Source organism: Oryza brachyantha, chromosome 11 (assembly GCF_000231095.2).
Source record: "Oryza brachyantha chromosome 11, ObraRS2, whole genome shotgun sequence".
Taxonomy (NCBI): domain Eukaryota; kingdom Viridiplantae; phylum Streptophyta; class Magnoliopsida; order Poales; family Poaceae; genus Oryza; species Oryza brachyantha.
Window position 1 is genome coordinate 15,647,395 of NC_023173.2, and position 64,337 is coordinate 15,711,731.

At 37.7% G+C, this 64,337-nt stretch overlaps 3 long non-coding RNA genes and 1 pseudogene across 3 annotated transcripts; 3 read left to right on the top strand and 1 right to left on the bottom strand.

Moving 5' to 3' along the window:
- The first annotated feature begins 3,758 nt into the window (after positions 1 to 3,758).
- Positions 3,759 to 8,253, top strand: LOC107305286. The gene is made up of 3 exons (XR_001551418.1): positions 3,759 to 3,859; positions 7,829 to 7,884; positions 7,968 to 8,253. It is a non-coding gene; the product is annotated as an uncharacterized LOC107305286 (long non-coding RNA).
- Positions 8,254 to 20,000: 11,747 nt separating this feature from the next.
- Positions 20,001 to 24,036, top strand: LOC102705383. The gene is made up of 3 exons (XR_423938.2): positions 20,001 to 20,195; positions 23,498 to 23,557; positions 23,654 to 24,036. It is a non-coding gene; the product is annotated as an uncharacterized LOC102705383 (long non-coding RNA).
- Positions 24,037 to 25,496: 1,460 nt separating this feature from the next.
- On the bottom strand, positions 25,497 to 29,398 carry LOC102699353 (annotated as a pseudogene).
- Positions 29,399 to 33,010: 3,612 nt separating this feature from the next.
- On the top strand, positions 33,011 to 34,128 carry LOC102705574. The gene is made up of 3 exons (XR_423939.2): positions 33,011 to 33,156; positions 33,714 to 33,763; positions 33,857 to 34,128. It is a non-coding gene; the product is annotated as an uncharacterized LOC102705574 (long non-coding RNA).
- The last annotated feature ends 30,209 nt before the right edge of the window (positions 34,129 to 64,337 follow it).

Consider the following 64,337-nt stretch of genomic DNA (forward strand, 5'->3'; position numbering starts at 1 on the left):
TCCTCTTCTGCTTGACCGGCTGTCACGACGTCCATTAATGTAACACTCGAAGACGGTGTTTGACTGACTTTGTGGGTTTAACGATTATTATAGAATTCACTATCACCCCTTTATTTTTTTTAAGTTGTATAGTTTTGTACTCATACTCACCCCATGAATATATATACGTATATGTCCTATCCATCTGTTAGAGATTAGGCCACTATATCTAACTAGAATAAATAACCGAAAATACAAACACATGTGTTTGTAGGTTTGTAATTTTTCTATAGAATTTTTTTTAAAATTTAAAAAGACATTGTTTAGTAGTTTGGGAAGTGTGCTAATAAAAAACGAGAGAATCTATAGTTATTAGTCTCGTAGCGGAACGTGGCCAAGTCTACGAATTATATCCTGGTAAACTTAATCAGCTGAGCTACCACTGGTTCAAAAATCTACATGATTCTTGCCAGCCAAATATATAAATGTTGAACGGGTCTTATGATAGTGTGCGTGGCCCACCTAGTCCACGTGACGTAATATTGTTAGCATTAAAATTTGATAAGATTATTTAATGGATTCAGTCAAGAAAAGACGCAATCAGCCAATATTGTCTCGGTTCGGACGTCCGATCTATTAGATTCTATTTATCAAATAGCTTATATACGGTTGATATATCTTGCTCGCTGTTTTATCGGAATTTCAGCCGATGAGTTATCAGTCATCGACTTATAGCTTGATAGCAATCTTGATCTGTTTATTATCTTGGCTAACATTACTGGGCATAATCTTGGATTATCTCGGTTTGGTCTGATCTTCTAATATTATTCCTAGTAATTAAGATACGATAAATATTTCAAGATATTGGTTGATCATCAGTTGGTTATAGCCGATGATCTTTGCTAGTATTCAATTTATTTATATCAACATAATAGTCGATTATTTTATTTCATTGATTATATCCTAATCGGCTTTATTTAACTAAGTAGTTATTTAGGTGTTGCAATTGGCCTACAATTATATCCATGTTGGTTTAAGCCGGTCGTAGGAAAAAATTCATGGTTTATTTAACTATTCAAGTCCGTTCGTATACGAAGCCTAGCCGATCTAACCTTTTCATGGCTGATCAGCTTTCTTTATTATTCATCCTGTCAGTTACATGATCAAGTTATATGATCAGTATACCAGATCGAACAAATTTAACATCAACAAATATTCCAACATAGAAAGGAAAGATAATTTGAATGAGGTCTTCTGACTAATGTAGACAATATGATTGATCAGCAGCTAGCCTTTAGCACTTTACCTAACATCGGTAGCTTAAGAAGACCGGTGACTTGTATGAGTCACATTAGTACCCACGAAATATTCTATAAGACCCCGTTTAGTTTGGAAATTTTTGGAAGAGAGGTCGTATCGACACACGAAAATATTCTATAAGACCCCGTTTAGTTTGGAAATTTTTGGAAGAGAGGTCGTATCGACACTTATGGTTATATATTTGAATTATATATTTGAAGTATTGAACATCGTCTAATTATAAAATAAATTTTAGATTTCACCTAGAAATCGCGAGACAAATCTTTTGAGTCTAATTAATCCATCATTAGCATATATTAGTTATTGTAGCACTTATAGCTAATCATGTACTAATTAGGCTCAAAAGATTCGCCTCACGATTTCCCTCATAACTGTTAAATTAGTTTTAATATTCATATATTTTTAATGTTTTATTTAGGTGTTCAAAAATTCGATTGAATGTTTTTTAAGTTTTTCCTCCTAACAAGTCACCGGTCTTCTGAAGCTTTTTAAGCTTGTTAGTTCACATGCGGTCGCATTAATTGTTAAACTCCGCTGACCGATCAGTCTTTCCCCGATGAGGACGTAAGTGGACTTGGGGGGCACTAGCAATGTAGGAAGAGTGGAAGACCCGTCCAACGTCATTCAAATTATCTTTTCCTTGCAAGAAATAGATGGACAATGGCCCGTTCAACTCTTTTTTTAGGCCTTATTTAGTTACAAAAATTTTCAAAAAAACATCACATTGCATCTTTGAACACGAGTATTAAATATAGATGAAAATAAAAACTAATTGCACAATAAGAAGAGGGGAAATCGTGAGACGAATTTTTGAGTCTAATTAATCTATGATTAGCCATAAGTGCTAAGTAACCCACGTGTGATAATGACGGATTAATTAGGCTCAAAAGATTCGTCTCACGGTTTTCAGGCGAGCTGTGAAATTCGTTTTTTTCATTCATGTCTGAAAACTCATTTTGACGTCCGGTCAAACGACCCTTTTGCCAAAAACTTTTGGCACTAAACAAGGCCTTAGTCCCCCATTGATAGTTCCCAAATTATTTTTTCAAAAATATCATATCGAATCTTTAGACACCTAATAAAGTACTATTTCTATTTTATATTGTAAGACTTTTTAGCATTTTCTAAATTCATCAATTGATGAATGTATATAATTTATATTACCTCCGTCACTCAATATTTGATGTCGTTGACTTTTTAATGCACGTTTAATCATTTATCTTATTCAAAAAATTTACATAATTACGAATTATTTTTATATCATTCCATTTATTTATTGTTAATTATACTTTTATGCATATATATAGATTTACATATTTTATAAAAAAATTTAAATAAAACGAATGGTCAAACGTGTATAAAAAACTCAATGACGTAAACATTTAGGGACGGAGGGAGTATAAAAACTCAATGACGTAAACATTTAGGGACGGAGGGAGTATATGTCTAGATTTATTAGTATCCATATGAATCTAATCAAGGCTAAAAAATCTTATATTGTGAAACAAATGGAGAATTAAACATAGATGAATAAAAACCAAATTGTATAGTTAGAGGAGAAATTGTGAGACGAATCTTTTGAGCCTAATTAGAGCATGATTAGCTATAAGTGCTACATTAACCCACATGTGGTAATGACGGATTAAGTAGTCTTAAAAGATTCGTCTCGAGATTTGTAGGCGAGCTATCAAATTTGTTTTTTTATTCGTATTCAAAAATCTGTTCCATCATCTGGTTAAACATTCGACGTGGTATGAAAAATTTTAGTTTCGTGAACTAAATAGGCCGGATCATGCACATTTGTGGACTCGACGTAGGTCAGCCGGTTAAGCTTAACTGGATATAATTCAGACTTATGACTATTGAATAGCCTCATATTAATCATGGAAATGCAAAAGGATCTGACGTATACGTGAAGTGGTTCATTATCTTATTGGCTAGCTTTTCATTTATTTTGGCTGCATAATGTTTCTTCAGATTAAGTCAATAAAAGATAGTGGATATCACTTTGAAATATTCCTTCGTTACAACAGTAAGCTGATATAAAGCCCTGAGATTGATTTGTGGTATTAGCATATGCAACTAATAAAAAATTTTAGAGAGAGGTTTACTGTGAGGGCAGCAACCGCGCGAAGAAAGCGGCGGCACGGAACACGACAGCGGTTGTGTTTTAGATCACTAGAATACAAATATAAAATTATTTTTATAAATTATCTTTCGTTTATAAATATACCCGTTCACTTCCTTCATTAAAAAAAATACAAACAATCACCCTCCTGGTATTAGTCTCTTTCCCTCCCCTCTATATATATATATATATATATATATATATATATATATATATATATATATATATATATATATATATATATATATATATATATATATATATATATATATATATATATATATATATATACGTGGACCACGGTCATATTAGTTCGCCGTAGTTCCGAGAAGATGTCCACGAGAGAGTGGTGTATCCGGCTTCTTTTGCTGGCGACCCAACTATTCAGCGTGCTCTTCTTACTCGTGGCCACTGAGCCCAGCTGCGACAACTGTAAGCAAGCCTCTTCACCTGTTCCAGAAATAATCCAACTCATTCTCCTTGCAATATTAAGTTCTGGTAAACTTCATTTAATATGTTTAGTTAAATTGATTGCTGACTTTAGGCCCCTTTGATTCAAAGGAAATTTGTGAGACGGTTTGGTTGCCTGTACCATCCTGGTTTGCATGAGATAAGCAGAAAAACAGTTGTTTGGTTGGCTGTACAAAGGGTCAGAGCGAGGCCAGACTCGTGCAGATTACCTCCCGCGGCCAGACTGAGAAACGCTCGGTTCGAGCTTCCCTTCTCGGCCTGGCCCGAACGATGCATCGTGACTGCATCCGCGCAGGCAAGCCTGCACCCACGCGTGCAAAGGGAAACAAAAGCCCGTAGGGGTCTCGTTCTGCCCCCGTCATTTTCCCCCACCACCTAGGGTTGGGGTGCCCAACACCTTCCACCGCCGCCTCCCCCAGAGTCCTCCCCGCGCCGCCTGCGGACCACCGCCGTCGCCTGCACCGCCGCGGCTCAGCAGGGACGCCGCCGCCTTGACCCTCCTCCGGACGCGCTGCCTCGGACCTCTTCCCGCCATCGCCTCGGCCAAGCTTTTCCGGTCGCCTTCGCCGCCTCGAAGCTCCTCCCGCCGGCGCTGGATTCAGCCTACCCCCGCTACCGCCTGTGAGTCGACCAACCGCTGCCGTCGCCTCCAACCTCCTCCCACCGCCGCCTCGTCCAACCTCATCCCGCCGCCCTCGTCTGTGGCGCCAGATCCAACCTCCCCCCGCTGCCGCCCGAGTCAGCCGGCCGCCACCGTCGCCTTCAACGTCATCCCGGGACCGTCTCCTGCGGCTCGGCTGAGGCGCTGCCACCACGAAGCTCCTCGCGCAGACAAATCTCGTCTTTCCATTTTTTTCTTCTTATTTTACTTTGAAACTGATATTGGAACCTGCATTCTTGAGCTCATGCTAATATGCTGCAACTAGAACTTGTTCCATTAAATGCTTGACAGTTGATGTTTCCTGAACATGTGCTTATGTTCCAGGGGACGAAAAATTAATTTAGTCAACTTAAATTCTTTGTAGGCTGACAATTTCAGCTTCATGCTTAATCTTTCTACTGGAGACTACGAAAACATTTCAAAGACAGGTTCTAGATGGTAAATCAAGAGGCTTACATTGTCCTTTTGATCTCGTACGTCATTGCTTAACTCTGAAAGAGTGGAAGTGCTCCAATTTATTCATGTTTCTATTTTATCATATAAGAAAGTTACGCAACAAGTATGATTGACATCAATAAGTTCAATAAAAGTTATTTTTATTACAGATGAGGGGTATGGCAGTATGTACAGTTGCCTCAAAAACTATTTGAAGTTTGCAGTAGCCTCAAGCTGTTTTTCCCTTAAGCTATTTTATTGCGCATGCATCTATTTTATCGTATTAAGAAAGTTATGCACCAAGTGTTTAGGTACAGTCCTCGTATATGAATTGGAAGAAAGTATACGTTGTTCAATTTTAAATTATATAAAGATTTTCTTCAAATTAAAATTGATTTGACAATTCATTCACTTCACAACAGTAAATATTACAGTAAATATTGTTCATAATATATCTTGCTGTAATGAAAAATGCAGTAATCTTCCCATTCAACCATCCTGTGAGAACTCAGGTCGAAATCATCCAACCAAACACCATCTCAGGTCATCCAAGACAAACTCATACCGACAACCAAACACAACCAATTGCATGACACTATGCAGGCTGAGAGTAGCCAGGCTAAGGATACGGACCAAGCTGAGATTATACAGGCAACCAAACACAACCAAACACATCTTATATGAATTTTAGAGAATTTTATTTCTATAGGAATTTTTCTAACAAAGTACTTTGAATCAAAGAAATGAATCCTATGAAATTCCTATGGAATGCCTCTTCCCATACAAGTTTTAGAGGAAATTTAACAAGAGGTAGAATCTCATGAAAAAAATCCTTTGAGTCTTTATCTCTCTTCAAATTACCGTGTTTTTCTTAGGGTCCAATCAAACGGTTATTCCTACGTTTTTCCTGTGTTTTGCAATTATTTGTTTTACACTTACATTTCTGTTAGAATAATATGTTTTTCCTATTTCTTCGTTTTTTTATTTCTGTGATTCAAAGGGGCCATTTGTAAAAGCCTGTACCTTAATCCTAAGATAAGAAATTTCTGGAATAAATCCAAACTTCTAAAAATCTACATGTTAATTAATCAGAAGAAAAAGGGTATATATACACTGGCTGACTAGCCATCCAATCTATATACGTATAGTATGCTATTTTTCCGTCTACTCCATGTGCCATGTGTGGAGCTAATTATGGACTCCGAATCTAGTATTTGACTGATTTTTACGTTGGTCATTTGATGCCCTCACATGGTGTCTGCTTTTAAGATGCTAGAGTCCTGGACAGAGCAAACTAGAAAATTAATATATGCCTAGATACGCAATTGAGATACTGAATGCGAAAGAACCAAAACAGAGATGATCCTAATACCCACCCTGTCTTTTCATTTATGTTTATAGATTATTTTAGGTTTGCTCCAAGTCAAACATCTATCAGTCAAACATAATGATAAGGGAGACGATAATGATAACTGCAGCTTGCCTGAGTTCTAAGGGACATCCTTTACTGGCCTAGGGTTATCTATGGCTAGGGTGAGATGCGATTTGTGTTTTGGTCTCTAAGGCACTATACTTTTAATGCTTAGTATAGTTTCCCGGTGCCCTATGAGAAACCCTCAGGTGTATGCCTTTCCCCTAGCCCCAATGCTCACGGGTTCAAAATCCACCGGCCCAGCCCTGGCCTCGTAGGGTCAAGGCCTACCGGGGCCCCTACCCGCGGGATAAATTGCCATCCCTATCTACTACCCAGGACCGGGATGCTTCCTTGGCAATATTATTCGTAGCACTAAAGACTGAAATAATTAAAGAACGACACATCATAGACCTAAAGTGAAAAAAACTAAAGAACACCCTGCGATTGGACGAACGAGACACCCTGCAAAAATTTCTAGCTTTTTAGATGAAAAAAACATCTCTTACTGTTGTGAATTATTTACAAACAGCAAATCAAATAACTTATACTGTTGCGAAGTGGGCTTAACTTATCTGGTGGGATGGAACCAAGCCACCCGGATTCAAATCCTAATTTTAACACGGACGGGCTCACATTTACGGCTAATTGTTATTTCATTTTTATAGCTAGGTATTAGTGGTGGTTCTTCGATCTCATGATATGGCCGGGCAAATCTTCTAAAGTGCTCATAGAGGTATAATATACATGTGTATGTTTATAGAGATGAGTGTGCTCGCGTTATTTGCATATGTGTTTATGGCCGCGTTTGGGCATGGCGGTAAGATATCTAAGTCCTCTCGTTTTCCGCGTGCACGTTTCTCGAACTACTAAACGGTAGATTTTTTTGCAAAAATTTTCTATAAGAAAGTTGTTTTAAAAAATCATATTAATTTATTTCATATTTTTAAATAATTAATAATCAATTAATCATGTACTAATCTAATCTATTACTACGTTTTCTGCGCCAGATAACTACACCACCAAACACAGCCTATATTGTGTTTCATAAAAAAATCATTGTATTAGATCATTCCCAACCCAATGACTAGGATGGTGTCCATAACATTAAATAAATCGATACTTAGGATGAAAAATAATGTGGCAAGTGAATAAATAAGAAAAGAGAATGAAACCATGTCTTGCATGAAACCTGGTTTCTACACAACATCTAAGATATCACGTGAGATAAATAGCATTAAATTGAAGTATGGAATAATGGTGTTTGCATTGGAAGAGTAGTGTCTAGTATTAGTTTGTTGATGATAAGGAGTTTATGAAAACTATATCTAGCGTTATGGGTTGGGAATGGCCTTATTCATATATTTAGGACTAGGATCAAATTTCAATGTCATAAATTCTTTTTGTATGGATTCCTTTGTAGGCCAAAATTGCGGGAAACCAAATTGTGGCCGGAAGTGAATCATTTCATTTGACCTGGTAATATATTTGACCATAATTTCTATCTTTGCTTCTGCCATGTTTCATTATATACTGATAGAGCTCGACCTTGATTATTTCAGCCCACATCTGAGGAATGGAACTTGCAAGAATGTCAGAGTAAACAGAAATACCTAAACTTTGGAACAAGAAAATAAAATGAGGAGAAGGATCTGATGAACCAGTTTCTGCAGTGCAACTCCCTAGTTCTTGGTAGCATTTATTATTTTAATAAAAGCATAAGTTCAATCGTTGTTCTTCGTGTGTATCTAGGAACAAACAAGTGCCAAAGGTCTCAATTTAATAGATCCATGTAAATCTAAATTATCACCCCCAAAATACCTCCATGAATAAAACTATCGAAATATAACGTCCTTTAATTTTTAAGCCCATGGTCTCCTCCGCATATTATTCAATCCAATCCAAAACTCCAAAACCACTTGTCAATCCCAATTGCATGTTCTTCCGTTGAGATCCTAGAATTAATATTGAAAAACTAGATATATAAAATTGGTTATCCTCAATGTAAGTTTCATCGACACGATTACCTAGAGTGACATGTTATCTAAAAAGTTTGAAACTAGGATAAAACACCACTCTCTCGATACATAGTTTCATCTATTGTTGTTTTCTAGGTTATATGCAAGACACAAACTGTGTAGGTAACAGTGTATAAAAGGTTTCATTTTTATGAAACTCATTTCATCTCTCTTCATTAATATGTTACCACATCATCAAAAATGTTTACATGCCATCTTATTTATTGCCCATAAAACTTACATATTGACATAAGCATATGTTGACGTTGGTACCTCTCCTTCGATTCCCTAAATTTTTCTAAGCCCACTTCCTACTCACCCTACCAGCTTAATCGACTGCGCTCCTCCTTGCTTTTCGCCCCTCCGCTGGCCAAGCCTATGATTTCACGCCTTTCTCCACCCTCTGCCCACAGATCGCTGACCAGCACAGCCAAGGTTCGCGAAACCGTGAAAACCGCGACGGTTACCGTGGTAACCGCACTCTTCGCTGGTGCACGGCTTCGATATACCGTGGTAACCGTCCGTAAATTTGATCCAAATTTTGAAAAATTTAAGAAAATTTGTGGAAAAAATATATGATGCAAAGATTGATTTTTAATGATGTTTGGTGAAAAAAATTAATGAAAAAAAACTAAATTTACGAATGAATAAAAATCCAATACCGAAAAATGGTTAGGTAAAATAAAAAATGGTATTGTTCACACTTCATAGCACCTAGTTAAGTATGCATTTGATACATGAGACACATATTTGAATGTTTGCAGCACTTAGTTGACTATGTAGTTGATACTTCATACATGAGGCATATTTTTATTGCGCTAGCTATTTGTGATTTAGATAGTTAGTAATATTTTGTTGTAGCATTTTTGTTAATTTCTAGTACCCAAGCTAAGGTAAATTATATATGTACTGATGTAGTCACGGGTTTATAAACATGTATTAGTTTTATACTTAATATTTGATTGTAAGTATACTTGTGATGCCAAAATTTGTTAAGAATTTAGAAAAAATCATGTTAAAATTTTCTTTTTTCCCATGTAACATGTCCTAAATGTCACAAATATAGCTACATACTAGTTTTCTATTTTTCTTGTATTTTTATAGTTTTTTTCAAAATTAATTTGCACCTAATTGTCAAATTACACTAGCCGCGGTTTTTGGCCGATATCGCACGGTTTTGACCCAAAACCGCGCGGTAACCGTGGATTTCAAATTCAAAATTTTTAGATTCAAATTTGTCGCGGTTTTCGTGGTTTTTTGATATCCGCGCGGGATCCGCGGGTGCGCGGTAAGGTGGTTTTTGCAAGACCCACGCTAAGGGAAACCCTGACACAGCTCACTTTGGCCACTTTTGGCTCTTATTATTTTTGTTTGCACGTTTTTCGAACGGCTAAATATTATATTTTTTATAAAAAAATTTTAAAAATCATATTTATTTATTTTCTTATTTTTTATAATTAATAAGTAATTAATTATATACTAATTTATTAGTATGTTTTCGCTAGATAACTAATCTCCATACCCCTCGTGCCAAACGCGCCCGACCTCTCTTCCTTTGCCATGCTTAGCCAACGGCCTAGCCTCCCTTCCCTCCCGCGTGCACCTGTCGGTTGATCACTATTCCATGGCCGTCGGCTTGCACTCGCCCGCATTTCCTTTCCCTTTCCCCTTGCAGTCCCATGCATGCATGATGCATGCCTGCAAGGTTGTTGGCACCAAATCTAGATAGTTTTGAGCGATCAAAGATGTGTTGATCTGGCGTACCGGAGTATATGAGAGAGCCTAGGAGACCTGCTTTGCCATAGCGTAGGTCCTAAAGAATCGAGTTTAACACGTGCCAAACAATTTGACCTCTGCAATTGACAACTTATTTATAAGCAAAGATACTCTGTGAATTAATGTTTATATATGTGTTTTTTATTGTAAAAACAAAGAATGAAAAATATATTTTTCTTGTCATGTGAACCCGGGACAGTGGTGCGAGGCTCCTATTTTGGTTTTTCTTAGCAAAAACTAATCAGTATATTTATATATAAGAATATTTATCAGTAAAACTTTTATATACGTGTTCCTAAGCAATCGCTGAAAAATAAATTATAGTGAAAACTATAAAATCAACTCTTAATTTAAAGTTTTAAATTTAAATTTTAACTTATAAGCATAAACAACCGTAAAAATAAAAGGTGTCAGTTCTATAAGGATATGTTTGGTTCTAGGGTTGGGACGAAGCCAATCTATTTCTGACCCTGTTTGGTTGGTGGGTGGGTGGGATGGGTTGGATCCAGAAGAGAAATATTTCTCGTAGATCTAGATGAATCCAGGAAAATGCCTAATCCATCCCACCACCGCGACGCACAGAGGGACAGAGGGGGGGTTGAGAGTATCGGACATTCGTGTTTCGTGGGTGGCGGCGGCGTCTGCCCGGCGTCCCAACCGACTGAAGGTTGGTGTACTCTTCTTCTCGTCCCCCTGTTCTCCCTCCTCTATTCACTTTGAGCGTCGGACGGCCAGCGGTGCTAGGGCGCGGGAGAGCGGGTGCCACAACCATATCCAGGCGGCACAAGGGCGCGGGAGGGGGGGTGTGACGGTTGGCGGCGCGCTGGCTCAGGCGTGCGGCCACGACGGCCGACTGCGCGCGGAAGCGAGAGGGGCCGCGACGGCCAGATCCAGGCGGCATTTCTTTGCTCAATTTGATGCAAACATACTGTTAATATTCTGGTTCTATCATACTGCTATGATTCTGCAAACATACTGCTAAATCCAGGCCAGAACAATGCTTGCATTCGTATTATTCTGTTTATGCATTTTTTCTCTTCATACAAAAACAGCAAATAATTAGCAGCATGTTTAAAGAAAAAAAAGAAACGTATGATATTTTGAAGTTGCAAAATTATGTCACTTGTCATTTGTGTGTCTCTATTTGTGTGAAATTACATATGTGATTCCATGTATTATTTATGGTTATAGTTAATTTTAACATGTCCACTACATTTATTTATTGTGAAATGTCCATGTTATTTTATTAAAATTATTTAAAATATTTTAAATGTACAACTATACATTTAATTACTTTAGGCTATTCATATATTAATCCTAGTATTGAATATTTTATTTTGGATATAAGAGGTAACCTCACCAACTCATTATGGAGAGGTAATCAGATCCAATCATTCCAAGTTGATCCCTCCAACCAAACAGGTGATGGATTTGATCTATCTCATCTCATCCCTCCAACCAAATAAATAAAAAATAGGATTCAATCCATCTTATAAACTAAACAGAAAAATAAAACCGATCAATTATGCAAAATAGGGATGGAGCCAACGCATCTCGCCTAGACCACGAACCAAACCCATCCTAAGTCAGTGGGTTTGCCGTTTGGCAGGCTCTGGCCATGGTTGTTGAGCCCCTGGTTCATACTCGAGAGATAATGGCCTTTGAGGTAAAGATGCTTCACATGACATTAGACTTTAGAGTTTCTTAAAGGTGGTATTTTTCGGACCTAATTAATTTTTTAGAAATTCCGGCCTGAACGAAATTGCATAGATAGATTCTACACATGTTGTTCATGTTCTGAGCTTCTTTCAGCGTCAATTAAATTGTCTTTTCCTTACAGAAATCTTACGTAAGTAGGCACGCACAGTGTTGAGAGACCCGTTCAACATTAACTAAACTATATTTTCCTTTCAAGAATCATGTAAATTTCTGAACTAGGCGTACTTCCCCGTATTTAATGCCTGTACTTTGCGTGAGTGCTTAGGGTGTTCCCAATGGAAAAAAACTGACGCGGTTTAGAAATCGTCTATACAAACCATTTGTTCACAACGGGGGTGTATTTGAGTAATAATTGTTTTTCTCTAATTATGGTTCTCTTTCTCTCGTAACTTTATATTCTTTCACTAACGGTGAACATGACACATTCCTCCTAGAAAGTTGTGGTTTCTCTTCAGCAGTGACTTTATACATTTGATGAAGAGAAGGCTTGGTTTCTTCTTGAGTAAACTATTTATAAGTTTTTTCCTCTCTTTCTTCATTAATTATGTTATCTTGTCATCATTTTGCTTATGCGACAAGCTATTTAATGAGAATAAAAATCATCATTAGTATATTATTGAAAGCCCTCATATTCATATGTATTTAGTATTAGGGGTGATTGCCTTTTTTTCTTAAAAAAAGCCAAACGACATATTTGTAAACGAAAAAATTTTGGGAATAAAACTTTTATATATGTATTTTTAGCGATCTTAAAGACGGTTAGAAAATAAACTTTGATGAAAAACCTTAAAATTAATTTTAATTTTAAACTTAAAAATTTAAATTTTGGAAGTATAACCAGAAGGGGAAAAAAGGGTGTACTTAATATCCACAAGTATGCTTCAAATCCTTGACACGTGAAATCATATACCGTCGTACGTACCACCTTTTCATTACATAGGTCAGTGCGTTAGTGCCTCTCATCTACTCGTACCATTGAAACTGATCTCTGTAAGTAATCCTCTTATATATATACCCGGGGTTCTTCTACGGTATATTCTTTCTTTCTTTGCTTCCTTTTTGTTCTTGCCAATAACGTGCGAAAATTTTCTACGGGAAATAAGGCTAGCTAGGATTAATCTTTGCACAACTCTTAAATTACATAATATATGTAATTAATTATACACATAAAGTATAACTACTTTTCTGGAGTGCCATTAATTTATATTAGTACGCAATATATACTTACGTATACTATTGATTAGGTCAAAGTGAATCTGAATCAGCCGTTGGATTAGCGGCACGACCTAATAATACAGATAAATAGTATGGTGTGCAATAGAAAAACTCCTCCGTGGTTCCATTATCATTATATACTCAGAGAAAAATTAAAACATACTTGTCGATAATTATGAGGAGGAGCATAGATCAAGTGTTAGACGAAGATATATGGTTACCAAAATTCAGGCTTTCGATATACTCCTGCTTGACGATTGTATTCGGTGGCGGACAGATCAATAGTTCAGTAGCCGATCTAAATATGGCGTGCTCTCAACGGACGCCCATGTCCAACTTATATAGTGAGAGACATGATTACATATATAAACCTAGTCTGATAAGACTAAGATCTACCCAATCCAAATATAGTAGGATTTAGTAATCTCGTCATACAATCTGGATATTATCAAACTTCTAACCGATCTAATATAAGATAGTATTGCTTTCGTATCCCGTACCGCCTAACCTATACGGACAATTAAAGATTATGGTACCTACAGGTATTCCACAATAATGCTTTTTATTCTCCGTATATATGCATATGGGATACAATTGTAAAAATGTATAGGGATTGCTACTGAATGGTATGTCGTTATGAAATAAGATACTTTATATGAGGTACCAAACATGATACCCTACCGGTATCAAATCTAATATCATACTAATAGCAATTGATACTTCCGTGATACCAAGTGATACTTTCTGGGTGCCAACTGGCACTTCTGAAAATACTTATAAAGAAAAAATAAAACTAAAAAACTGATAGACCATACGCAAAACTACTTGGCATATTTTGATGGGAACTAACCTTTAATGTTTCGATCAGTGCTGATGGAACACCTTCCAGTAGTTTTTATTTTTCAAATATATATCTACGGTTGGAAAATGGTATGCCATGATATGCCCTGCCATACCGACACTCTATACTCGGTTTATTATAAGTCAATTTTATCATTATTACTAATTTTAAAAAATAGATTTATATGATAACTTTTAGGCAGACATAGGTCAGGTAAAACCATGCATAGATTGGTCACTGGGTGGGCCAGTGCGGTACTGTGTCGGTCCCACGGTACAGTGGCGCGCGACGGCCGGTACGACGTACGCAGTGCCGCGCCGCGTACGCCCGCGACCACACATCCCGGTCCAGGAGACAGGGCAGCTAGCCGACAGCATTGGCCAACAGCGTTGACCGTGTTGACTGGAAGCTACGACGAGGGCGCTGATTGACGGCTCATTGACTGGTGGTACAGGACCGCGCACTTGTCGTGGTCGGTTGACTGCCAGGTCGTCGGTGCGCGCCACTGGCTGACCTGTCAGTCGCCCGCCGCGGTGCTGCCAGACTGGGTCACTGGGGCCTGGGGCGGTTGTCCGTCTCTTTTTCTATAAAAAATCTAAACAATATATTTATAAATAAAAATAATTTTTAAATACTTATTTCTAGCGATTTTAAAGTGAGGACTAGAAAGAAAATAGCTTCGATAAGAAAAATTTAAAAATCAATTTCAAAGTTAAGGCTGAAATTTTAAATGTTGAATTATATATAAATATAAGCGAAAATATACACGGTTGCTTGCTTTCCCAGTTTCACTGTATATGTGTATATACACATGTAAAACGGGAAAAAATAATTGTAGTTTTTGATTTTTTTTTCTACGGTATACCCGAGCTACTGCCCATACTGTGCCCTGTAGGATCTATATATTCAGTATTATTTTCTATTAGTGTTATTTTATTCATACGAATTAAATATAGGAAAACAAAAGAAAAAAAAGTTTTCTACGAGTTGCAGAGAGAAGATAAGAGAAAACAACGAAATTACATCCATTTCAATCTGCTGAAAAAATTCCTGTAGATTGGTATGTGTATAAAATTACTATTCCTTTATTCTTCCTATTACTATTACTATGGGTTTAAATTCCTTCAACGGACTAAGCCATGATTTTTTTTGTGACATTTTTTAGTTTGTACGCGCAGTGTACAGGATACGTTTAATTTCCTGATGATAAAATATTTTAATTACTTCTCGGTATTCAATCCATGTGCAGGCAGTTCTTGTAATCCCCGAAATTGTCCGCCGTCACGCAATAAATGAATTACTTCATCTCGTCTCGTAATCTACTTCAACCCTTCTGTATTTGCTTTTGCCAGTTTCATTGTATATCGATTGAGCTTGATCTTGATTTTAGTATCCATGTTACAGTGATTAGCTGAGGAGATTACCTTGCAAGAATGTCTGAGTAATCAGAAATAGCCTTCGCAATAATGAAATGTAGACAGGAAAATTAAGGATCTGGTGAAGCAACAGCGTGAATTCAGTGTTTGTATAACTTGAAATATCTTTGAATTGGATATATGAAGTGATTAATTATGGTATATTTCACTCCCAATCATCAATTCCCTGACCGCAAGCTGCTGGTCCTGATATATGATCGATGGTTTTGATTGGATGAGGTAGTACACTGCTTCTCCCGTCACACAGAAAAATAAATCTAGTATCGGTTGTGACATATCCACTACAATGAATCTGGACAGATCTGCCCAGATTAATTGTACTATCCAGTAATATTTTAGCTTGTCATGTGCCGGAGGGAGTAGGTGTAAAATGTGGTAAATCAGTATCATATGATTAATTGGGTATTTATTATTATAACCTTAACGAATTTATTTATTTAATTTTTAACAAAAATATATAAGAATGCTTTTATAAGAAGCGTACTGTTTAGTTTAGAAAGCACGCACAGGAAAAAAACATTGAAGTGGCTTAATTCAAGCCAAATCGAAGGCGATAGAGTTTAGGGATGGCAGCGGGTTTTGAGGTAAAGGGGTTTACCCATTTGCGTGCGTATCCACGACCTTGACTTTTACCAATCCACGAGTATATTGAAGGGTGTAGTTTCGTACCCACGGCCGCACCCACCGGGTTTCGGGTACCTGTCGTGTTTCGATAAATATCACGTCATAGTAATCACAACAGCAAGAATAATTTAAATCTAGCACATATTTCTACCATATTAACCAGCAATGTTGTATATGAACTAATTAAATCGAATAAAAATATCACCTCTCACATGTATATTATCGTCCGCTGTGTTTTTTTTGCACCATGCACATTTATTTTGTTACAAGTCTGGAATTCACTGTTACCCAGAATATGTGTGGTGTTCACCTATTGAACTACCGTGTACGTACGTGCATAACCTAGTGCGACTCGGCGTCAACGCACGCGCCACCTAGGTGGACCTCTCAGGCGTTCGGGTCCTCTGCTGAACACTGTTTAAACAGTGTTCTGAGTCCAATGCTACAGTGGTTTGTAGTGTGGTACTGTAGCACCACATTTCACACGTTTGATTGAGATCGTACGGCAAAAGATGTGGGCTAATGCAAATTACTGTAGGTATTTTGTCCTCAGTTGCAGAGGATCACATTCCACCTCTCACACAATGTCTCATTTTTCAGTCGGGTTCCAAAAGAAGCTAAAGTCCTGGATAGAGTAACCTAGAAAGTTGCATGTACGAAAGGTTATCTTTTTTTATAATATTTTATGAAATAAATAATAAAAATTAACCAATATAAAATTAAAAATCTAATTTACAAATATATTACGATCAACTTATATTCGCCTCTATCCTACTATCAGATGTAGCTACTCACTTCACGTCTAAGATATATAAACATACTCACTTCACGTCTAAGATATATAAACACTTTCATACATATTTCTGCTCTCTTCCAACAGAAAATACAAACTCTATAGTTATATCATTCATATTAGATTGGAAAAAGTACGAAATACCCCCTGAATTACCGCGGTCAGCTGAATTACTCTCCTAAACCTGAAAAACCAGACATCTTTACTGGACTTTCAACACCGAGCAAATTACCCCTCTTGACCAAAACGATTTTGTCATACGTGACGTAGACGTGACGTCCAGTCAACATTTTATTTTTTTAATGATGGCCCACCTATCATAACCCCTCTCTCTCTGGCGAACGGCGGCGAACGGAAGCGAGGGCGGTTGGCGCGCACGGCGCCGCGGGGCAGAGGCGACTACGGTGGCAGCGGCGGAGGCAGCCGAGGACGCTGGTGACGCGGAGCGCGTTCCGTTTTCTTGCTGGCGAGCTTGGACACGACGAGCGCCGCAGATGCCAGGGCGGCGGCGTCGACGGGGCCATTCCAGGTGAGCATCTCCACCTGGCGGTCCATGACGGATGTGGCGATGCGTAGAAGCCAACAACAGCACATAACGCGCAGCAGCAGCAGCATGCACACGACGCATGCAGACATGCAGCAGCAGCCAACAGCAGCAACTAGCAACGCGCAGCACCAGCCAGCAGCGGCAACACGAGCAGCAGCAGCAGCCATCCCACCGGAGTAAGACGAGAAGCGGCGACGCGAGCAGCAGCAGCCATGCCCACGAGCTAAGAGAAAGTAGAAGAAGCGACAGACGGCGACCAGCCCAGGCTCGTCGGAGAGGTGGTACTCGCCGGTGCGGCTCGAGGAGACGGTCGTAGCTCACCTCCCACTCCCACATCGCCTTATCCATCAAGAACAACAGCGCCTGGGCCAGCACGAGGCCGTAGAAGATGTCGAGCGCCGACCGCCGGATGGTCCGCGCATCCTCCGCCTCGCCGAAGTCCTGCCCGACGAGCCGCACCGCCGACAGTGTGACGCACGCCGTCGCCGACGTGGGCGTTCCGGAACCAGAGCCAGCCGAGCTCGTCGACCCGTCGCCGCCGCCCACCACCCGCCCCCGCGCGGCGCCGTGCGCGCCGACCGCCCGCCGCACTCGCCCCCAGTTCGCCGCCATTCGCCCGAGGGAGAGAGGGAGAGAGATGTAAGGGTTATGACAGGTAAGGCCCACCATTAAAAAATGGAAAATGTTGACTGGACTACCAGTACGCCACGTATGATAAAACCGAGGGGGTAATTTGTCTAGTGTTGAAAGTCCAGGGTGAACGATGTCTAGTTTTCAGGTTTAGGGGGTAATTCGGCCGACCGCGATAATTTAGGGGGTAATTTATACTTTTTTCTATTAGATTTAACAGTTTCTATATTTTCTGTTAGATAAGAGTGAAATAGTTATGAAAATATTTGTACACCTTAGACATGAAGGAAGTAGCTACACTTAGTAGTGGGATCTAATTTTCATATATATATATATATATTTATATATATTAAAAAACATCTTTTAAGAGTTTAGAAAGCATGTACGCAAAAACTATTAAATAATCTACATAGTTTCTAAGCAAAATATATGTAACTGAGATATTTAAGGATAAATATGAAACTGATCATATTTTCAACTATTGATAAAAAAGGAGTTTTTTAATATCTTTTAAAAAAATACCATGAGATACCATATTTTCCAATGTAAAATTTTAGTAACTTGAAATACAATGTACCTTGAGATAAAATAATTTTACACTAAAATTTCTGGTAACTCGTGATACTTTTCTGGTAAAAAAATCCTAAAATAATGAAATAGTATATTTATAAATAAAAAATAATTTATGTATAAACTTTTTTATACACATGTTTTAAGCGATATAAAAATATAAATTTGAAGTTGGTTTTAAGGGTATTTAACTTAAGTTTATTTTTTAAGTTGACTTTTAAATCGTCAGTCAGGAATATGTACATGACAGTAATCGACTTGTAGGCGGTAATTACAACTTATCGTAGGTGAGTGGTCTCATTTGTGACGGTTCTTACAACTACAAGTCTACACCCATGCTAGAAAACATATAATCTATGACAGGTGCCGTTATATATAGATCATTTGTGTGGCGCTGTGAATTTTCATATATATTATGCCATCCTGGATAAGATGTGCTATTTTTATCCATCAGAAATAAATCATGTCAAATGAATCATCTTGGCCTGCAGACCCATAATAATGCCAGATCCAACATAGATGTGACAAGATAATCATCTATCGGTCCTGGGTCAATAGGTTTGGTCGAATGTGTACTGGGTCTTCCGTTGTTAATATAAATCCTGACACTTACGCTTAGGGTTTATTTAAAAAAACATCACATTAAATCTTTGACACATAAATGAACCATTAAATATAGATGAAAAAAAACTAATTGTACAGTTATGAAAAAAACCGTGGGACGAATCTTTTAAGCCTAATTAGGCCATGATTAGCCATAAGTGCTACATCAAGCAACCTTCGTTAATGACGTATTAATTAGACTCAAAAGATTCGTCTTGCAGTTTCTTGACGGAATATGTAATTTGTTTTTTTATTTGTATTTAAAAACCGCTTCTGATATCTGCTTAAATGTTTGACGTGATATTTATCGTAAAAATTTTTGAAATCAAAACGCACCCTTAACACCATATACCGTTGTACGACTTTTCTATTCTGTAGATGCGTTAGGCTGGAGTACGCCGAAAATGATCGACAATGGTCAAAGTAACGGAACTTAATTAGGATGGAGCGCGACTTTGGTCCTGTTTAGTTTAAAATATTTTAGTGTCACGTCAGATGTTTGACTGGACGTCAGAAACGTTTTTGAACATAAATAAAAAAAGAATATAATAGATCAGCTGAAAACCGCAAGAAAAATCTTTTGAGCATAATTAATCCGTCATTAGCACTTATGGCTAATCGTACACTAATTAGGCTTAAAAGATTCGTCTCATGATTTTCTTTCTAACTGTGTAATTAGTTTTTTATCTATATTTAATGCTTGAGGTATGTGTCTAAAGATTCGATATAATGTTTTTTTAGAAAAAATTAGTAACTTAACGGACCCTTAACACCATATATATTGAGATCCCCAGTGCCCTTGTTTCGTGTGTTAAGCGAGTAATCTAGTCCTCTAATCACTGTTTCTCTTGCTGCTGAGAGCACTACCTACTTTCTAAGATAGAAATGTCGACGAGAGAATGGTTTCTCCGACTTGTTTGTTTCGTGATCAAACTACTCCCCGTTCTTATACTCGTGGCTACGCACGGTGGGTGCCTCTCGTCTACTCCACCTGGTAATACGATTACCCGTGATGTCTGTAAGTAACACGTACCTTCATCTTTTGCTTAGCCTCGTACTTACGAAACAAAATTTAAATTTTTATTCTTAAATTTAAAGTTGATTTTAAGATTTTCTTATCATAGTTTATTTTTTTATCGTTAAGAATATCTATATAAAAGTTTTATTTATAAATAATTTTTGTTTATAAATATATTGTAGCTAGAATCACCCCCGTTCCTAAGTGTCTTACCCGCGGTTTTTGTACGGTATACCGATTTAACTGATAGGACAGCAGTAGTATGGATGAAATCCATGTGGGTATTTTTTTTTTACTTTTTTTGCAAATTACTTGCGGAAACTTTGCACGGAGAAATAAGACTGGCTAGCTAGGATTAATCTTTGCACAAATCTTGAATTATACGTAATAAATTATATTTCATCTGTTATATATTATACGGTTTTCTTGTCTTAAATTAGATTTATTTATATACTCATAAATTTAAGAGTATATACAAAACATATAGATTCATATATGTATGAATGTAATAAACTAAACAAATCTTATAATATAATATAGAACAGAGGAGTACGTATATACTACAACTACTTTTCTACCGTACCCTTAATTATATTAGTACGTCATAACTTACGTACACTATGATGGAATTTATTAATACACAGTGAATCTGAATCAGGCGTTCAATTAGAGGCACGACCTAAAGATTTGTTTGGTTCTAAGGATATAATAGGTAAGAATAGGACCAATTCATCTCATCTCTGACTCTATTTGCTCGGTGGACAGTGGGATGGGTTAGACCCAAAAGAGAAATATTTCTCTTAGATCCGGGTCCAACCCATCCCATCAAAACGGTGAGACGGATTCATCCCAGACGGTTCGGCGACGCTAGAGTTTTTATATTGTTTGCTGATGCATCATTTGATGTTGCTTAATCAATGAATTTATTTATGATATTGAGATCAAGCTTATTGTACTGCATATGCATATGTGATATTTATTGTGAAATGTTCATTTTATTTTATTAAAATTATGTAAAATATTTTAAATATATAACTATACATTTAATTATTTTAGATTATTTATATATTAATCATAATATTCAATATATCATTTTGAATATGAGAAGTAACCTCACCAACTCATTGTGGGAAGGTAATCACATCTAACCATCGCACACCATCGCACATTCATTCCTCAAACCAGACAAGTGATATCTTCACTTCATCCCATCTTATGTCTCCAACCTAAAAAAACATGGTCCAACTTATCCCTCTAACCAAATAGAACCAACCCATCTTGTAAAACAGGGATAAATCCAACTCATCTCATCTAGTCCACGAACTAAACACATCATAATAGTGCAGACAAATACTATCTCTATTCCATAGTTCCACTGTATACTTAGAGAAAAAAAATAAAAACATAGTGTTTATTTTTCGTGTAATATATATATAGAGGGACATGCGGTAGAATTGTAAAAATATGTTGAAACTGGGTGCTTTACTGTGTCGATAGTACGAACCAAGTACGGCTAGGGGTGGAAATGGGCTAAGGTGCGTGAGTTTTTTCATAACTCTATTTAATTCTTAAAAATTTTTTAGCTCAAAACTCTATAGAATTTTAATTTTAGTTTTAACCGTTTTAATTTTGACACAGATAAAATGGTCCGCTGTTACCACCCTAAGCACAGCCCGTAGTGACAGGCATTCGACAGCAGCATGGTCCCGTGCACCAACCACGCGTCACCGTCAGTGCGTTGGATCGGCGCCATCAGTGTTGACCATGTGGACCGATGACTGGACCTACACACTAGTCATACGAATAATATTGGTTAATTAGCAAGAAGCAAAAAAAGTAGATTGGCAAGTGTAAATTTTATCATAAGTTCGAGATACCAGGCAGCTACTCCATAGATATAAACATCCTGTTTCAACATATCGGACAGCTGCTCCATCTGTTACAAAAATATAAGCATTCTATAAATTAAACTTTATTACTACCTCCGTCCGTCCTGTAACAACTTATTTTTCGATTTTTTTTTAAAGTTTGATCATTCGTCTTATTTGAAAGATTTATAGAGAAACTTAAAGAAATTAGTTATGTATAAAGTACTATTCATGTTTTTTATTATCCAGTAACAATAAAAATATTAATCATAAAATTTTTTTAAATAAGATGAAGAGTCAAAACATTATATGTAAAAACTAAAAAATAATCTTGTTTTGGGACGGAGTAGTATTAAACTTGTTGCTGCCAGATCTACTGAGCTCTCCGGTTAACAATTTAATAGGAGAGAGTTAGACACACTAGGTTAGTGCTAGACAAAAGCGCCTAACCAGTCGCCTCACATGATAGTAACATTAACATATAAATGGACGAAGCAGACATAGGTAATGCCTACATAGACCCTAAACCCTACAGCACCAGCTCTAAATCATTGATTGTTGATGATTATAATATATATGTATACGTAACTGTTGTATAAGTTGATTATATATTAGTTTATAAGTGAAAGAACATGTAGCCTAGTGGTTGTTGTGACCTAAGTAGCACCTAAGATCCCGATTCAAATCTCCGTAGGGATACATTTATAGCGTGGATGATTATAATAAGAGATCCCACCGTATCAAAAGATTCAAAAGATTCACGTTCTTGAAAATCAGAACTCCAAATCCAGAAGACAGAGGGGATTCTAGGATTATCCCTTTGGGCAAAGAATTTTATGCATACTCTTCTAGGTTATCTATACCAGAGCATGAATTATAAATTAGGTATTTGAGAGGCTAAGTTTTTTTATTTGGGCTAAGTTCCCAAATTAAAAAAAATGGCTGCATATGTCCGGGTTGATATAGAGACCAGGTAAAAATACCTTTCTCTAAAAAGAATGTTAGCTTCTAATGATATGAAAATATTTTGAAACTAGCGGTTAGTTCTTTCAGAAAATCTAAAAAATGCCATTGACAAACGTTCAAGTCTAAGAAATGCCATCGACGAATGCAAGTTCTAAGAAATGTTATCGTACAAACGAATTTATCTGAGAAATGCCATCGCCGTTAGGGTCCCGTCCATTTTCGCTGTTAAAAACACTGTTCATACTATAACACTTAACGAAAAAAGTTAACGGAACCCTAACGACGATGACATTTGTTAGATAAATTGGTTTGTACGATGGTATTTTTTAGAACTCACCCTCATCAATAGCATTTCTTAGAATTAAGTATTTATCAATGATATTTGTTAGATTTTCTCAAGTTCTTTTGTTGACTTTGCTTTGATGATAAGATGCCTTAATTACTTATCGGTATTCAATTCATGTGCAGGCCGTCCTTGTGATTCCCGAAATTGTCACGCAGTAAATGAGCTACTTTTTATCTGATCCCGTAATCTACTTGAACCCTTCTGTATTTGCTTTTGACATTTTCAATTATATATCGATTGAGCTTGGTATTGATTTGAGTACATGTTTCAATGATCAGCAGAGGAGATTAACTTGCAAGAATGTCAGATGAAGCACAAGTGTCAGCAATTCAGGGTGTATGTACAACTTGAAATATCTTTGAAGTAGATATATAAAGTGAATAATTATGGTATTTCACGTCCAATCATTAATTGCCTGACCACAAGCAGTTGGTTCTGATATATGATCGATGCTTAAAACTCGGCCCATTCGTTTTAAGTGGATTGTATAAGGTAGGTGTAAAACGAGGTGAATCAGTACAACATGATTAATTATGAGATGACTATTACATGAATTTATTTGTTTAGAAATCTTTATATACGAATGTGTATTAGAAAAAAAGTACTGTTTAGTTTAGAAAGGACACTCACACAGAAAGCAATGAAGCAGCTTAATTCAAGCCAAATCGAATACGAATGTGTTGTTCATGTGACATGTTTTTGCTTGTTTGTTTTCCCTCTGAATGTTTGACATGCGTGTACTATTTCCTTCTTCTCAAAATAACTTTATTTTTTACTTATCCCATATACAACAATAAAGAAAATAAATATATTAGAATACTCACCACTTTATTTTTTTACCTATCCTATATCAAATCTGAATTCAATTGATCTCGCTTTATTTGTTGCTTATTTTCATAAACTCTAATATAATTATTTGTTTAAAGAGACTTACTTTAGGATAACTAAAAGAGAATAAATATGATCTTGTTTTGAAACAGAGCAAGTATAATATTCTAATTACCTGCAAAATAAACCCGTCAACCACAGCGATGGCTTGTGTTGGGATGTTTTCGGTTGCTTCTGACCGCACAAATTGCTGTGTGTTGTGCTGCCGGTTTGGGGTGTGCAACGAAGAGGACAATGGGTACGGTGAACGTCCACGCCAACCCAACTTTGATTTTTTTAATATTTTTAATAAATAACTTTGTTAGTAAACTTTATAATTGTACAGTGGCATGGCTAAAAGGTTCATATGACAACAGTCGTTTCTCCAGACTGGTAGACCATCTTCTAAAATTTGGCGCATGTGTGAAATCTTAATAAGCACAAAACCTAAGTGATAAATAAAATAATAGTAATTTTTATTTTGCAACATATTAGCATTATAAACTGAAACAAAACTAGTACATTTTTTTCATAATATTCACTTGAAATTGTCTGAAACAAAACTAGTACAACCACTTAACCAACCATTCATTTGTCTGAAATTGTCTGGAATACATAACGATAAATGAAATGTATTAAGGGGCATTTGCTAACTACGATACTATTAATATAGATGTATTTTTTTTTGAAATTATTGAAATTTGAGGAGGTAACACGATGACAAATTTATGTCATCGGTAGGTAAGTAAACCCCAACAGGGAATACGATTCCATTTCAAACCAGGAAAAGCTAGCAACAAAGGGAAAAAAAAAGTTGAGCTCACAATATTGGTGTTGATTTTCTGAGATCGATGAACTAAAGTAACAGTGTTCAGTGTGAGAGATGGAGTTGCGTATAATCTGGCAGCCCATTGAAATGAGATTTCACTCCTACTTATTGACTCATGAGGAGCATCAATCTATTATAATATAAAAATAATCTTAAAAGAAGGCACTGCGTTCGCTTTAAAGACTAAAAATTACCATATTAATTAAAAAAAAGCACCGCTAGATCCTAGTAGGAGCAAATTTTAATGTGCAGGAAGTGACAGAAATTTGGACAGAAATTTTAATGTCCAGGATTTGACGGTAGACCTGACAACGTGGATGTCAGGGGCTGCCTGGAGGTGATGAGCTGCTAGATCCGCAAGATTCCTTGGCGACGTGAGTTAACCAAAGGATGATCTCTTTTGTTGTAATTGTAGAGATTATTTGGTATATACAGATTAACTAAGTATAAGTCTGCACAGTTTTTGCCTTGACTATAATTTATTTGAACGTGGACCATACTAATGACATAAAAAATGCAACTCTCAGTATGGCAGGAAGCAGCAAGTCACTTCTATAATGTTGATCCATGAAAATCATTAATTGTGCAGTGCTGAAAACATATCTTGGATGGCGATGATATCCTTATAAACATCCTCGATCTTTGGCCTATCCTTGGGTGATGTTAAACTGCATCTAAGGCCAAGTAAAGCCCATTGCATGACACACCTTTGCACTTCTGCCAATTCATGACTTTGTCTTCACCCAAATACTCTTTGGTAAGTAGGGTTCCAAAATCTCACAAATTTTGTGTGGAAGTGCCGACTGAACCATTTTGTGAAGGTTCATGCCATCTTTAAAGACCTCATCAGTGGGATACTTTCCTGTGATCATCTCTAGAAGAATAATTCCATAGCTGTAGATGTCACCCTCAAATGAGATTTTGCATCCCAGGGCATATTCTGCAATGAAGTGCAATTGATCAGCCTGGTTTTCAGATGATAGATTCTACCGAGCTTAGCTTCACAACATTTTTTTTTGTCTATATATATGTGTATCTATATTGGGCATCTATATTATGTATGAACAAAATTATTAGGGTATCTCAATGGTGCATTTTACTAGTAGTATTATACTATCAGTAGAACTAATCTCAACCATTGATTAAAAAAGATATTTTTATACTTTTTTAATTAATTAGCTAGTAGTATCTTTTTAATTTTGCTTTTTTCAATAAAGATCACATAAAAAAACGATATTACCCCTTCCAATTTCTACTACACATAATATTGCTGATAGTATAATTTAATTATAGTCGTTTGATAAAAATAGATCAACGGTGGTGATTAAATTCTACTGCCAGTAGAATGCACCAGAAAACACCACAAATTATTATAGTAAGTACTGACCTGGTGCAATATAGCCGACTGATCCTCTTGGTCCAGCAATGCTATCTGAAGTAATACTCATCCTTGAGGAGTCATTACAAAGAAACTTTGCAAGACCAAAGTCACTGACATGAGCAACCATTTCATCATTCAAAAGGACATTGCTTGGTTTAAGGTCACAATGAACTAATGGAGGACTACATCGTTTATGAAGATATTCTAAAGCAGCAGCTATATCCACGGCTACTGATATTCTTGAGGCTAAAATCATTGATTCTTTCGAAATTTGTTTGTATGGTTTTGGATGTAGCCAGCTGTCTAGGTTTCCATTTGCCATGTGCTCAAGAACAAGTGCTTTAAATTCATTTCCAGTTGGATCAAATGTTGAACATAGGCTAATCACTTTTATAAGATTACGATGCCGGATGTTTCTCAATGCCTCGCATTCAGCAATGAAATTATTTGGAGCCCCAATTTGGTCAAGCAAGAATACCTTAATAGCAACTGTGCATACATCAGACTCAATATAACCTCTGTACACAAGTCCAAATCTCCCTGAACCAATAATGTTTGCTGAAGAGAAACCATCTGTTGCTTTAAATAAATCATGATATAAGAAACTTTTGAACTGCTTCAGTGATTGTTCGATGGGTCTTGCAACCTTGTGTCTCTTCTTCAAAAGAATAACCACAACACATGCCAAGGTGATCAGAACAATAGTACTAACTGGAACAAGGATAGCCAAAATATAGACCATCCTCTTCCTTTTAGATGGAGATTGTGTACAAAGTGGTAAATGTAACATTGGAGAACTTGCACACAACTTATTTCCTTCGACGAACAGAGCACTTGAGTTGTCGAACACACCTCCTTTAGGAACTTCCCCATTCAGGTCGTTCAATGAAAGATTGAGAATCTTTAAAGTGCGGAATGATCCAAAAAATTCTGGAATTTCACCAGACACGTTATTTTGGGAAAGATCAATCTCAATGATGCCTCTTAAGCTGATGAGAGATCTTGGGATGCTTCCTTGTAGAAAATTTGCATCTAAATGCAACGATTCCAAAAGAAGGCAATCACCAAGGGTGGAAGGGATCTCACCAGATAATTGGTTGTTCGAAATACTGAGTGAATTAAGGTTGATCAAATTACCAATCTCTGATGGTATGTTCCCAGTGAGTTGGTTATATGATAGATCTAAGCTAATAGAAAGTGTGGAAATGGAAAAAAGTTCCTGTGGAATGCTTCCATAGAACTTGTTAGAAGAAAGGTTTAGCTCAACCAGATTTTTGCAACCAGCTAAAGGAGCAGGAATGTGACCGGTTAATTCATTTTCCCTTAAATGAAGACCTGCAAGGTTCTCTAGTTTTCCTATAGATTGTGGAATTTCTCCAGAAAGTTTGTTCTTTGATAAGGCTAGGAGAGATAGGTTTTGGAGATTTCCAAGTGTATCTGGAATATGCCATGAGAGTCTATTCATTCCCAATGTAAGGACATTGAGGCCAGTCAGCTTTCCTATCTCCAAAGGTATATTGCCAGTCAATTGGTTTCCCATTAAGTAAAGTTTCTCTTAAGCTCTTAGGAAGGTTGCCAATAGAAGTAGGTATGTTACCCTCAAATCCATTAAAATCCAAGGACAGCGATTTTAATTCTGTACAGTTTGATAGAGAGGATAAGAATGTCCAATCTCCGGCTTGAAGCTGATTTGTACCCAAGTCTAGCAGACTCAACTTTGAGAGGAGTCCCAGTGGAGGAATATGACCTGTGAATAAATTACTTCGAATATCAAGTGTTTGGAGGTTTGATGCATTGGCCAACGTAGTAGGGATTTGGCCTTCAAATTGGTTTCCTCCTATTTATAAATTCAGCGATGTTTGGAAGAGTGCTGCTTACGTTGGCAGGGATTGTTCCTTCAAGCTGGTTATTATTAAGGATGAGATTAGTAAGAGAGGATATATTGAACAGTTTTGGAGGAACCAGGCCTGAGAAGTTATTATACTTTAAGTTCAGTACTCGCAAATTGGCAGTTGTACTCAAACCATCTGGAATGCTTCCTTGCAGGTTATTTTGGGAAAGAAGTAGGAATGATAGGGAAGAAATGTTGCCAACAGACACAGGGATCCATCCTGACAAATTGTTGTCAGCCAGGCTTAGAAACTTTAGTGGCATGGAGGTTTCAGAGAAAGGAGGGATGGGCCCAGAAAATTGTTTACTTGAGAGATCTATGTAAGCAAGGGTTGTACTGTTGAATATATTTGGTGGGAGTTCACCACTGATGCTATTGTTGCTTAGATTTACCTTTGTGAGAGACTTGCTGCTCCACAAAGGTTCAGGAACACTCCCACTTAGCCTGTTGCTAGAGAGCAAAATGAGAGAGAGGTTGGGAAGCAAACCAAACTGGGCAGGAATGCTTCCCTGAAGATTGTTTCTGCTTAGAACAATTTGCTGAAGAAATGAACATTGAGCCAGACTTTCAGGAATCTCACCTTCAAGGGAGTTACTCTCTAGGCTGATGACCTCGAGGCGGGAACATGACGCTATGGCGTACGGGATAGCACCGTCGAGGGAGTTGATGCTAAGGTTGAGATATGTAAGTCTAGTTAACTGACCAATGTCAGGAGAAATGTGTCCATTGAACTGGTTGTTGGGCATATGAATTCTGGCAAGCAAACCAAGCTGAGCAATGCAAGGGAAAATCTGGCCAGTGAGGTTCAGTGATTCAAGATGCAGTGAAACAACTCTTGATGCATTCTGTCTGCTACATGTCACTCCATGCCAACTGCAGAACATGGAAGAATCATTCCTCCAGGAAGCTAGGGCTCCTGAGGGATCAGACAGTTGGGATTTGAGGCAGAGAAGGGCATCCCTGTCTGTATGCTGATGCATGCCAGGAAGCATGATCAATAATTGGACTAAGATTAACATAAACATCAGCCACTTATGTGTCACTAGGTGAGCCATCTTGCTCCAATACAGAGATAAACCCTCTGGGCTATGTGACTTCTACCACAGGCTAGCATGTATATAGGGCACCATGCCAAGTTGCCAAGTGGAAAGGCTAGGGAGATAGATATACACAACGACATATCTCTATTAATCTATTATTAAACAGCTGCTTCTAGAGATGGGATCCAGAGCATAAAAAATGTCACATGGTCGTTTGACCCTTTCTAATGTATGTTCGGTAAAAAGTTGAAGTCAACCTATAGTATTACAGTCCACGGGTTTAGATGCCTAATTGGTATGCTTTGCTTTTAACGACGTCGAATTCAGTGGACAAATGGGCCGAGCATGTGGCTGGAAAACGCTTCAGCTCTAATGGAATTATTTTCCCTTAAACGGAAAACTTAATGTATATGTATGTACACTTTTCTATGCTCGCTCAAACTTAGAACAACCCCATAATTACTTATAATATACGAAACTGACAGAGTACATCTTAACTTGGTCCTAATGGATGATGTATAAGCGGGCCATCTTTTTGCTTTTCACGCGAAAAGACCAAACAACATATATGCATGTTCTATCCACAAATTATTTTTCGTTTGCAGATATAATGTTTGGTTCCTTCATTGAAAAAAGGGTTAATTGATACGTGTCATTATAAATTTCACGATTTTAAAAAATATCATTACTATTCACGAAATTATGTGCATGCCACTAAAATTTTGTTAACCCTAGGTGAAGGAAGAAGACAGAAGCATAGGTGGATGGAAAAAGTGATGGGATTGGCATGGTTGCAATTTGATAAAATTTCAGTGACACACACGATTTCTTAAATAGTAATAATATTTTTTAAAACTGTGAAATTTATATTGGCATATCCAATTAACCCTTGAAAAAAACATAGAGAAGAGCTCAGTTTGTCCCAAAATAAGAGAAAAACCAAAAAACCTCTCCCTAGTGTGCTCACAAGAAAACGGAAAAAAAAACAACTGTTTCCTTCTCTGCCCTCGAGCTCGCACCTTAAAAAATCAAATAACCAACCAATCCCGTTCCGGTCACAAGAAAATCAGAACAAATCTAACAAATTCTGTTTTGTATACATGATCTATATATTGGACCAATCTCGAATGGGAACATTAAACAATTAATAGTACATTATAACTTAATGTTCCATTACAAAGCATGGCATCATCCATTATATGTTGGAACCAGGTGAGCAGCACTTAAAAATAGGGTAGGGTCCACTACCTCACTGTATGTGTATGTTCATGGTAATTTCCTGAGGATCAACATGTTTGTTCCACTATACTCATACAAACTGTTTCATAATCTCGAGGCAACACTTGGCTACCGCTCCTTCCGTTTCGTACTTTGGAGCCTTCCTCGTATTCATATAAATGCTAATGTACCTATATATAAATAAATCATGTACATTAATTAATAAATGAGTGAATATAGTCGAGACTAAAATGTTTTATAATCTGAAACGGTGGAAGTAGTATTCACTGGGTTGCTTCTGTCAGTGTGCTGTCTTCGTAGTTACTTTGCATACCTCGACACAATGCTGCCCCAACGTGTTGCATTGATTCTCTCCCAGGTTCAAAGAATTCCACGTTCAAAGAAACCTTTAATTTATTCGAAAACTCAGCATCAATGTAGCTTGACCTTTGCTGGGTGCAGTCACAGGGTCAAACCGATTGGTTGGTGAGACATTTTTCAGGTCCAAAGAGGCGGCAATTAACGAGTGGCTAAACTTTAGACCATATTTAGTTTGTAAAAATAATTTACAAAAACATCATCAAATGTTTAGATACACATTTAGAGTATTAAACATAGTATTACAAAACAAATTTCAGATTTCGCCTAAAAACTGCGAGACGAATTTTTGAGTCTAATTAATCCAGCATTAGCACATGTTGGTTACTGTAGCACTTATGGCTAATCACGTCCTAATTAGGCTCAAAACATTCGTCTCACGATTTGCTACATAACTGTGTAATTAGTTTTAGTATTCATGTATATTTAATGCTTCATTTAGATATTCAAAAATTCAACTAAACCGGGCCTTAATATATGAAAAAAATTGTAGGACTTGAATGCTGACACAAGGATTCCGATGCGTGTGAATTTTTAAATATCGAAAGTGTACGTGTATTATTTGAACAGAACCATGTCGATTCGTTGCCAATGGATTGGCCAACCACTACACGAGAAATATTTTTTTCCACATGACTAGACGTACAATGAAAGTTACATGTGGATAAATCATCCGTCGCCTGCAAAAATGATCTTTAGACTTTGAGATTACGTGCGGCCTATAAAAATAGTTGATTTTTTAGGCTGGCCTCCTTATGGGACGCCCACAAAAATCATTTTTATAGACCAACCTCCTTATGAGCCACCTGTAAAAATTACTTTTGCGGTTGGGAAAGAAAGTGATATGTATTACACTTGTAAGGAAAACATGAGTATTTCTCCTAGGTTTCAAGAGGTACCAAATTTTATATAGAAAATAGTGATACCTTATATATGGTACATCCTCAAGGATGGAAAAATTGCTCGGAATAAGATAGATAGCCACATCTCCAAGCCCTCTCATCCAGCCACATCTCCAAACCGTCTCATGCTCCGACGTATGACGGTTAGATGACCAGGGTGGCGCGCGACGGTTAGGTGATGATAGCGGTTCGGCAACCGTGGCATGGGGATCTGGCAGGGACGATGATGATAACGCATGGATCTCGTAGAGACTGCAACGACGAGCGAGGCGCGGTAGCTCGGCACACCCATATAGACGCCTATGACGACAACTACCAGATCCAACACCGGCGATCTCGGGAAGGACAGATCCGACGGAGGTGGTGATGATAACAATAGGAGTGGGGTCCGTGGAGGTGGAGATGGAGATGGCAGTGGGGGAGGTGATGGCAGAAGTACAGTAGGGAAGTAAGGAGCGAAAGATGAAACGGAACTATCCGGTGGTGTTAAAGGAAAAGAATATTAGAATACTATTCAAAGGGGCAAATGTTGACCACTTAATTGAAAAGAGGAGAAAATTTCTGAACTTAAACAATTTCTTAACGACTGATGGAAGGTAGGGTTAAAGGATTAATCTCCCCACCAACTCTTTTCGATGTGATGAACCGCGTGAGCTCTGTGACCTGTTAAGCTTATCTTGACTCATTAATATTACGAGTACAATCTAAACTGAGTCCATCCAAAGTCATTAGCTTTCAACTTTGACCCTATGTTTTCGCTTCTCGTTAAACTTATAAGCTAAAATTTAAATTCAGTGTTGACATTGGGGTTTTTTCACCGAAGTTTATTTTTCAGTCTTGATTTTTAGATAGCTAAGAATATATATATAAAAGTTATATTCATAAATTAATTGCTTTTGGTTTACAGATACATCGTTTCGCTTTTTTTTACCAAACAGTCACCGTTCTTTTACACATCGCTGGACGTGAAAACGACGGAAGGGCCAAGTTGGGACGTAACAGACGAGTACGTATGACTTGCAGGGTCACCGGTTTCCCTCACAACTCGAGTAATTAAAGTAGGCAAAAACAAATTAACTATATATATAAGGACAACCAAGAGTAATCCTCTTCACCGTGGTTATATAGCTAAAGCTAGCCGCTACGTACTTAAGTAGTCTTGAGAGGTGATGTCGACGACGAGGGTGTGGTTTATCCGTGTGCTTTCCTTGGTGATGCTGCTGCTCACTCTGATGCTGCTCCTTGTCATCGCCGATCCCGTCGCCTGCTTCCACTGTAAGTAAACATATCCATGTCCCTGAAGCTTTAAAAGACGAGGGATAGGCTACAGCTAGCGATAATATTCTACTGCCAGTATTATCATCGATAGATCGTTATCGGTCAAACCTAGGGCTCGGTGAGCTATCGCGCGCCGAAGGGAGGTGATCAATTAGGCTACTGTTGTAATTGGAATGAAAAATGAGAAGGGAGATCAGAGAGGAAGGAGAATAACAAAGGCAGTGATATGTGCTCCATAGCATTTTGTCATTATTTTTGCTCATGTGGACTATAAAATTAATGAAATTATTGGGACGTATGTGCCATACAGAACCAAAACCACTGCTGGCTGAGTCAATGAGTAACTTCTGCGGATTAAATAGTTTGCGGTATTAAATATCTGATTTTGCACTCTAAAGGTTAAGGAGGGTAATTCAAACTATTTCCAAACATATTGTATATGGATATGAAATTTCCCCATAGTGTCAAATTTAGGTGTAAACATATTGTTTGTGATTTTCATTGTAAGATAAATGCCAATATCTTAATTAATTTGGTATTTAATTCCTATTCAGGCCAAAATTGCGGTCGGGGCAATTGTAAATGAAATATTTCATTTAATCTGGTAATCTTCTTCCACCCTTCTTTCTTCGCTTCGGCCATGCTCGTTGTTTATGGATTCAACCTGATATTACTTGAGAATACCTGTCCTTTTCAGCTAATTAAGGAGATGAACATTCAAAGAATTGTCAGTATAAATGGAAACATGCCTTCTGAACAATAAAACGTAGACAGGAGAAGGATGTGAAGAACTGCATTGTCTGGATTTTCCTGTATATGTAGAAATTGGAATATGTATCGGTATATAGAAATGTATGTACTTTAATTTAGAACACGATATTAAGTGGTTATATTACTTGAAACATTATTTAAAAATAGTATACTCATTGTATATGGATGTAGTATATACTGCATACAATTGTTGCATCCCACCCAATCTATGTGTATAGTTGGCCAGAAAGCCCGCCGCATGACGGCCCGACCCACAACACGACGCCACAGCCTGACCCAAGCACGGCATGCCTCAACCGTTGTCACGCAGGTCGGCACAACCTGAGTGCTGGGTCATGCCTGGGACGCAACCTTGGCACGCTGGACCGGTCCGACACGACCCAATTTAATTAATAAAGATGAAACACATTATTAAAGGACTTAAAATTGACTTAATTTAGTCATATAATGCTTAGCCCAAAAGTAGTATGTAAAATAGACTTATTCTAGCCATCCAAGACACAACCTAAAGAAGAGGGAAAAAACAGACTTATTCACATAACCCAAAGAGATAAGGGATAAAATATAGACTTATTTATTTAATAAGCACGACAGGCAATCGTGCCTATGGACCGGCCTAACCTGGCCCGAGTCTTATTGGGTCGTGCTAGGGCTATAAAAACCAAAAGTTTCTTGTTGGATATGATGTTTCGACGAAACCCTCGAGGATGGCACTTCTATACTATTGAAAAGTAGCATCCAGAGGCAAGGATATGATCCAGCAGGGGCCAAATAGTCAGTCACCACCATATATGCATGATCGTAGGTGCCATGCATGATCGGTTGGAAGCATCTCTAGGTTGAGCACAGTCGATTGTTTGTCACAAAAAGACCAACGTGTGGAGCTACCAGATCATATAAGCACTTAAGCAGGGTTTTCGTTGGAATTGAGTTGTGTTCTTTTATTAGTTAAAGATGAAAAATTATCTAATCTTTGTTGTTAGATATCTAATGATGTAAACGATGAAATTAGCTCTTACAAAAATTTAAAAAAATCACTTTAGAAAAGTGAGATGACGAACACCTAACTACTTTCCCTACCTTTTCTTTTTTGTGTGGTGACGTGATATGTTCCATCCATCGGAGGATTTCCATCAACTAGTTTCCCTATCTATCTTTTCGCTTTTGTTTTATTTTATAAGCCAAATTTTGAATTTTGAATATTAATTTTCTTTACTTTTTTCAAATTTTTGTTATAAGCATAGACATAATAAAACGATGAGGTTGTTAGGTTCTACATATTGTCAATCTAGCTTTTTGTTGGCTGTGAGGACTAGTTGAGAAATTAGAGATAGTACTGTGGAGAACACAATGCATTCTTAGCTTTCAAAGCTCCTAACACGATGCCACCAAATTATGTTTCTAACTAAATCCCAATGCCTCCCAAACCTTACGATTGCACTGTATTGTTAGTCAGACCACATATGCAACCAACCGTATCTTTTGACTAACCTAACTCAATACTCATCCTACCAATATGATCTATGTATCAAATTGTGTGGAATGCACGACCAGAGATGCAAGATGAGGACAAATTTATAATATAATGGGACTGACCACGGAGAGGATAATTAATCCAAGCTCACACTTATGTCACAGTAGCTGCCCCTGTATTCCTACCACCTCATCTTTAATAACCTTTGACACATTATTTCAGCTCTGCCTCTGCTGGTGCAGTTAATGGGGACGTATCACAAAAACTGCCTTGACTGTCTTATCTTTTCGTTTCTTTTTATACTTATAACATAAAATTTAAATTTTAAGCCTTAAATTTAGAGCTAATTTTAGTGTTAGATCGATAAGGACATGTATATCACAGTTTTATTCATAAATAATTTTACGTTGTCAAATATGTTGTATCACAATGATCACCTGAACTTGTTGTTTCTATGCATAACCAACACACCACGTAATGAAAACGGTTAGAATGCTAGATAGTTCAACTATCATCACTTATCATATGAATAATCCCATACCAGCACTAATGATCAATTCCTTCTTCACCGTACGTGTGTGTTTACCGCAGCAGGGAATACGATTCCATTTCAAACCAAGAAAAGCAAGCAGCAAAAGAAATAAAACGTTGAGCTCACACCATTGATTTTCTTGGAGGAACCAAATTAAACAGTCTCAGAGATAGAGTTACACGTATAATAAACTTGCTGCCCATTATACATGTATTTCACTTCTACTTGTTGGTTCACAACAACAACTAGTCACTATAGCACAAATATGTTGCACAATGTATTTGAATCTTAAGCAGAAAAATCAACAGCAGGAATGAATAAAATTGGTTGGGATCTCGGTTAGAACTCCCTATGGCACAAGCTATCCTAACCCCAGATATTGCAATAATAACGCAAAAACGTGTTCAGAGAATGTGTATGATCTGAGTCCCTCTCTCGAGTGGTAGCCACGCTAGTGGCTGTTATCATGTGGGCGCGACGGTGAGCTTGTCGGGTTTCATAGATGGCAACATGATTTGGACAGCATTATGACTTGGAATGTGTTGTTCTGATGAGAAATAAGGGCTGAAAGTTAGTCTGCTTGGTTAGATGAGATGTCATCGAAAATCCCCATGAATTCCCTATGCTTCCTAGCCCTATGAATTATGATTGATATTTTCTCGTGTGTATATATAACGTTTATGTATTGATAGGCAGTATCGAGAGCAAATGGGTTTAGAGGCATCGCCACCATAGCCCTATGATTGATATTTTCTAAATGAGGTGCTTATTTGCAACTAAAGGGACTAAACAGGGAATCAAACAGGGCCCACCCGACCACCAGACCACCCGCGCACCTCTTCGGCCTCATCTCGCACTCGCGCACCTCCCCGACCTGACGCAAATCTGCCACCGCCGGCTCAATCTGCCCGCCCAGCCACCACCACGCCTCAGTCTGTCTTCCCGACGCAAGGCACCGCCGCCGCTGCCACCACATGCCATGCCTCCAGTCGTTGTCGCACATCGCCGCCGCCCGCGGTAGATCGGTCGCCGACGACTGTCGCCGCCACTAGCAGACCGCGCCGCCCTAACGCAAGCCGTCGCCAGCGCCTCCATCTGCGCGGCCAATCGCCACCCCCCTCCATCTGCCGGCTCGACCGCCGCCGCCTCCATCCGTCATCCCGACACAAGAAGCCGCCACCGCCTCCACACCGCCTCCATCCGCCGCCCCGGCGCAAGCCGCCGCCATGGCTAGAAGAGAGGAGGAAGTGCTAGATTTGCATGAAAAGTACCTACTTTAACTGCTCATTAGTAACCTTTTAGTCCTTGAACCAAACAACACAGATTAAAGTAAGGTGACTAAAGTTTAGTCATAGGACTAAAGGATCCAAACATGGTCTTAGTAGATATAATTAATGTCGTTTAATTTGTAAATGAGTTCCGATCGACAACGTGAATATATAGAAATACGGAATGGCTATACTACGTCACCTGGTTTTCTTGGGAACTAAGAACTGGCTATGTGAGGTACAATTCCCAATGCTTCCTAAACCTTAGTTTAAGTGCCCTTAGATGATGAGGATAGTATGCTATATTGACAGTTACCGGTTAGTATTCCTAGCATCTGTATAAATTACTCTATCCGGTAAAAAGTATATGTCTTTTAGGACAATATTTCATCAAATTTCTAAAATTCTAACAAGTATTTTTTGTTGAATGAAATTATAAAATCCAATAAGTTTATAATATGATGATAGTATTTTCAAGGAGAATCTATTTGTATCATTTGTCTTGCATTTAACCTAAGCATTTAAAAATTATCGATGGTCGGAATTTTAAAATTTTGATCAAATATTATCATTACAATAAGTTATTTTTACCGGATAGAGTAAAGCCATGTTGTTGCGTAGTACTTAACCCACCAAAGAACGGGGCCTAACTTAAAATTATGTCGAGGTACAATATTTTCTAATATTAAAATTTAGTACCTTGAGATACAATATACCTTAAGCGCTCGAATTTTGTCTAAAATTTTTTATACCTCAAGAATGGTAAAATAACTCTTATGACATTTAATTTGGTACTACTACCTCCTAAGCACACACATAAAATTATTAGTCTTACAAAGATGGTAAGGATCTTGTGTTGTTGGATTTACAGCCTCAACAAACTGTCCCTCACTGCAAGTGTGTGGTCATGTTTCGTTGCGCTAGGATACTCGTAGCCATGCTCGGTAGAACCATCCAAGCTAGGTTAAGCTAGGATATTGGCAAACACAAGTAGTATGTTTGGTTGCTTGGTATGGTAGGCATATTTGTAGAGATGATGTTTGGTTGATTGGATTTAAGATGTTGCATGAATAAATTAATTAGGCTGAAAAAATAGTATCAAAGTATTTAGTCATATTTAAAAATAGTTTTGTGGGTATTATCTATCATATTAGTCTTTAATATAGCTTAACACACATTAATATCATTTGATTGATGCTAATTATATTATAATCACATTATTATTTTGGTCAGCATGGGCCTGGCTAGGGAAAAACGAGTATGCTCTTCGTTCCCTTGGAGTCAGGCTCCGGAGCATATACACCTAACCAAACACAATGTTATTGTACCTACCGGTCCAGGCTCAACTCCACGCAACAAACCAAACATACCCGAGTGCAGTAGCCGACAAGGAAAACTAGTTCTTGGTTTGCCAAGCTCTTGCTTTCCTTGTTGACATGGCACCAACATGATATCGTAGGCGTGACGAGGAGGCCGTCGAGCACAAGTTCAAATCATGAGCAAAACAACAATTTGGTTGCTGCAAAGGGCACAGGAACAATGAGCCCCAGGAGTTCCCCATGCTTCCTAAGCCTACCACTGCATGCTCATGCATGCATATCATGTATTTGTAACTGATACACAACATGTATCTATGAACTGCTACTCGTGGAGGTTCAACAGTGAAGGCGAAATTTCTCCTCTAGCCTGGCTCTTTTTATATTGCTCTTCCGGAGGCATGTGCATCTATGGTCCAAGCACATTAGAGGCATCAGAGTCAAGGGTGACCATGCAGTACAGAAGGTAAACCGAGCACCAGTTATCTCTGACCGGCACCTGCTTGGTTATCATCTCACTGAGTACGCACCTGCTACATTATTATTCAGGGCAATTTTATTATATTGAGAAATTATATGTAGTTATACTAAAATTTATGCTTAGAATTTTGATATCTCGAGGTACAAAAAGTAACTAAATGTATGAAATTTTACACTCTAAATGTTATACTCCTGATATTTGTTCGAGTAATTTTACGGTTCTTAAGAAAGTACCAGGAGGTACTAAGATTTTAGTGCAAAATTTGGTACCTTCTAAGATACTAAGAGGTACTAAATTTTATACTAAAATTTTGGTACCTCTCGGTACCTACTCAAAGACTATAAAATTGCTCTATTTTTTAATTATGGTAAAATTACTCTTATTCTCAATTCCCTTATTGATGTAAATGAATCTGTTGTTGAACATCACCAACCAAACTGGGATAATGTTAGGCAGGTGTGCTGAAGCAGATTTCATCCAAAATCTATAGTGGTTGTCACATATATGTCTGTATCAAAGCACTCCCAATGTCTGAAAATAACTGACATTCCGGGTATCAAGGTTTGTCCCTACAATAACTGCATTTGGGGATTACTACCTTCTTTTTCTCTAACCACCCATAATTAAAATTTTGGTTTTAGATAATATAGACTTTATTAAACTCACTAAATTACGTTAAGGCGACATAAATATTCTGAGAACACTCCTAGCCATAATTTAAATTTTATAACATGGTTTGCGTGGTTGTAGAGGTGTCAACACATCGTGCCTCTTGATGTTTTAGCATGTGTACATGCAAGATTCAAGGTTAGATTTGCTATGTTAACTTGTAGAACGTTAACACTAAGCATGTTCAGTAGGAGTATGAATATTAGTTAGAACAGTAGATTGGTTTCTGGCACAACATACTATTAAGGAGCACTAAAAATTCCATATGTTTCCCAAACCTAACTATTATATTGTTGCTCATGCGGACATGGACACCTTATACTGAAAGGCAGCAGTATCATATCAATTGCAAGTTTATAACATGGTTTGCGTGGTTGCAGAGGTGTCAACACATTGTGCCTCTGGTCTTTGGATTTACTCACTACGGTACCATTTATCACACTGTGTCTAGATATAGTTCTTGATGACAATGTTGGCTACTGGAGTAACTTATTTCCGCATCTTACGTCAATTTTCTGTATCATTGGGAAGTGTTTTTTTGTGTGCATGATGGTGTATTTATAGGCCGGTGCATGGCATTGACAAATACAAATTTAATTCACTTTTGCTATTCATCAAACGTTTAATTTTTTATTTTTCTGTCAAACACGCGGACAATTGATGGGGGCTTGGGAGAGGGCGTTATGAGCTTTTTGACTTGTGTGCACGCCTCTATATTTTTATCCAATAACAGTGATCGGATTTGATTGATGGAATAAAAATTTTCAAACATTTGATCACTAGGCGGACCCTATTTAATTAGTTACGGCATGGATTTATGATTAGTGCCCATCTCTCAATATATATTAAAGGGGAGGCACTAATAAATACTAGTTGCATTGGATAACCCAGTCCAACCGTGCACTATTTACTGTTCGAACCGGAGTATTGTTCACAGTCTGACAGGCACTATTGACCAATTTCTTAAACTCAATTCAAACCCAACCATTTTCACATAATCTCAATAATACGGATCAAGCTTGTTGTTCATCGCTCAAATAAAATCATTTGCACGATTTCACAAAGAGTTGCACTCGGCATACTCGGTATAATGGATAGCTCCATGTCTATGCATTTCTGCCCACATATCATGGGCATATGATTAATGAGAAGAAGAAGCCCTTCATATTGGTGCTCCACTCCAGCAGGTACTGCACACCACCATCACAACTGCCATTGCAACCTAGCATTGCAAAATGTGGTGGCTACGCAAGCGACACATGAATTCCTAATGCTTCCCAAGCTTAATACACTATGATCAAGATCATGCCTTTTTTGTTTGATTTGGTATGCTTCCCAAGCGTAATACATCGAATGCTACTGCACGCCTGTCGTGGTCTTTCTTTGTCTATATAATCAGTGGCGGGGGACAAACTGTGACGAGGGCCGTGTTCGACTCCGAGACATCTAACCCCAAATTTTCTCTTTTTAATTCGCGTGCACGCTTTTCGAACTGCTAAACGGTGTTTTTTTACGAAAATTTTCTATAGAAAAGTTAATTTAAAAAATCATATTAATCTATTTTATATTTTTTTATAATTAATAATTAATTAATCATTACTAATTTACTACTATTTTTTTTTGTCCTGGATAACTAACCTCGTCCTACTCAAGCTGAACGCGGCCAAGGTGTGGTATTCACCATACCTACCACAAACACCCCTTCCACCTGTGTGCAACAACTACCTTCTGTCCTTCCATTCTACTATCCATCAGTGGCACAAACATATATTTTGGTACTGGAATTTTTCATAGTACAAGATAACAGAGTGTTTAAGCATTGAAAGTAGATTTTTGTACCTGGACGTTTATTTGATAGTAGAAGAATTGAAAGTGCAGCTAGGTTTACTTGATAATAACTGACACACTAAGAGATACTTTAAGCATGTTTATCATGCTATTCAGTGCCATGTAATCTCTTTTTCTTTAGACACAATTATTGTTTCTTTACCGCCATTGTTATTGCTTGTGATATTTTGCCACAAGTTATTTTTTCCCATCCTCCACCACTGTCTATAATAGTATAATTAATGGGATTCTAAAGGTTAGACTATCGCAATTGACCCCTATCCAACAACGAACTGCAGTATTACAATACTATTGTTCCATGTCTCAGTTGTACTGTTAGTTGAGAATATATAGTTATAGTGGAGCCAAGCAATTAGCTAGCGAAGATTTAGTTTATCTTTTCTTAGGAAACATAAGATGACATAATGGCTTCAATCTATTGTGGAATTGTAAGGGGATGCTAATTGTGAGTAGTTGTCTTGGCAATTAAATGATTCCAGTATTATCATAATAATAAGAACTTATCCTGTCAAAACAAAATCATGAACTTGGTCTCCCAACATGTAGCTCACATTGGATTATTTTTTTCGAGATTTTATTCTCACTTGGTTCTTATATTGCATCTAGCGAGTAACAACAAGAACACCAAGCATCATTTGTTTTTTGCAAGGAAAATAGAAGCATCGTAAGGCGTATAATCCTTTAATTCAGCTACCAAACGATCTTTGAATTGACATCACAAATTGCTGTCCGAAAAACAACCACTTTGTCCTGAGGTGTGCAATGCGGTGGATGGCGAGTGCCTCGTGAAGTCTTCTGGGATAGCTCCATAAAACAGCTTGGGCTCCAGCCCAGCAAATTGTTGATGTTTTGACGCATGGAGAAGTTGAGGCTCCTGTGATTCTTCAAGCAGACTAGCTGCGCTGGATTCACCCTAACAGCTGAAGCTTTTTATTTTTTTGCGTGAAAAAAAAACATAATTAAAGCAATTTAATTAAGTATTCATTATCTAAAACTTAAGAATATATTTATTTTAATTATAGAATTGTTAGAGTAACTTTATATAAATTTGTTTTACATGAAACAACTGTTTAATAGTTTGAAAACATGCTAATGGACCATAAGGAGTAGACTAGCCCTGACAGTGCAAAAGCACTATATGGTTTAATATCTTGTGAAGGAATGTCATGTATTAGACAAGAGCCTGCTGGAATGGTGGTATGAAGGCATAAGGGACCCGGATAAGAACACCAGGAATGCTTTGAAGACGCTGCACATCATGGTCGCCTGGGAATCTGGTGCGAAAGAAATTGGCGAGTGTTCAATAAGGAAGAAATAGAAAAAGACAGGCTTGTCAACAGGATAAAAGAAGAGCTGCGTATATGGGGGTTCTACGGTGCAACAAGCTTAGCGAGAATATAGCACCAGGTTACCCTGGCACAGTTTCAGAAAAACAAAAAAAAAAAAGGAACGTCATGTATTAGAGTCCTAAACACTAGCTCGGTTTTTCCTTTTATTTTAAAGGTAATTAAATTGGCCTTCTAGGCGGTTTAACGATGTAAATTTCGAAAACAAACCAGCATTAATTCCAATCGAAGTGCTACGTATATATGATAGAATCAATACATATGTATATAGACTAATGATTTTCCCGATTATACCAAAGGTGTACCATTACACATATATATGCTCCAAACGAATACTCCCATGCTTCCTATTTAACGCATTACTGCATCTGCGTAATATTTCTACACACCAAGTTGTTCTTTTAATAATAAACACCAAGGTTTATGGAAGTATGACTCAACATTTTTTGTCACCTTGCCTTGACATATTCGTCGCATGACTAACTTTTTATATATTTATAAAATCAATCACAATGGCCCGTCCAACGTAAATAACATCAAAATAGTTACAAAGAAATTTCACATGATAGATTGATATGTGATATATCACTTAAAATATATGTGCACGTTCCTAGTTATTTTTGTTTTATTTTTGTTACAACTCATAAAAGATCATAGGGAACGCAAACATCAAGTAGATAGTTAAAATGGGCAGTAGTTCATATTTAGGGGTCTCATGTTGTAAAAATTAATGTGATTACCTTCGGCATGTGTAAAAACATCTTCTATTTTTTTTCTTTTTTGGGTCTTTCTTCATAATGACATAGTTTTATTTCACAAAACATGAGCTAGCTAGCTAATTTCAAATTTTCATCTTCTGTACAAATATGTGAGCCTGAAAACCTAATGTTTTCTGATTAATTTATAGTTAAATACTTAACTCGATCAACAAACCATGAGAGCAGATTACATGTCTCTCTGTTAATAACCCACTTTGTAGTGGGATAGTAATCTAAGAATCCACTCCACAGGATGAAATATCAGCGTCCAGTTCTATACTCCTTACCGCAGTCCAACTGTAGTACCTCACCGGTGCATGGGAGTGGTCCAAAACGAGCATTTCGCACAACATTAGATCAGATGCTGCCTAAACACCGTGGCAGAGGACTGGACACCAGCCAATGGTGGCAGGATAGCTCCGGTGCCCTCAATGAACGATAAAGGCATATATGTAGCTTGGTTGCTTGGAAGGTGGACTTCAAAAGCCACATACTAATTCTTGATGTGCCTCCTAAGCCTAATATATGCTTGAGGACATGACCATACATATATTGTCTTTTATGTTGATGATCTGGATTTGTCGGGCCAACTATGCATATGTATCGGCACACATATATCACTGCCCTTATATAGGTGCTGACTGCAGCAAAAAAAACCAGCACCTATACAGGTGTCAGATGAGAGCACCAACTAACAGCTGTAAACATGTTATAGATGCCGGTTTTTGAATAGAAACTGGTAAGGTGGGCTCTGCAATCGTAGACAAAGGTGTTGGTTAATAAAGAAAAAACCAAGAGTAAAAGCCTCCTCCTTATCCTCGGTTTCTCACAACACAAGCCTTCTCCTCTCCACCACTCTCTCGTTCCCTCTACTCTTCCACATCCTACTGCGGTACCGCCCCAAACCATGTCCAACAACACCAGTGGCATCAGCCCCTACCACCACCATGGCCTCCTCCCCCTACCCAAGAACTACCACCAGCAGCAGGCACTGCACTTACCTTCGTTGCACCAGCTCTAGTCTGTCATGCAGCTCTGCGATATGCCCTCTGGTATGATGTTACTTTGTTTGGTGACTTGTGCCTATGATTGAATTGTGAATTTGATATTTTGTACTCTGTTTGTGTGGATTTTAGACGATTCGTGTGAATTTATCACTGAACCTTTGATCGAAGTATGGGAATATGTTATCCATGTTTGATTTGTGGAATGGATTCTATAAAAATTATTGTTTTTGTCTTTTCTTTTTTTTTTTGCCGAAACATACTTATAGGTGCCAATTTGTTATGGCCTTAGCCGATACCCATGGCACTTGTAGATATCGGTTCTAGACATGAACTATAAGTACTATAGGTATTAGTTAGTCAACCAGCACCTGTGAAAATAGGCATTAATATTGTTCTTGATGTTCCCCTCAACCTGATGAAAATCAAATCAATTAGGGATAGGGGGGCTGAATTACCCCTTTTCATCCCAGAAATATTATGATGCAACTAATTACAATGAATGAATTGCTGAAACAAATATACATGTTTTTTCCTAGAATATAATCATGTCATATTTTCTAAAAGATGAATTATGATGAATTCAATGGTGCAATAGAATATAAGTACTTCAGGAAACAAGTCATTTGCAAAATTTGGATTTTGTATGATGCAAGCATGGAGCATGCCCGTGCCATCCCGAGTGGAGACATTTATACACGTGTCATTGAATGAGAGGAGAGACATGCGCGCATGCACTTTCAGTCCCATTACATCGGTAAGGGTGATTATTTAACTTTTTCGTGAGAAAAAAATAAATGGAATATTTACAAATAAAAATAATTTATAAATAATATTTTTATATACATGTTCTTAATGATCTAGAAGCAAAGACTAAAAATAAACTATGACAAAAAACGCTAAAATCAACTTTAAATTTGAGTTTAAAAATTTAAATTTTGATATTAGCAGAAACGAATATAGGTGATAGAGTTTCAAACGAACACACACAGTCCATGGACTAATCCCAAGGGAAAATTACCTTCGGATAAAGTTCTATTCTTGACAGATAACTTGTTCTTCAAAATTACCCGAGTTTTATTATAGTATTTTCCGACGTAATGCAACAGCCAGCGGTTTTTCCATCGCTATTTATTTTTATTTCTTGTTAGATAATCTGATATGTAGAACATTGATCCGGAGAGATAATTTGCCTTTAACCAAATTTTATTCTCAGAAATGAACTGCCATAAATACTTACTCATGGTGTGGAAATTTTTATTCACCAAAACCCTTTTTGTTGATATAGGTTTCCTCAACCTAATTTGCTACTAATTAAAATTTGTATCATACTCCAGGAAGATGTGCCCCCAACAAAAATATGGTTCATAAACCTCACATTTTAACTTTTGTAAAAGCTTATTATATCCCACTTTGTAGAAGCTTGTCTCAAGTTCTGAGGCGCGCCCCTGCTGCTGCCACATCCATCCAGGCATACAACCTCCTTCATTGTGCCTTATGCATGGGGGACGACTGGTGGACGGACGATGCAGGCATGACAGGAGGGCCAGCCTCATGGTATGCAACTAAAGCTTTGACATCAAACGTGCCTCTTTTACTTCAACCTAAGGTGAAAGATGTGGGATATGAATTCCCAATGCTTCCTAGGCCTACTATAAGCTTGGAGATCTCCGTACATGTGGTTCATATTTCATTTCCTTCTGAACATCCAGGCAAGAACATGTGGAATATTGAATGCCATGCCAAAACAGTGAATATATACACATAAATAAGTATCGGTGCCCTTGGCTACCAAGGCTTTTTTTTTGTTGTTGTTGGGCAGTCACAGCATGACTAGCTTGAAATGCCTTGGCACATGCATATTTACTGCGTGGTTCATCTAGCTGCTGCCACAAAAAAAAAAAGACAATTACTCCTCTTGTTTCATAATATTTACCGTTTTGCACAAGGCTAAAGTTAAAATCTTAGAACTTTGAAAATATTTAGAAGGAAACAATGATAGTTGTTTTTTTTAGGATGTATCCTAAACCAAAACAACCCGTAATCATTTTGAATCCCATTTGCACCCGGATTCAGCTTCTTTCAAACTAGCAAATGCACTTTCAGTGCCAACAACGGATCGGCCCCCATCTGAGGAAGAATGAGTACCTAGATCTGCATCTACTATTCTCGTATATAGACATCGATACTCATCGGGGAGGCGGTGTTGGATCCCTTGGCTTACAACACAGGTTCGAGGATAGGTGATGTGCCTATTCTTATGCAGGCTCAAGAAGAGATCTGAAGTGGGTCTCACGAGTAGTTTGTCTTGTTTCAGTCCGTACAAGAAGAGACTTTCAGGGTTGCCCAAGAAGGGGCGGGCCTATCTATTGGTGGTACTAGTTCCGTGGGAGGGGCAGGGTTTCGGCGCCATCAGCATGGGTCCGGCTATCGATCACAAGGGTCTAGATACGGGTCTCGAACGGAAAAGTTAGGGTTTTCGCCATTCAAGTTGTTTGGATGCACATACTTTTAGCAATCGGATACCACTAATCCTTTATACAACAACGTTTTCTTTCAGGCCTACCAACCAATACGGACCAAACCAGAGGAGTAATTAATGTGAAATAATACTCTGTCTAATGGGAAAGGTTATCTAGATTAAGTTTTCTGGTATAATCCTTCTATCATCACAACTACACATGAGGGAAAAGAATACTTCGCAAAATAATTAACAAGCAGTGGCAGAATCGAGCTTCGAATATGCTAGCAAAAACAAAGAACTCAAGGCAGCATGTTCCTCTACATTGACACAACTCACAAGTACTTCACAATGGTTATACTATCCTTGAATTGTTTGATCCATCTTGCTTGTTAACAGCCAATTTCCAAGCAAATATGCTGATCGATTAAATGGTGCTAGCGTAGCGTAGCGACGACATAATAGTTGGTTGCACAGGTGGCAAAACGACTACAAAACTTCCCTAGCATATCAGAGAGAATTGCATGAATACGATCATCTGCAGAGTCACGTATTTATGATGCTTCCCAAGCCCACCATATCCCTGCACGCACCTAGACCATACCATATGCTGTAGTGGGCAGCCATTGCCTACTGGTCCTCCATGACTCCTCGCTGCTCAACTTATTTTACTACACTTATCTACAAGAGCTCGTCTACAATACTCTCTACTGGTAGTATTCTACTACCGATATTTTCATCGATATGAGAAGCTCGACTGTTGATTTAAAGTTCTACTACAAGTAAAAATTAATATTCTACTACCGGTAATTGTTGTGGTAGTACAATAGATTCAATGCATAGGTCTTCCGATAAAGAGTACTGTAGTCACCTAACAGTAAAGAGGTCTACATTACTTCTACTACCAGTAAAGAGTATTGTAGTCACATATATCTACAAGGGTCTCTCCGGTATATTTTACTGGTAGTATTATACTATCAGTAGAACTAATCTCAGTCATTGATTAAAAATATATTTTTGAACTTTGTTAATTAATTGATTAGTAGTATCTTGTAATTTTGTTTTTCAATAAAGATCACAATAAAAAGGAGTGGTCTGCATCTGCAACATGACTAAGATTCTGATCAATTAATTAACAAAGTACAAAAATACATTTTTAATTGTGATCTTTATTTTGTTTGGTTAATTGTATGACAAATACAGTTTGAAAGAGATGATATTCGGTTAGCGGTATGAACTGGGGATATCGCTACCAGTGAGATTACCACCTAGAACTTATGGATGAAATTTATACCATTTAAGTACGTTGAGCTTTGTTCCATATCAATATTTTCACTATGAGATTCATCATATGAAATTTTGTTTCAGTCAACAAATTGACCCGTCCAAAAAGATCGAAACAGGCTATATCCATTACACATACAGCACACAAGACCGAAAATTACATTCATACATCTTTTTTACGAAGTAAGCATCATGAACTGGTAAATAGAAATAAAAAAGAGGAATAATCAAAGAATGGTTAGCATTGTTGCTGTCGTCGAGGCATTCGTCACTTGCGCCGTTGTTGCTGATCCCATCCACCATCGCATTTCCATGCTCATTTAGAGGCCTCCGTATTGCAGGCTGCAAAAAAATATTGAGTCAACCCAAGAACGATGTCAGTGGATCTATCATTAATCAAATTATCATAGTATGCAATTTTTGTAAAAGAAACTTATTTTGATAAACAATATTGGTCAAAGTAGCATATGGAAGTTCGTGTCGACATCCAAAAGTGACATATTTTGGGATCGATGAAGTCATGCGGTAGAATACGACCAACAACAGTCACTTTACTTTTACTTTGGTGGATAGTCAGATCAACCGGTTGGAAAGAGTAGACTAATCACAAGTTCTTTTATCATTTGCTATAATGCAATTGTTCCGAAGAACCAACTAAATATTGCATAACTAATATGATGATCAAGAGGTTGAAATAGCACCGGTCGTTTTGGCAGATAATAAGCAAAGAAAAACCAAAACTCTAGCTACGTTCCATCACGTTCCAAACTACTCGCACTGTCGCCCGGGTAGCAGAAGCATGAACAAGTGCAAGCATGCAGCGGCAACGATGACTAGGTCTAGAGAGGCACAGTTACGGCGACACAACATGCTCAGCTCACATCTGGAAGGACATCGTGTTCGGGCTTACCCTGCATCGGCCAAGAGATCGGTCACAATGGCAGCTTGGTCGCTTGGCTGTCCAGTCCTCAACGAGCCCTATGATTTCCCTATGCTTCCCAAGCCTAACACTACTTGATATGCTGATAGCCTATTGTCGATCGGTTGCTCCTCATGGTTCTGCTAGTTCAGCAACTTTTTATAGTGGCATGAAGGGGTTACATTTATGTGTGCTCCCTGCAAGCCATTTGAAAGAATGGATTAGTTGGTCTGGAACATGTGCTCCAAGTGTGTAGTAGTCTGTTGGAGTCTGTATCTAATTCGCACGAATGTAACTTCCCATGTACGTAAACTTTCGATATATTATATATAAACTTTATATATATAAGCTTCTAGTATATATTTTATAGATACATATTTATAAGTTGATATTTTCAGTATTGATATTTTTTTCTGCTAGATATTTTATATATTGTATTTGTTTTCTATGTATAAAAAATTTATATATAAAAACTTTATACATAGAGCCGTTGATGCGGGTTAGGGAGTATGCGGGCATTCACCCGTTACACCGACCCATGGTCTAGGATGTAGCCTAATATTGTACGATAAATCTGTAAATGCTAACTGTACATTTGTGACAATTTAACTACTATTTGCCCATTAAACGTGTTCTTATGCACATCTATGCCAACACGCACAATGCGGTACACCTCTCACTGGCTATCATGCGGTAATTAAAATCAGTTTTTTTCACCAAATCATTTTTTTTGTTGAGATAGGTTTCTTTAGCATAATTTGAGCTACTATTTAAAATCCATATTCCACTATAAGAAATCTAACAAATATCATTGACAAACACTTAATTCTAAAAAATATCATCGACGAGTGCGAGCTCTACAAAATATCATTGTCGTTAGTATTCCGTGAGCATTTCTCCGTTAAGTGATGTAGTATGAACAATGTATTTAACGGTAAAAATGGACGGAAACCTAATGGTGATGGCATTTCTCAGACAGAGTCGTTTGCACTCGTAAATAATATTTCTTAGACCTAGATGTTTATCAATGCTATTTTTTAGATTTTCTATTCTACTATGTTAAGATATGCTCCCAAAAAACATATGGTTTATTAACCTCACATGTAAACCCACCCTCCCAAGAATCAGACCATTGCAATTTATCTGACTTTAGTTTAACCCGTATGAAGTCCCTGCTTCTACATTCATCTGGTTATCTTGTTGGATTATTCTACCAAGCCTATGCATGTTAAGCTATTCTTGGGCGAACAATGCAGATATGATAGGGTGGTAGGCCTCATTGTCCGCCATTAACACTTTGATTGAAAATATCGCTCAGCTGCTTGAAACTAAGGTCAATGAAGTGGTGTGGGAATAACCAATGCTTCCTAGGCCTACTATATGTTTGGAGATCTCCACATGTGTGCTTGACATGTTAATATTTCATATTGTTCTAAGGATCCAAGAGAGACCATGTGGAATGTGTCTTGCCAAAACGGTGAATATATAGACATGGATCAGTATCAGTGCCCTTAGCTGATAAGGCTTCTGGGTTGTTGGGCAGTCACATGATGAGTCGAAATTAAGGCCTTGGCACACACATATGTTTACTGTGTATTCATCTAGCTGATTCTGCATGCATGCTAAAAGTTAATGATTTCCAGGTCACTAATGGGAAATGAAAGGTAGAATAATGGGAAGGGCCAGGGCCGCGATCGGCAAAGGGGGTGTAAGTTAACTTATCTCATGCGAAAAACGTAGTAATAGATTAATACATGATTAATTAATTATTAATTATTAAAAATATAAAATGGATTAATATGATTTTTTTAAAACAACTTTCCTATAGAATTTTTTTGTAAAAAATACACTGTTTAACAGTTAGGAAAGCGTGCACACGAAAAATAAGGAGGTTAAGTTAACTTAACAGGGGCGAGCCCAGGTAGATTAACTTTTCCTTGTCTATTCCCTCTCTCGTCAGAAGAAGACGCGAGGGAATTAAGAGACTTCTGTCCTCGTATTTTTGCTTTTGTTTATATTTAAACCAAAATTTGAATTTTTAATCTTAAATTTGTAGTTAAATTTAGGATTTTTTTATCGTAGCTTATTTTGTAGTCTTTGTTTTTAAATCGCCAAAAATATGTATGTAAAAGTTATATTCATAAATATTTTTTTATTTGTGTCAAATATGTTATTTGGCATGACCCTCTACGTGTACAACCATATATTAATTTACGCTTGGTGGAACAGGAACAGGAGTACTAATTAATTACTGCAAGTGTATTTACAGATCTAACTAACAAGTACTGATAGAAGAAACTATAAATCAGTTGATGTAACCTAGCTGCAACCAGATCACTCGGTGCTCAAACTACTTGTGGTTTTAGGGCACAATGAGCCGAATAAATTCATACATGTGGGGAAAAAAAGTTCCGTGGATCACAACTATGGTAGCTTACGCCTCTATTCTTTTGTGTTCTAAACAACTCGTGGCAGTGAGAAACACATTTCATGCGGCATCGAACGATGAGCTCGTGATGGCCATGAAACTTGGAAGGCATTATGAACAGATGTGTCATGCATTTGTGGCAATCTCAGATAGGATGGCTACTTTGTTGCTCAGCGGGTGCATCAGCATTGAGCCATTATAATTCCCTATGCCTCCCAAGCCTAACACTATTGATAGCCTATGTACAGATCAACTCCATGCTCCTCGAGAGTGTAGATGGTTTCAGCACTTGGTGTCTGCTAGTTTATCTCCTCTTGTAGTGTCATATATGCATGTGCGCGTTCTCTGCCTGCTCCATGTGTGTGGTACAATTTTCATTTGAAAAGCCAGCTTGGGAGGTTGAGTTATTCCATACAACAATAAATTTATATTTCACGATGTTGACTACTGAATCAATGATTCATTATTCATCTTATTTAAAAAATATGTGATTATAATTTATTTTGTAGTGCTTTAAGCGTGGCTTATTTTTCACATATTTATATAAATATTTTGAATAATTCAATAATCAAACATATCTCTAAAAATCAATGGTGTCGAACATTAGAAATAGAAGCTCATTAGGTCTCCTAATGCAGGATTGGCCTTATGAGTAGATCGCATGATCCCATAATAGGTCTCATAACGCACGATTTGCCTGATGCATGCCCCATGGCTTATCTCAACCCATTGGCCTACCTAAACACAAAAGCATAATCGAGTGAACCATCTAGGATGTATAGGAACCTCGTCTTTTCGCTTCTGGTTATGCTATAAGCTAAAATTTGAATTTTCAACGTTAAATTTGAAGCTCATTTTGGAGTTTTATTGTATTCTATTATATAGTCTTTGCTTTTAGATAGATAAGAACATGTATATTAAAGTTTTATTCACAAGATATTTTTTATTTATAAATATATTGTTTCGCTTTTTCTCTCAAAAAGCCAACCAATGTCCATCTAGACCTTAAGATGGCAGTCCTGGATAAGGAATCTCAATGGGCCAGCATTGTCATGTTCTTTTTAAGCCAAAGGTTTGTTTATTCAGGGTCGGTCCTTGAATGAGGGTCGGGTGGTGCGGCCGCTCTAGTCCTCTAAATCTTAGGCCCCTAACCAAAATTTTTAAGGTAACATATGTAATATTTTCTATATAAATATTATTTCTAAATATAATTTAAATGTTTATAATAATAATTCGTATATATAAAGTACATTTATATAGTGATTATTATATACTGGGATATAAAGTATATTTATGTTTACTTTCACACCATTGCACTCAAAGGTCAGGACCGGCCTTGTCTTTATTTACCAAATCCGTTGTTATGTTGACAAAGCTTTCCTTAACCAAGTATCTGAAATTCTTAGGGAATTGTTTTGAATCCATTTCAACATTATAACATTTAATCCATTCATTTGTAACCTCAAGTAGTTATCACAAAAAAAAAATTTGCTATTTCAACATTATAACATTTAATCCATTCATTTTGCTAAAAGAAATCTCACATTAATAAAAACAAAAAATAGAATCTGGTCAGAAATACATTTCCAAAATTCCAAATAAAGAAAACTAGAAAAGAGTCTATGTGTATATGCAGTTTAGAAAAATCCTAATCAAATTTATAAAATAAAAAAATTAATATTGAATGAAGACCCATCTATACATATAATTTGGAAACATCCAAACTTCATATTAAAGGCAAGTAATATTAAGAGGAAGAGTCATTGTATAAATACTATTATGAAGTATCTAAATTTGAATTAAAAATAAATATTATGTGGAAAAGAGTTTATGTACAAATATCATTTAGAAATAGAATACAAGTATAAATACAAATTGGGAATTAAAATAAAGAAAAGTAAAACAGGGTTCCACATAGAAATATAATATAGAGAAAAATGTGAAATTCGAATTCGAATGAATAACTTAAAAATAATTAACATCAAGATAAGAATATATGTATTGATACAATTCACAACGATGCTAGCATGCAATATGTGCAAGCCACCAATCTATTTTTTTATTAAAAAAGAACAAGCTATAGCATACCAATCCGTATTCTCGTATAGATTGATGTGTAACCAAAAAATATAGGATTTATTAATCTCAAGTTTAAATTTTAAAAACACACATCCAAGAGGCAGAACATATCACTGTTATAATTTGGTCAATTAACCTTGTGAGTATAACCAAGCATCCTTATGATATGCTCTAGTCTGGACCCTTCTCATTTCTTTCCATATCACAGTATTGCATTGACAGAAAACAAACATGTAGTTGAAGCAAGACTTGCTTATGTGAAATAGAAATTCCCAATGCTTTCTAGGCCTACCGTCTATGCTTGGATATCTCACTATGCTTTTGTTTCACATTTCATGCATGTTCCTCTAAAATTCAGAAAGAGAGAGTGAGAGACCATGTGAAACGAGTGGTGCGCACGTATATATATATCAATATTGGTGCCCTTAGCTGATGAGGAGGAACTTGTGTTGTTGGGCAATCACACTGTGTATCCATCCGGCAGTTTCTGCATGTTTATGGTACAAACAAGAGCAATGATGCAATAGCATTTACTCTGGTCTCGTACATATGAAATGAGTGGTAGCTAATTTAACTTTCCTGGCTAGACTACTAACCATCAGATAGATTAGAGTTGATAAGCACTCATGGACCTAATTAATTCAAGCGCTACATCATACGAACATGTACAATGTATTTCTATAAATAATATTTGCTGGTCGATCAACAACTCGATCGCCTAGTGGGGCTTACAAGTTAATCAGCACCCAATGGCGCCACACAGAGCTAGCACATATGGGAATTCAGTTGTTGTGTTATGGTGAAGAAAAAAAAAAGATAAATCAGCCTGACAAACTAAGGCCACGTTCGGCGGTGGAGACAAGATAACTTAACCGCATCGTTTTTCACACGCACGTTTCTCGAACTACTAAACGGTGTATCTTTTGTAAAAATTTTCTATAGAAAAGTTGTTTTAAAAATCATATTAATCTATTTTATATTTTTTAATAATTAATAATTAATTAATCATGTATTAATCTATAACTATGTTTTCCGCGACAGATAAGTTAATTTATCCACACCCTAACCGAAGGCAGCCTAAGTTCAGATGCAATAGCTGCCTATTTGTTATCTCACTATCAACCCCATCCTTTTGCTTCTACCTATAGTTATAAGCTAAAATTTAAATTTTAACTTTAAATTTGGAATAGATTTTGAGATCTTTTCATCATAGTTTTTTTTAAGTTGTCTTTTAGATCCCTAAGAAAACATATATAAAAATCTTATTTACAAATTATTTTTCAATTACAAATATATTGTTTGACTTTTTTTCTAAAAAACCAAGTAGTCAGCTTCTCTACCCGAACGCATGCTAATCCATGAGCACACGTATAGGTTATTTCTATGTCAGTTAGCCTATTAAAAACAACCTATATACAGGCTCGTGGGTTAGTCTAGCCACCTAGCATTCCTACAACCTACAATCCAGGGTTGGTTTTGACCAAGGCGTCAAGCCGCAGCAATGAAAATTCCACCTTATCAGCGTTTGCAACCTCACATCTGCTGCCGGCATGGTGCAGGTGCAGCCACCACGCAGCCGGCACAGCGGTGCTGCTCATCACCCGGCAGTGTAACGATTGGAATTGCATTATCACAAAGCCTCCCTGATATCGGAGAAATGCCTACTCTCACTGTCTCTTTGTTAGAAACCACACCAACTCAGATTGAGCCACACGTTCCTGGTGCTTCCCAAACCCACCGTCTCCCCTGCTGCACACACCTTCATTTATATACTCTCACTCATTTACCATTCTGCTCACGCATTTGCATTGCACATGGTTCAGAAAGAAAATAATTTATAAATAATTTTTATATACATGTTTTTATCGATCTAAAAGCCAAGGTTAAAAAATAAACTATGATAAAAAATCTTAAAATTTGCTTTAAATTTAAGATTAAGAATTTAAATTTAGTTTATAAGCAAAAGATAGTTGTGTGTGCCGAATGTATATGATCGATGAGAGTGAATAGTTGATTGGAAGCACAGTATCCATGTTGGGAGCTTTAATTCAAACAGTTCAGCAGTAAGCCCAGCCAAACTGTCCGGTTATCCTAATAACAACATGGGCTGTCATTGTCCAGCCCAGCTGGATCATACTGTGGCCTGGATAACCAGTTTAATTGAAATTACTAGTGATTGGTCTTGCTCTGAGTCAAATTAAAGAATGTAGGGTGAATTTCGCTTTGGGCTACCTTTTATTTCCAAGGTTTCTGAGACAACCTTTTGACCAATATTTTCACTTTGGACTAGAGAACTTTACATTTATGGTACTTTGGACCATATCAAACCAGGTTTTAACCATGTCTAACTATTTCTCTGACAAAAATGGATTGTGCATGTGCGAGTGTTCATCAGTTCATCAGTGTAAGTTGATGTGGAGGTTGTATATGCACTGAAGAAGGTAATTTGCAGTTGTCAAAAGTGAAAAAAAATCAATCAAAATAGTGATAGAATGTTCAACTTTGGCAATAAAATTTGGTAGCCCAAAGTGCACTTCACTAAAGAATATATAAAATAAAAGGATTGTTTACTTTTCAAGGACACAAGAATGAGGTCAAAAGTCAAGTGAGCTATTGTTGGCCTTATCGCAAAAAAATTGCAAGGCTATGACATAACCACCGCCTCCAATTTTTTTTACATATTCTATATGTATCTTAATATATAACATTGTTAACTTTACTTAATCACGCTTTAAAACTTGATATGGAAAGAGTTTTATTTATAAATACTTTACAGTATTAAAATGCTAGTAAATATTATGATCATTATATTTGTTCTACTAGAGAAAATTAATCGTGATCAAAGTTACGTATGAATGACCAAATTTAACCAAGATATAGACTCAACGGTAGATAGCATCATTCCTCATTTATGCGGCTACGAAGCTTACTAATTAGTGGGAGAAGACGGCCAGTGTCGCCGAGTGCTTCAACAGACGGACATGACAATGATAATGAACAGATTCACGTGTTACAAAATGAGACAGGGGCTCCGAAGGTGACATTCGAATTCCCTATGCTTCCCAAGCTAAGTACATACTCCGCCCTCAACATCATTTTTGTAATTTTCATTTTACATGTTACGTTATGTCCATAGAATGACATTGGACAGACCATATATATATATATATATACTATTACTATTACTAGCATAATGCACGTGCTTCGCCACGGGGATAAAAAATCATTCCATGTAAAATTCAATTAAGATATATGACATACATGTATATATAATTTAATAGGCTGTCAAGTCTCATAAAAATATTTTTAAGTAGGATTTGATGTAATTAATTGGGCACGTATCGCGAGAACATAGCAGATGGACGAATATAAATAATCCATATTTTTAAATAGATAAAGGTATTATCAATATGCACGTGCATAGCAATGGGTGACTTTTAAGTATACAACTATGGATGATTAAAGGGTTATTGTTTGGTGCAAACAAAAATAGTTTGTGATTAAACTTTTACATACTTGTTTTTAGCTATGTAAAAACAAATGTTGAAAAAAATTACGATTAAGAAAAACCTTAAAAATCAACTTCAATATAAGGTTAAGTTCAAATTTTGGCATATAATTATAAGAAGCGAAAAGACGATAGTGTACTTGTTATAAAAAAGATAGTCATGCAATAAAATTAGAGTTTTTCATCGTCCTGTAACATGCGTACAGAGTTTTACATGCAATGATTTTTTATCCCCGTGGCGAAGCACGGGCATTATGCTAGTATAGATAAAAAGCGATTCTGCCCGTTTTTCGTCCGTCTGTGCCTTGGGCCGATTCTGCTCTCGGCCCACTTGCGCGCGACCGCCGTCAGTCTGTCGGCCCGCTTCCGTGCCAGGCCGCGCGTCGCGCTCGTAGTCCGCTATGGGCCGCTTCTGCGCTCGCTCGCGTCGTCCGCCAGGCTTCTGCACGTTGTATCGTATCCGATTCTGTAGGACGTCCGCTGCAGCCGCGCGTCGTCTTCTTTTACACCGGTGACTTAGTCAGCAAACGGGGTGATCCAATTATTCAGAAATCAGTAAGACAAATATCAAATTATTGCACATTACAGAACCAAACAAGCACCCAATTAACACACTACTGCCGTCCACCACAAGGAGGTAAGCATCACTGAGCCATTAGGTACGTCACGCATGCATGGGATTGCCGGAATCGAGATTATCATTTAATCAATATTTCTAATTAAATAGAATTATCGGTAAATCAATATCACTAATATTTTTAACATCGGCTACAAATATTTCGATAGGGATGAAATTTTTAAACTTTAGTTTTCTATTTTTTTTAACGTCGTATTGAAGTTGACATTAAATAGTTGAATTCATTAAAGTAAAATAGTAATAACGGTTCCGCTCATTTTCATCGTTATATTTAGAATTATTCATTTTTCATATTGAAAAAATTAAGCTCAAATACAAAATCATAAATGGACCTTGCGGTCAGCTTATAATCTTAAAAGAAGCATTGGTCAATCGAGTATTTTTAGAATTTTTCAGGTTTTATTTAAGTCCGCTGCAACGCACGGGCATCTTGCTATTGCTAGTGTGTGTGTATATATATATATTCAGGTGGAGTGCCACACGCCTCTCTCTCCGATGAGACTTTTTATCACGTTGTACCTTGCACTTGTGTGCTCCTCTAGCTGCTGGAGACAATAAACTCTGATTGGTCCGTAGATCAATTACTGCTCTAGACCTCCTCAGCAACCAAGTACAATTAGGAATACTAATTTCACCCTTTTGAATCTATTTCGTAATACTAATTTCAGTATTATTTTTATGGACCGAAGTCGAAGCAGTGATCACTGTTGGACCACTCACACAAGTACTTGACCTATTCGAAAACTGGACGATGCACTTACGTGCTCATTTAGCTAACACGACACTGCAGGGCACAACAAACTTTGGTTGGTCTCTAGATATTTTTTTTTACTTATTGGATCATATCATCTTAATGACCAAATACAAATAATCTCTCGGATATTTTTTTTAAATCTATTAACTTTTAAATTTGCATTTGAACCAAATCAACTAGCCAAAGTATCTCTCTCACGTGACCCAGCTCGATCGTTCCAAACATCCCGCGTGTCGTCTTAAGGAGAGAGAGCGGACGTGCTGTGGTGTCCACGTGGCGGCGGCGTCGCTGGTTTCGCGGCGGTGAAACGACGACGAGCATGTCGGTACACTGCCTCAATTTACTTGTGAGAGAAGTGGGCGCAGAGAAAGGCAGCTTAGTTTCTCCGATATCATCTTAGCTCCTGATGCTTCCTAAGCCAACGTATTACAGTCTAAACTGGACGTACATGCAATGCAACATCATCATGCTGTGATGCTTGGAGCTGGGATTCACAGCATCGACGACGCCTTATAGATGTATGCAAGTCTCTCCCTCCTTGAGCTCGTTACTCGTCATTTTATAGTCCATTGCTTCAGATACATGCTTACGCCTTCACTGCTGTGCCTGTCTCCATCTCAAAAGATTAAAAGCTAACAGTACTATGTACTACTTTAGTTACGCCTCTAGGCTCCATTTATCCTTATCTTTTTTATCTGCTTACACTTAAAACCAAAATTTAAATTTTTCACCTTAAATTTAGAATAGATTTTAGGGTTTTTTTATCATAGCTTATTTTCTAATCTTAACTTTTAGATTGCTAAGAACGCATACACATATTTTTTATTCACACCATATTTTTATTTTTCAAATATATCGTTTGTTTTTTCTTTCAATAAGCCAAACAGTCATCCCATGACCCATTATTTTGTCACTACTCATTATTTCTACTTGCTTACGCTGGTAAGCGTATGTACTATTAGGGTGCGTTCGGGAGTGGTTAGGGATCCTTCTCTTCCGCAAGTAAAACGTTTGGCTTATTAGCACATAATTAATTAAGTATTACCTAAAATAATTTTAAAATAGATTAATATCATGTTTAAAATTAATATTTCTATTAAATTTTAAAAAAAACACACACTGTTTAGCAAATTCTGTCCATGAAAACAAGAAAGTAGGAGTTAGGAAGGATGGAGCCAAACTGCCTTAATTTGCTGCATCGTTATGCATGCGGTTCCTGTTTTGCCAATTGAATGGGTTAGGAATACGAGTGTAGGAGGAGCAGAGTACAAGTTGGGAGCCCAATTCAGTGGCAAACAGCCCAGCCCACTTATAACAAAAATTTAGGGAAAAAAGTCCACCAGAAGTCCCTAAACTTGAGGCCAGATTTGTTTTTCGTCCTTTAACTGCAATACTGTACTCCTAAACTCACATAATCTGTTCAAAAAAGATCCCTCGGTAGTATTGACTTCTTTTCTGACCGGTTTTACTGATTTTCTCTCTCCTTGACTCCCTTGCTCCTCTCTCTCCCTTGCTCTCCTCTCTCCTATTCCTAACTTCCTTCCTCTCCAGAGCAAGACAGCGGGGGCGGGGGAAACAGAATCACGTAGGCTTCTGCTCGTCCCGACCATCCAGGTACCCATCATGTGCACTGCAGGCGGTCATAACAGACTAGAATTCCAACTTCCATTTAAATTTTCTCAAGAAAAAAATCGTGTTTTTTTCAGTGGAGGAGAAGAAGCAACAGCTTCCCGGTGAAGCTGCAGGACGGCGGCAAGCAAGCTGGGATGCCGGAGCTGAGGGAGACAACACGCATGTGAATTCAAACTGCGGGTTAATTGATTGATTTAATTAATTATCAAACTGTGGCATCCGCATGGCCGCCAACTTGTCGGAGTTCGTCCTCGTCGAGTCGGCGGCGGTTGGGCAGCCGGTGTCGCACAAGGTGCGGCCGTACGACGAAGGGCGACGAGACGTGCATGGGCCGCGTCACAGAGATCACCGTGCGGTCGACTGCCGACGCGACAAGCGCGCCGCAGTGCACGCGGACGCACAATGTCCCCGCCGTGACGTTCTCAATCGGCGGCTACACCGGCAACATCTTCCACGACTTCTCTGACGTGATCGTACCGCTGTACAAGACCGTGCAGCGGTACCGCGGCGGCGTGCAGCTGGTGATGGCGAACGTGGCGTCGTGGTGGCTCGTCAAGTACGACAAGCTGTCGTGCCACGCGCCGATCGATCTCGCCAAGGCCGGCGCCGCCGGGGAGGTGCACAGCTTCCCGCACGGTCGCACGCCGTCGTTAGCCTCCACGCGCACCGGGAGCTCATCATCGAGCCGGAGCGCAGCCTGGACGGGCTGGCCACGCCGGACTCCACGCGGTTCCTCCGCGGCACGCTTTCGCTGTCGCGCGACACGCCGACGCGGCTCGGCGACGGCACCGGCTGGCGCCCCCGCGTCCTGATCATCTCACGGCGGCGCACCCGTCTACTCCTGAACCTCGAGGCTCTCGTCCGCCGGGAGCGACGATGGCGCAGGTGATGCCATGGGGCGGCCACGAGATCTTCACCAACCCGACGGGGCTCCCCCACCCCTGCCAGCGCGCTCCGGAGAGGAGAGGAAGGGAGAGGAGAGAAAAAAAAACTGACATGTGGGACTCACTAGACGCCACGGTGGTAAAACCGGTTAAAAGATGAGTCAATACTATCGAGAGAACTTTTTTAAATAGATTCAATGACTTGAGGGATACACATTTCTGATATTGTAGTTAACAGACGAAAAACAAACTCGACTTCAAGTTCAAGGACCTCCGGTGGACTTTTTTCAAATTTAGATCAACATTGTGCAGCCTACTTGGGCTATCGTGTAGCATAGACTTTTGGCTACCTTGTGGCGTAGATTTTTGATTTATGAAAGACAGAAGATTATCTGATTTCTATAGCTGTTTAATAGTATAAATAACTACTAAAATAATTAAAAATCTACTCTATAAAGGGGAAAGGGGAGACGGTGAACTTTTATACAAAACCCATTTTAAAGAATAGGGAAAATCTATACATAAAAGTTAGGAATAATCTTTTTCAAAAGAACACAGATGGACCACCTAATTTAAGTGGTCATCTAAAAGAACATTCAAAAGACCGCCCTGGCGCCCTTGCTCTGTTCTGTACCCAAACAAATACGAACCGTCAACAACCGAAATGAAATTATCAATGTAAGCACGCATGAATTTTTTTTTTCTTTTTGCGACTAAACATGTTGCACTCCAGCTGCTTTCCTGATGGGAAGTTCTACCCTAACTTCCCTCACTTCTCACTTTATACCATCCTTTCCTTAAGCAACAAGATTATCTGATTAATTAACTATCTGAAGAAGAAAAAAAAACCCAACATGTTTGATGCTGTCAGTACACTAATCGCAGCACCAGCTTTCATCTTTCAGAGGAAAGAAAAGCCTCGACTGTTCGTTCCTCCTTTCTAAGTCTGTTCATGGTGCTTGCACACAGCGAATACGATTCCATTGTGCTTCAGAAGTTCAGATCGATCACTTTCCTGCTTGACGGCACCAAACTGAACCAGCTACACACTCTTTCCTGCAGAAAGGTACTTAGTGTACTAAACAGGTGAATTTGCACGTCTATGTAACTTTTAGGTTAGGGTTTACCTTTAGTACATTCTAGTATGAGTAATTTTAAGATACCACGAGGTACCAAAATTTCAGTGTAAAATTTTAGTATCTCTTGGTACCTAGGTACTGTGAGGTATCAAAATTTACTCTAAAAATTTGGTACCTCATGGTACCTTCTCAAGGACCATAAAATTGCTCTTTTAGTATTGTTCTCTGTGCTAATTTCAGTACTGCTCTGCAGGGAGCTTGAAGAACACAATTCAACGGAACAGAGTGACAGGCATGCATGCACTCAATTTAATTAGTTTAGGTTATTGTCTACGAGTCATGTCTTTTCGCTTATGTTTATATTTATAAGCTAAAATTTGAATTTTTAATTTTAAATTTAGAGCAGATTTTGGAGTTTTTCCATGATAGTTTATTTTTCAGCCTTGATTTTTAGATTCATAAGAATACATGTATAAAATTTTTATTCATAAATTATTTTTTATTTACGGATATCTTGTTTGACTTTTTTCCAGAATATGCCAAACAGTCACCCCCTGACTATACAATGGTTCCCTTTGTGTAGTTATTTTTGCACTATTAATTATTTCCTCAGTTATGACATACGGAGTTTTTAGCGCTAAGTGTGAAGAAGTAATGTTTTCCCCAAGGACGTATTTCACAAAAGGAAGAAGGTACATACACAAGATCAAACTTTCCAGTATACAGTTAATTTTAGAAAAATGAAGAAAAACGACAACTTCAGCATAATCACAGCCAACTAATTAACCGCAGAAACAAAACAACCAACATCAACACTCAACAAACATTACTAACCACAGACGCTGCAGCTGCCAAAATATAGTAAGTCGAAAGAACAAAAACAAGCACAACGTTATCGCCGTCATTACACCTTACCATGCATCACCCTCGCAATCGGGTACAAACTATGAAGAGAAATTTACTGTCTTTGATAAAGTATCAGTGTGTACCAAATTTCTAAATTTTACATAACTTTTGATACATTAGGTATATAATAGTTCAATGTACCAAATTTTGCTCCGGGTATCAACTGTAAATAGGCTTGTTAATGGGTTGGATGGAAATGGATTAAATGGGTTGGTTTTAATTTGAATTGTGTTTGGTTGGTTGCAAATGAATTGTAACTTCAAATGGTCTGGATTGGATTGGGTTATAGAGACAAATGGATTAGTATGGACTGAATTTGGTTAGTTGATTTTAGGTTCTAAATGGATTTAACCCGTGGAGGTAAATGGATCCTTTAATTGGATAGCTAATGGATAAGATAATAGACATACGTGGGGCCCACACGTAGAAATCAACCAAAATTTGCACAAAGTTGCTTTTATACATAACAGATCATCCTATCAAATTTCAGTCAAATTTGATAAACTTTTATAGTGTGAACGTGAGTTTTAAAATTTTAGGTCCGAGTTTATACATATCAAATGGTGCATCCATTTTGCAAGGGTGGGTTAAATCCATTTTAACCAAATGGGTTGGTGCGGGTTGCGCTAAAATTAAAGTTGGATTGGTTTGGATTGGATCCCAATAAAAAATAATTGGTACGGGTTGGTTTGGTAAACTAATTAGCAAAGAAATGGATTGGAGCGGAATTGGATTGGATTACAATCCACCCTTGCAAAATGGATGCACCATTTGATATGTATAAACTCGGACCTAAAATTTTAAAACACGCGTTCACATTATAAAAGTTTATCAAATTTGACTGAAATTTAGTGGGATGATCTGTTATGTATAAAAGCAACTTTGTTTAAATTTTGGTCGATTTCTACATGTGGGCCTCACGTATGTCTATTATCTTATCCATTAGCTATCCAATTAAAGGATCCATTTACTCTCCACGGGTTAAATCCATTTAGAACCTAAAATAACCTAACCAAATCCAGTCCATACCAATCCATTTGTCTATATAACCCAATCCAATCCAGACCATTTGAAGTTACAATCCATTTGCACCCAACCAAACACAATCCAGATTAAAACCAACCCATTTAACCCACTTCC